At 37.7% G+C, this 72,089-nt stretch overlaps 1 protein-coding gene, 1 long non-coding RNA gene and 1 other non-coding gene across 3 annotated transcripts; 2 read left to right on the plus strand and 1 right to left on the minus strand.

The window, feature by feature from the left end:
* The first annotated feature begins 18,142 nt into the window (after nt 1-18,142).
* LOC136201680 (small nucleolar RNA R71) lies at nt 18,143-18,249 on the plus strand. Its single transcript, XR_010674023.1, has one exon. It is a non-coding gene; the product is annotated as a small nucleolar RNA R71 (small nucleolar RNA).
* Nucleotides 18,250-40,275: 22,026 nt separating this feature from the next.
* LOC136235017 (uncharacterized) lies at nt 40,276-48,037 on the plus strand. The gene is made up of 3 exons (XR_010691611.1): nt 40,276-40,557; nt 47,083-47,126; nt 47,242-48,037. It is a non-coding gene; the product is annotated as an uncharacterized lncRNA (long non-coding RNA).
* Nucleotides 48,038-64,600: 16,563 nt separating this feature from the next.
* Nucleotides 64,601-65,947, minus strand: LOC136235887 (bZIP transcription factor 11-like). The gene has a single exon (XM_066025968.1). It carries the CDS (start codon nt 65,384-65,386, stop codon nt 64,934-64,936), a length of 453 nt encoding a protein of 150 aa, XP_065882040.1. The 5' UTR covers nt 65,387-65,947; the 3' UTR covers nt 64,601-64,933.
* Between the last annotated feature and the right edge of the window lie 6,142 nt (nt 65,948-72,089).

Below are 72,089 nucleotides of genomic sequence, written 5' to 3' on the forward strand. Positions count from 1 at the left end.
CAACGAATTACAAAACAAGCTAGTGATCTCTTCTTCTTTAAAACCCAAGGGCGACATGGCCGATAAGTAGAAGTGAAGGTGTTCCATCGGATCTTTGTTGCCATTATACTTACTGACCCTCGGCAACGGACGCTTGATAGGTCCAATCTGCATTGCGAAGCACTCCGCGGCCTTGTCCTCAGCCCTTTGATACTTTTCTAGAAATAGATCTGACAATTGATCCCAATCATACTTGCAAGAGTCGGGTAATGAGTGAAACCACCCCAAAGGCTCGCCTATCAGAGAATGGTGGAATCACTGAGCAATCTCATCCACTCCGAAGGATTCAACAAACATATTGCGCATATATTCACGCAAGTGCACCTCGGGATTTCCCCCTCCACTAAATAGGCCCAAATTAGGCACAATAGTTCGAGACGACCCTTCTCCGGTCTCTTCGGCACTATCTTCATCATACGGTGCTCCACCATCCAATCCCTCTTCCATCGGTTCATCCTCTTGTTCCTCGCCAAGGAAGGACAGATATAGACCATTTCCTACATTGTTCCTTTCGTCGGAATCCAGCAACTCCTCTACGTTCTCTTCGAAGGATTCCATCACTACACGTTCTGTCAGACCAATTCCGATCATGCTTACCCTATGATTAGGAAATGGATTACGCCTAGTGGAAGGGTTCGCTGACGAAGGATCAGCTATCTTTTTCTCCTCGATTAAATCCTGGATTTCGTGTTTCAGCCTCTCACAATTCTCAATTGTATGCCCATAACTGCTGTGAAACTCACAATACCCTCTAGCCTGTATATGCGGAGTAGGTTGAGCTTTGTTATACGGGGTAAGGGCCTTCAACAATCCCTTTTTCTGCAGACGCTCAAAAACTTTTGCGTAAGTCTGATCGAACTTGGCGAACTGCCTTTTTTCAATAGCATTAAGATCAAGCACTTTCACTGCTGCGGATTCCGTACTCGCACTAGGCCCTCCGGCACTATATCCCGACTTCGTCCACTTGGTATAAGCTTTCTTTGGCTCTCCATCCCCTTCCACAGTCAAGGCACAACTATACATCTGATTGAAATCAGTAAATGGCATATACCGCAACTTATTTTTGATATATGGCAAAGTGTTGCCAACCACCATTCGAATCTGATCCTGCTCGAGCGGCTTTTGTTTCATCACTGCGGCCTTAGCCCTCCATCTTTTCACAAAATCGGAAAAGGATTCCCCAGCCTGTTGCTTAGTGCTCTCTAACTCTTTCAAAGTGACCTCCAGCATGGTGTTAAAGCTATACTGAGCGATGAATGACTTCGCTAATTCCTTCCAATCCTTCTTTGTCACCATCGGCAATGCATGGAACCATGTGAGGGCAGCCCCCTCTAGGTAAGTGTTAAACAGCCCCAGGACTTGATCCTCAGTCAGGATCGTGTGCTTCATCACAGCAACATACTGATTCATGTGAGCGGTGGGATCTCCAGTTCCATCGAACTTTTTCATGTCAGGGAGCCGAAATTTCAAAGGCAAAGCTGTTGCCGATAAACAATTCTTCAAGTTATAAAAGTCCTGACTTCCGGAACTTCCTCCGCGCAAGTCCTGCACCTCCTGCGTGATGTGTTGCTTCCATTCCTCTTCCTTAGCTTTCTCTTTCTCTAACTATTTTCGGATATAATCCTGATAATCCTCCTCATTCCCAAAGTGAGGGCCATCGTTCACCTCATTCTCAGCGTGTTTACTGCCATTTTTATCATCTCTCATGGCCAGCTTAGCTAACTGGGCCGCTATCACCGCTAACTGCTCATTAATGTTGTTCACAGAGTTTTCCAATCCGGCCACTTTTTCGTCGGTCGCAGACATACTGGCTGAAGACTGAGTATACTCAGACGAAGATGATTCCGAAGCCATAACTGCCGATTCATGTGGCCCTACTTTCACCTTGGCCTTGAACACTCCCTCAATGTGCCTAAGGCTGTCATCATACGCTCTAATCACAGTTTCAGAGGCTGTCAGGTCTCCTCTCTCCACTCCCAACTTCGACAAGAGTTTCAAAGGACAAACATTAATGGCCGATCCATCATTGACCATCACGCAACTAGTCTTCTTTCCGTTAATTTTCTCCCGGATATACAAAGGCTTATTGTGAGCCTTCCCCTCTTTTGGGAGATCCTCGTCAGTAAATGTGATTTCAGCCTTCTTTCGGGCCATAATTGCTCCCACTAGCGCTGCCGGCTCAGTATCGGTGGAAATAACCAGATTCTGCAACTCTTTCATCAGGTTCTCACAATGGTACTTAGAATGGCATAAGACTTCCCAGACTATGGACTTAGCTTGCGTCTTCTTCAACTGCTTAAGAACTTGGTCATCGGGCTTAGGAGCCGACCCTTCTCCAATCTCGGTTTTTATCATAGGTACCTTCCCCTCGGCCACTCGGCCTGATCTCGTCATTACCGCAATTTTCGGCTCATCATCCGATTTGTCCCAAATGTTAATAGGAACCCTCCGATTGGCATCTTCCTCGTTCGAAGAACTCTCCCAAATGTCCACAACCATTAAATCCATGACGTGAGGAACATTCGGACTCAAGTAAAGGGGATCCGCCGATCCGTACAAGGCCCAACCTATCAACTCATCATAATCCCGGAGGGACACTCTGCTCATCCTTCTGGCGGCCAACGGAATAGCACCTCGTTGTATGCACATAAGCTGCACCTTATCGCTCATTGTTTCATGACACTGCTCATACCGGTGCCTCCACCTCCTAGCATAATCCACGAATGGTTCCTCGGGGAATTGCCTGATCCTATCCAGATCTTCCAGGGATCCCGTCCATGGAACATACATCTCATATCTCGCCACAAAAGCATTCCTAAGAGGTATCCAATGACCCATTTCTTCTTCTGATAGGCCCTGGTGCCACAACAAGGCTTCTCCCATTAAAGTTTCCAGGAAATGTTCATGTAATTCACATTGCGGGAATCCGGCGTCGTACATATGGTTGCGGAATAACCTCGCATGCTCAACAGGATCCTGGTATCCACCATACCTAGGCATTGCCAACACTGCCTCGGGCGTTTCATAAGAGGGGGAGTCCGGGGTTTGATCCGCCAACATCCATACCGTATACTCTTTGATAAACCTCTTCGTCATTGCCGCCCAATCGGTCTTAACATACATCGGAAGTGACATATACCACATCAATGGTTCACCCATCAATGAATTACAAAACAAGCTAGTGATCTCTTCTTCTTTAAAACCCAAGGGCGACATGGCCGATAAGTAGAAGTGAAGGTGTTCCATCGGATCTTTGTTGCCATTATACTTACTGACCCTCGGCAACGGACGCTTGATAGGTCCAATCTGCACTGCGAAGCGCTCCGCGGCCCTGTCCTCAGCCCTTTGATACTTTTCTAGAAATAGATCTGACAATTGATCCCAATCATACTTGCAATAGTCGGGTAATGAGTGAAACCACCCCAAAGGCTCGCCTATCAGAGAATGGTGGAACCACTGAGCAATCTCATCCACTCCGAAGGATTCAACAAACATATTGCGCATATTTTCACGCAAGTGCACCTCGGGATTTCCCCCTCCACTAAACAGGCCCAAATTAGGCACAATAGTTCGAGACGACCCTTCTCCGGTCTCTTCGGCACTATCTTCATCATACGGTGCTCCACCATCCAATCCCTCTTCCATCGGTTCATCCTCTTGTTCCTCGCCAAGGAAGGACAGATATAGACCATTTCCTACATTGTTCCTTTCGTCGGAATCCAGCAACTCCTCTACGTTCTCTTCGAAGGATTCCATCACTACACGTTCTGTCAGACCAATTCCGATCATGCTTACCCTATGATTAGGAAATGGATTACGCCTAGTGGAAGGGTTCGCTGACGAAGGATCAGCTATCTTTTTCTCCTCGATTAAATCCTGGATTTCGTGTTTCAGCCTCTCACAATTCTCAATTGTATGCCCATAACTGCTGTGGAACTCACAATACCCTCTAGCCTGTATCTGCGGAGTAGGTTGAGCTTTGTTATACGGGGTAAGGGCCTTCAACAATCCCTTTTTCTGCAGACGCTCAAAAACTTTTGCGTAAGTCTGATCGAACTTGGCGAACTGCCTTTTTTCAATAGCATTAAGATCAAGCACTTTCACTGCTGCGGATTCCGTACTCGCACTAGGCCCTCCGGCACTATATCCCGACTTCGTCCACTTGGTATAAGCTTTCTTCGGCTCTCCATCCCCTTCCACAGTCAAGGCACAACTATACATCTGATTGAAATCAGTAAATGGCATATACCGCAACTTATTTTTGATATATGGCAAAGTGTTGCCAACCACCATTCGAATCTGATCCTGCTCGAGCGGCTTTTGTTTCATCACTGCGGCCTTAGCCCTCCATCTTTTCACAAAATCGAAAAAGGATTCCCCAGCCTGTTGCTTAGTGCTCTCTAACTCTTTCAAAGTGACCTCCAGCATGGTGTTAAAGCTATACTGAGCGATGAATGACTTCGCTAATTCCTTCCAATCCTTCTTTGTCACCATCGGCAATGCATGGAACCATGTGAGGGCAGCCCCCTCTAGGTAAGTGTTAAACAGCCCCAGGACTTGATCCTCAGTCAGGATCGTGTGCTTCATCACAGCAACATACTGATTCATGTGAGCGGTGGGATCTCCAGTTCCATCGAACTTTTTCATGTCAGGGAGCCGAAATTTCAAAGGCAAAGCTGTTGCCGATAAACAATTCTTCAAGTTATAAAAGTCCTGACTTCCGGAACTTCCTCCGTGCAAGTCCTGCACCTCCTGCGTGATGTGTTGCTTCCATTCCTCTTCCTTAGCTTTCTCTTTCTCTAACTGTTTTCGGATATAATCCTGATAATCCTCCTCATTCCCAAAGCGAGGGCCATCGTTCACCTCATTCTCAGCGTGTTTACTGCCATTTTTATCATCTCTCATGGCCAGCTTAGCTAACTGGGCCGCTATCACTGCTAACTGCTCATTAATGTTGTTCACAGAGTTTTCCAATCCGGCCACTTTTTCGTCGGTCGCAGACATACTGGCTGAAGACTGAGTATACTCGGACGAAGATGATTCCGGAGCCATAACTGCCGATTCAGAACTGTCAATTTGTAACTGGTCAAACTGCCTAACTAGCCGACTGCTCTCTCGGTACCACAATCGCTTAATGATGACGTCTGCGCGAACGGTATCCATTAGTATGTATGCCTGATTTTATATGCATGATTCGTGGTGTGTGCGTTTATTTATTTATGGATATATAAGATAAGAAGAACAAACGTTAGTCTAATTACACTTATCACAACATCTCTCTTCCACCCTTATTCCTCCACACACTCGTTGGTCCAGGTCTCTTTCCTAGGATTTTGGTTTTTTGGCTCACATTGCGGTCCAGGGGACGCGTGATGCCGTCGATTATTGCGGAAAAGTAAATCACCCATCAGACAATACAATTCGTTTTTGACGTATCCACGTTCAGTGACTAAGAAATCGACCAAGTTGGATTGTCCTTTTAGAATAACTCGTCTTTTGTCCTTTCGCGAGACGCATTAATTCGGGTTTTGACTCCCTTTGAGCGCATCTCGGTTTTTAAACGTGGTACGAGTTATTCTTCTAGTCCAATTGTTCGTTATCGTCCATGACTCATTCCCTTTTATTCACGTGGATTCGTGTCTCGATTTTTGGATTACAACGGGATCTTTTGGATCTATCGAGAGACGTAACCACGCGTTTATTTAGTGATGAAATCACTTTTGGATTTTATTTTAGGGAACGGACTCATCGCGTAACGCATTTGTTCTTAGCGTCGAGGATCCGTTTGCTCCTTTTTGCTACGTGAAAGACGACGAGTCTTATTTTAAGCGCACGGTAACCTTTCGGCTAGCAACAGTTCGTTGTTCCTCCCAATCCTACGGGATATATCATCTTAGTGTGGTTATAGAAAATCAACCTTTCGTTAAATCGCGTGTTTGTTCGAAGCGAGGATATCACCGTTTTCTTTCCTTTAGGCGCGAATTTAAGCAAACACGTATATCGGGCCATATTTCTTGCAGTTTTGGTACCGGTCGAAATGATGGAGTCGTTAGTCAAAACCCGCAGTCTCGTCCATATGGCGCAATTATATGGTTCGGCTTAATTCGGCTTCGAGATTTTAAACGGGGTATACTCTCGTTCGAGGCACATATTCAACGACATTGGTTTATTTTCTTTAACTACCCTCGGGATTGATATATATCGTAGTCTCGGAATGATTTTGGTCGTTTAGTTCATTTTTCTTTTCTTTTATTTTCTTAGTCATCTTTACGGACACATCCATTTCTCTTAAGAACAACTCGAGGCACAACGTAAAAGCTCGTCTTTTATTCGGAAGGGACGGGCTACTTGTGCGAAACTTTTTTCGTTACAACAAGGTTGTTCGAAACAGAAATGTTCTTCGTTTTCGTTTCGTCATGATCTCGTTTTATCCCAACTTATTTAAAGAATGTGAATAACGGCTACTGTTAATATAATCTTTTGTATCGAGATGTAACTATCCTTAATACCGAATCGATTCATACTAATACGTGCTTACGTCATAACGTATTTTCTGAACATGTGCCTTCATCGGGACACCGAAAAGGGACAAGGTGGGTCGCACATGTTCATTCATATGAGATGACTAAGTCGTCTTTAGTTCAAATTGTTTCGATGTTTTAGGGCAATTAGTATGTCGATTCACGAGTATATATTAACACATCGTCTCATTTTCTTTACCTACTTTAGGATTAGACACGTATCGTGGCGGTTTGAAAACACGAATTGATTCATTTATCACATCAAAAATAGTAACGGGTGATCCTATGGAAACTTCTAAGGCTACTATATGCTGACACGACTGACCGCGGGACCTCACAGGACCGCACAAATTCGCCCCTAACGAATGGATGGGGACCCTTTGGCGCCTTACTGTAAGGGGGAACTTACACTAGCCTCTTTCGAGCGACGAATGGACTCTCGCTAGAGGTTTCGCGGAAATTACCCAAAGGGTTTGCAATAATGCACATGAATGCATACGAAAAGAAGTAAAACAATCCGTCCCCGTTAAGGGCTTAATACACGCCTTCCGGAATCAAATTTCTCACTTCCCTAGCAGAGTCGCCACTTGTTAGACGAGGTGCCACGGCCTAATCTCCCGGGCGGACCGGGGGGTGGACAACCTCATGGAGATGTATGCGGTGATTGGCGCCGAAAGCAACCAATCGTGGAATCAAGCTGCTTGGCAGGACCGGAGCTCGGAGATATGGAAGAGTCGCCACCCACGAATGGGAAAATGAACACCGATCCCTTGCGGGAGACCGATGTGGGTTCGGGAAACTTAGGTACGAGCCGAGAAGGCTAGCTCCTTTTCGGAGAAAGGCTACTAGGCACCCCGACATCGCCCGGTTATGAACCACCGGCCTCCTACTCAGCATGTTAGGTGATAACGGACTAATCGTATACTTCTTTAAGTTTAAAATTCATTTGAAACCTTTTCTTTCTCTTTTTAGAAACCGTTTTGAGCATATATTATTGGAAAGCCACATTAGTAAAGAATCACCCATTTATATTATACATACACAGAGAAGGGGGAAGAAAGAAGTGGTTTACGACTTTATTTAAATGTCATGTTGTGTGTTTACTCTATGCTAACTCATTTCCCCAAAACGAGTTCCTTTACATGGTTCGCACCTTAAACGCCGTTGGAACGATTTAGGAGCGTTTTAAAACCCCGCTTGATGAAGTTCACCCGAATCGCCGTTGGAACGACTCGAGTGTTTGAAAACGTTAGGATAAAAACCTTTTAATAGGAAAACATGATTAAACATACAAGTCAATTTTATTTTGTACAAACCCTTTTAGAAAATGATTCAAAAACTCTATTATTCACAAAGAAAACGATTTTAATTACAATGTTCGCTTAATCCGCATTTGGAACGGATTAAGGTTTTAAAACGTGATGTTTTGGAACCAATTTAGAAATATTAACAAAAATAATTCCATTTATTTACATTAGGAACCTCTAAAAATTCATTAGTGTAAATGATTAAATTGAAAACTCTCTTTTTGTGATTTATTTTCCCCTCTTATTTAATGGACTCTTTACCTATTATGATTATAATAATAAACCCATTTAAACCAAGATTCACACTCAAATAAAGCCCATTTGAAACCCGGGCCCATGGATGGGCCAAAGGAATAAAGAAAACAATTTAAGCATATATATATACATTTAAATCAAAAAGAGAATATGAGAATGAAAGTTAATAAAAAAGGAACTATATAATACATGTATGAAAATACTAGATATAATACATTTATACTTTAAAAATGTGAAAATAGTAAATAAATCTCATAAATAAGAAAATAATCCTTTATCCAAAATAGTTTCATATAATAATCAATAACATAACCCGTATACCCCAAAACTACATATATACATAACTAATATAGTTTTAAATATCAAAAATAACATATACCAATATCTACTAATTATTTCCCAAAAGGCCCAAGTCAATAACCTTTAAAATAGGATCTAATATAACTCAAATGAATAAAAAAGAACATATATATACATATACTTATGTTTAAAAATTAAATAAAGAATGATATACAAACATCCTAAATAATTATATACATTAAATATCTAAAATAGTTTGAAAAACATATATTACATAACTATACATATATATATTAAGGATTAAAAGCTTAAATGATGAGGGCATCCGGTCCCTAAAGATTGAACCGGAGTTGAAGGATGGGACCCGTAGAAAGCTAACCGAGAAGGAGGAAGGAAAGGGCGAAGAACAGAGCACGTGGGGCGTGTCCGCTGGGACGCGTGTCCACTGGGCGTGTCTGCTGGGCGCACACGCCTCGTGGCTGACGAGCGCGCGTCCCGTGTCGCCAAGCTCGTGTCTTGCTCGGACACCGAGCGCGAACCATTCGTGGTTGGATGCGTGCGTCCGACAGACGTCGAGCGCGCGCTTCGCGTCGTCGAGCGGGCGTCCGACTGTCGTCGAACGCGCGCCAGCCGCCGCTAAGCACTCGCACCGTGCCGTTAAGCATTCGCGAGCTATCCGATCGACAACAGCGACCGACCGTAACTTATTTATTTTATTTATTTATTATTATTATTTTTTCTTTTTGAAACTTTTAGAATCAATCGCTTCCACCGTCTTGTTTCCAGGTTTTCGTCACAGGTCCTCCGACTCGGTGTCTACAACGACTACTTGATTAAATTAACACGAGTTATAAAAATAAAAATTATAAATTGGGAAAAGAAAAATAGCACATTCATCCTATATTGACTTGAAATTCAACATGTATTATGGCTAAAGTTTCCTTAAAAACTTCAATTGGTTTTTAATGTAAGACGAATAATCATACCGAGCTAAAAAGCTAAAGTTAGTTTGATTTATGCCTATAAACCTAATTGAAAATTGAAAATAAGATTTATATTTATCATGAATTCATGATATAAAATAGAGATTTAAAACTAAAGAAATTTTACTTATATACATTTACTCGAGACGTTTTGATAAAAAGCGTTTCAGAGATTTGTAAAATAAATTGTAAAAATATTGCCCGTATAGAAATATTATTTCTACCAATAATGATAACCTTAAAATATGTTAAACATTATTTTGAGAATAGAATTGTTTGAAACATATGAAATATATACTTAACAAAAAGTTATGTTTATGAAACAAAAAATTGCCATTGTTTTTGAAAAATGTTGCACTTTATATAAAAATGTTGCATTTCTTGTTTTGAAAATGTTGCATTATATATTTTACTTAAACATTAATAACAACATGCATTTATACTTTAAATAAATAGCATTCATTCTCATTCGCTGCATTCATTCGTACTTAAAATTAAAATGAATATGAAATATCTCCTCCCACACTTAATTTGTACCATGTCCTCATTGGTGCAAAAATTGATATAACACGAAAAAGAGTACGAAATTAAATCATACGAATTAGAATTAAAAATATGGTACGATAACATTCAAACATAATAATAAAGATAATTGTACCAAACATAATTAGAAATATTGTACCAAACTTAACAAAACATAATAATAATAACGAAAATGAGTTAAAGATAGAAAGGATAAAACCTATCAAGGCGAACTCGGTGGTGAAGGCGTAGTCTCAACTCCTTGGCGTCGGAAGAAAGATAGCAACCGGCGATGAGTAGATTTGTGCTCACGTCTCAAAGTAGTGATATTGGCATCCACCATGTTTATCCTCGAACTTATTTCGGTATTGTTGGCAACGACTTCATCTAACCGCAAATTCATGTGACGGTTATGCTCGTTCATTTGTGTCAAAACACGTTGCCATCCAACTTGTTCTTCAACATTTGGTTCCTCATTTGCTTGCTCTTGGGCATTTGCATCAACATTCTCCTCCTCTTCCTCTTCATATTCCTCATCATACTCCTCATCATCATCTTGTGCACCTAAACCTTGTGAACTTGAAGCTTCACCACCCAAAGTAGCAAAAACACGTCTTGTACGATCCTCGTATGAGATAAAAGTGGGTGGTCCTAATTTTTTCAACAAATTGGCTTTTTGAAGTGCCGTAATATCCAAGGAAGGCAAACCAACATGAGGCATATTTTGATAATCCGCTAATTCACCCCGAGCACCCAAAACAATGCCGGTAATTAAATTACCCATTGGCACTTGCTTATTGCGTGAAGCGGAAGCTCAGACCAAATTAGTAAATATCATTCCAATACTATCAATGGTCAAATTCTTAAAAATGCAATCTATCACAAACAAGTCACGGATTTGCACCTTTGAACTTTCAACCCGACCAAATAAAGAAAAGGATAAAAATTTGTGAAAGAAAAAGATACAATTATCCTTAATTAATTTGCTAGAAGTGTTCTTCGGATGAAAAACATCTAGGTCGGTCAAAGATTGCCAAACCGTGTGTGCATCAAACTTCTTTGGTTTAGAATAAAAATCTTTAGTTGGAAAACCAAACCAACGGCCCATTGCCGCATACCCGACTTCAAAACGAACACCATTATTTTGAAAAGAAATAATTCCTCTCTTCTTATCATAGGTTAGAGTGACCAAAAATTCCCTAATATGCGATTTATTACTAGGAAAACGCATACTAGCAAATCTTGTCCAACCAAGAACGGATAAAAATTCATCAATACATTCGGTAAAAGAAAATACGTTTACCGTGTCAGTATCGAGAAAAGGCATGTCGACGAACTCAATTTGGGTATGTGAAAAGTGGTGAAATTTACGTCCTTCGGCCTCCGTCGCAATATCAAACGGTGCTCCATATTGAACCCGTAATCTATTGACTTTAGTGGCTTTGGTTTTGTTAGCAACTGTCTTTTGTCTAGGCATTTTTTTTTGTTTTTGTGAAATTTGGTGAAAGAGATGAAGAAATTTGAAAGAGATAAATGGTAGAGTAAAGATAATGGTGGTGATTTAGGGAAGAAGAAGATGACTAGGGTAAAGATATATTGGGAAGGTGAGTGAATCTTGGTTTTGGGAAGAGTAAAAGATGATTGATTGGTGTAAATAGAGGTGATTTATATAGGTGTAAGGTATAGGTATTGATTAGGATAGATTAATAGGTATGTAATTAGAGTAGGAATAGGAATAAATGCAAAAATCAGCCCCATTCCCGTCATAGCAGTCGCGTGTCGCGACTGAGATTTTCAAAATCTCAGTCGCGACAGCAAGCATGCCAGGGGGCTGATTGCTCCTGAAATTTGCTCCTTGTGCTATTTCAACTGAGATTTCAGAATCTCAACCGAGATTCCGGAACTGTTGGCTAAAAACTGGACATTTTTGACAATATCAACATGATTAATTCAACTCCTCTTGTAATTAAGTGACATTAATTCCTGAAACTGAAATAAACAAAACTGAAACATTAAATTGAAGGAAAACCAAAAGTTGTTCCTTAAATAAAAGAAATTAAGGAAGGAATTAATGCACTTTATTAATCATAAGGAAAAGAAATACAATAAAATACCTTATTACATATATACATAAAAACATCAATGCATTAAAACATCAATCATATGTACACTATTTACAAACAAACAATATAAACTCAAATAGTATCCCTATGAATTGGAATACGACGTATAGTGGCCCTGTCAATCTTCACTTGAATGAAGATTTGCCTTTCTCCAGGAGAAAGAAATTTTGGACCAGAACGAAACTCTCTCTTTACAAGTCCCTCATTTTCCAGAAACTCGTAATTCATTATGGGAAATGGTTCCTTATCAGTCCAAGGAACAGAAACTGATCCCTTGGAACCCAGAATGATTCCACATATAATATTCCCAAACCCTATTGTCCGATTCTTCGAACGGGAAGCGGCAACTAATCCCTCCATCAAAATCTTTGAGGAATTAACTGTGTTACCTTGGAAAATATCACCTAGCACATACAAATCGGTATCCTGGACGACACTGCTTCTGAATCGACCAAATAGGATATGACAGAGAAATTTGTGAAAAAACAGCATGGAGTTAGAAGTTATTGATTTATTGTAGGCAAGACTAAGAATGAAGTTCAGGATATCCAAAAGTGAATATCTTACCCTCACAACGAAAACTGAGACGAACACGCCTCTTATTGACGAAACGAACGGTAGACAGAAACTCTAGTACCCAGTTTCCAATAATAGGAAACTTCATGGAAGCAAACTTGGTCCATCCCAAATTTGTCAGATAGCGATTCATGTCATCGCTTATCCCGAGTTCTTCATTCAGAAACTCGTCCAGCTACAGCATGCCACAAAATTGTGCATATCTAAACTGCAAATATCGTTTCCCCTCATCATGATTGTAGATTGGAAACTATGCTCCATAGCGTGAAGAGATATCAACTCTCTTGCCTCGAGCAGAAGTGTTCTTCCTAGCATTTTTTAGAGATTTGGTCATGTTTGTGAAATAAGATTGTGTCTGTAGGACATAGAATTGAAGAAAGAAATTCAGAAATCTGGAAGAGATGAAATGAAATGAAAGAATTCTGAACCTACAGGAGTATATAGGTTCCATAAGTGAAAGGTTGTGTCTGTTAAGAATAAAAGATGTCTAACTGATACCTTTTAGATTTAACTGACTGAATTTTTGAAATGAGATGTCTGTAATCTCTTACAGTTATATCAAAATGTTTAAAATACTGAAAATCTCAACTGAGATTTCCGGAATCTCAACTGAGAATTCCCAATCCTGAAATATGGAGAATCTCAACTGCGATTTCTAGATATATAGTTTTCTCAAAAACACTTAACACTTTATGAAAAAATTTCAAAACATGACTAGATTAGAATTTAATTTTACAAAACCTTATTTGTACACAAATTCAAAAATAAAAATAAAAACAAAAATAAATTAACCTAAAAATAAAAATAGATTAAATTTAAAAAGAAAGAAAAATAAAAATTATCAACAAATAATAAGAAAAACTAAAAATTAAAAATATGAAAACTAAATAAATTAATTTTCATAGAATTCGTCCACGAATTCAATTGCTTGAATTGGAGCTCCTTCGTAATAAATTTTGCATCGATTACCGTTAACCTTAAATCGATCGCCTTTGGAATTTTCTAGCTCTAAAGCTCCATAATCAAATGTTTTAACAACAAAAAACGGTCCATTCCATCTAGACTTGAGCTTACCTGGAAATAACTTTAATCTAGAATTAAAAAGTAAAACTTTATCTCCAACATTAAAGCTTTTAACTTTAATTCTGGCATCATGCCATTTTTTAACTTTTTCCTTATAAATCCTTGCATTTTCGTAGGATAAATAGCGTAATTCACCCAACTCATTTAAGTCGAACAAACGCTTTTTTCCTGCGCTTTGCAAATCATAATTAAGGGATTTTATAGCCAAATAGACTTTATGTTCTAACTCTACTGGTAAATGACAAGCTTTACCATATACTAGTCTATAAGGTGTCATTCCTATAGGTGTTTTAAATGCAGTATGGTATGCCCATAACGCATCGTTAAGTTTATGTGCCCAGTCTCTTCTAGAAGACGAAACTGTTTTCTCAAGTATCCATTTGAGTTCTCTATTTGATATTTCCGCTTGACCATTCGTTTGAGGATGGTATGGCGTAGATACACGGTGGTGTACTCCATATTTTCTTATAAGCGACTCAAAGCTTCTATTTATGAAATGAGTACCTCCATCGCTTACCATAACTCTAGGGACACCAAATCGGCAAAATATTTCATTCAAAAACTTAACAACTACCTTAGAATCATTTGTCGGGGTTGCAATTGCTTCAACCCACTTTGAAACATAGTCTACGGCTACTAATATATAATTTTTGCCAAAAGAAGAAGGAAAAGGACCCATGAAATCGATTCCCCACACGTCGAAGATTTCAACTTCCAACATGTTTGTGAGAGGCATCTCATCCTTCCTTCCTAAATTCCCGGTTCTTTGACATTTATCACAACGGATAATAAATGAACGGACGTCTTTAAACAGAGTAGGCCAAAAGAATCCACATTCTAATATTCTAGCTACTGTTTTGCTTACGCTGTTATGACCTCCATAAGCGCTTGCATGACATTCCAACATTATAGAGTCATATTCAAACTCACTAACACATCTCCTAAGCATTCCATCGCCGCATGTTTTGAACAAAAATGGATCTTCCCAAAAATATTTCTTAACTTCCGAAAAGAATTTCTTCTTTTGCTGAGAATTTAATCCATCTGGTACAACATGAGCAGCTAAGTAATTGGCTATATCCGCATACCATGGTGCTATGACACTTTTTACTTGCATGAGATATTCATCGGGGAAATCATCTCGAATGCCTAATGTTTCACCGATGGGACCGTTTTCATCTTCAAGTCTTGATAGATGATCGGCGACAAGGTTCTCAACTCCTTTTTTATCTTTAATCTCGATGTCAAATTCTTGTAATAATAAGACCCATCTAATAAGATGCGGTTTTGCATCTTTCTTAGCAAATAAATATCTTAAAGCTGCATGATCTGTATAAATGATGACTTTAGATCCTAACAGGTACGACCTAAACTTATCACATGCAAACACTACCGCTATCATTTCTTTTTCAGTTGTGGTGTAATTTAACTGTGCACCGGACAATGTGTGACTCGCATAATATATAACATGAAGTTTCTTATCTTTCCTTTGACCTAATACACATCCTACAGCTAAATCACTTGCATCGCACATAATTTCGAAAGGTAAATTCCAATCGGGTTTCGATATTATAGGTGTACTGACTAAAGCTGTTTTCAATGTATTGAAAGCTTGTAAACAATCCTCATTAAAATCAAAAGTTGAATCTTTCATAAGTAAATTAGTAAGTGGTTTGGAAATTACATAGAAGTTCATTATAAATCTCCTGTAAAAACCTGCATGACCTAAAAATGACCTTACTCCCTTAACAGTAGTTGGTGGGGGTAATTTTTCTATAACTGAAGTCTTTGCTCTATCCACTTCTAAACCTTTTTCAGATATCTTATGACCTAAAACAATTCCTTCGTCTCCCATGAAATGACATTTTTCCCAATTTAATACTAAATTCGTTTCTTCACATCTAGACAATACTTTATCTAAGTTCTGTAAACATGCATCGAAAGAATCTCCATAAACTGAAAAATCATCCATGAAAACTTCCATTATATCTTTAATGAAATCATTAAATATTGTTGTCATACAACGTTGAAATGTTGCTGGTGCATTACATAGACCAAAGGGCATTCTCCTATATGCAAATGTTCCATAAGGACATGTGAAGGTTGTTTTGTCTTGGTCATCCGGGTAAATGTAAATTTGAAAGAATCTGGAATAACCGTCTAGGAAACAATAAAATGCATGACCTGCTATCCTTTCGATCATTTGATTAAAGGTAGGGGAAAATGGTCTTTCCTAGTTGCTTTGTTTAGGTTCCTATAGTCTATACAAACCCTCCAACCGGTGGTGGTTCGCGTAGGTATTAATTCACCTTCGTCATTCCTTACAACAGTTATGCCTCCCTTTTTAGGTACACAATGGATTAGACTAACTCATTCACTATCCGAGATCGGATAAATGATTCCATTGTCTAAAAGTTTAGTAATCTCATTTTTTACTACTTCTTTCATGTTCGGATTTAAGCGTCTTTGCCTATCCGCTTTAGGTGGCTTATCTTCTTCTAAGTGAATTCTGTGCATTACGATACTAGGATTAATTCCTTTTAAGTCTGAAATTTGCCAACCCATACTTCCTATCCTATTTCTAACAACTTCTTTCAATTTTTCTTCTTGATCATTTGTTAACTTGTTAGAGATAATTATAGGTAGAGAATCGCCTTCACCTAAGAAAGCGTACGTCAAATGACTGGGTAATTCTTTAAGTTCTAATTTAGGGGGTATTACAATCGAAGGCGGAACTAGTCCATCTTCTCGAATCAAAGGCTCTGGGTCCTTATCTTCTAATTCTTCACCCATTATAGGTTCTATTATTTCGTCATTTTGAATAACGTCATTGACACATTCTTCAACTAAGTCAAGTTTCATACAAGCGAATTCCTCCATAGGATATTTCATCATTTTGTTCATATTAAACTCGATCTTATCTTCTCCTATCCTTAAAACTACTTTCCCTTCCAACACATCAACTAGAGCACGTCCTGTGTTCATAAATGGTCTACCAAAAATTAGTATATGCAAAATCTAATATAACAAAATCGGTAGGAAAAATAAATTTGTCGACTTTAACTAAAACATCCTCAATTATACCATATGGTCTCTTAGTGGTTTGATCCGCTAATTGCAAAACCATATTGGTACATTTGATATCTTCTTCTAAACCTAACTTGTTAAAAATAGACAACGACATTAAGTTTATACTTGCTCCTAAATCACAAAGACAACTTGGGAATTCAATATCTCCCAACTTACACGGAATGGTAAAACATCCGGGATCCTTGAGTTTAGTGGGCAAAGTACTTGACACTATTGAACTACAGTCCTCAGTTAGCGAAATAGATGAAATTCCTTCCCAACTAATTTTCTTCGAAATTAAGTCCTTTAGAAACTTACCATAGTTAGGAATTTGCGTAATTGTATCCATAAACGTCAAGTTAATGTGCAAATTTTTAAGTTTATCCAAAAATGTTAAAAGTTGTTTATCATAGTCCTTATTTCGGACTTTGTGCGGAAAAGGTGGTTTGGGTACAAAAGTTTTTATACTTGAGTCAATTGGTGAACTTTTTGTGTTTGATATATCTTCTTTGGACTTTGGTAAATCAGTTCCTGGTAATGTTGCATCTCCGGGCATTTCCGGTCCTAGATAATTTTTCCCTGAATGAAGAGTGATAGCCTTTACATGCTCTTTCGGATTTTCTTCCGTATGGCTGGGAAGACTTCCCTCTTTTCGGGATGGAGTTGATTTAGCAAGTTGACCAATTTGGACCTCCAAATTATGGATGCTAGATGAGTGGTTTTTAACAAGCTGATCGAATTTATTTTCGATCCGTTTAAAACCATCATCGTGATTACTTATTTTTCCACTGATAGCATCTATGAATTTGTCGATTTTAGAAGATAAAGTGCTAATCGTATCTCTTGACTGATTTTGATAATTACTGGTACGATTTTGATTAGCACTTGCATTATTATTATTGTCTTTCCAGTTAAAGTTAGGATGATTCTTCCATCCAGAATTATAAGTAGTAGAATAAGGATTATTAGTTTGGTTTTTCCCTTGGATAAAATTTACCTGTTCGATCTCACTCATATTTTCATAATCCACATCCATTTGGATTGGATTACCATTGGTATCGCACGGTGCCATAAACCTATCAATTTTGTGCGATAAAGCAAAAAATTGGGCTTGTAACATCACGACTGGATCAAGGTTCACTATACCTTTAGCCGATGATGTGGTTGAGGATGATGGTTTTGCCGCCGGTATATGTCCACGTTCCACGGGCCACATACTGCTGTTGATTGCCATTTCCTCCAAAAGTTCTCTTGCTTGGGCTGATGTTTTCTTCATAAATAGCCCTCCCGACATAGCATCTAATGAACCTCTAGTTGTAGGATTTAGTCCATTATAAAATGTTTGCATTAGAAGTTCAGCGGGAAATTGGTGGTGTGGGCATAAACGTTGAAGTTCTTTAAAACGTTCCCAAGTCTCATAAAGAGTCTCATTATCATTTTGAGAAAAAGATGTTAACTCTTTTATGACTCTTGCGGTTTTTGCTAAAGGAAAATATTTTGATAAAAAATCTTGAGCTAATTGTTCCCAAGTTGCAAACGTTGCGTCTGACATCGAAGTTAACCACTCTTTGGCTCTATCCTTCAAAGTGAAAGGAAAAAGGCGAAGTTTGATTGCTTCGGCATTCACATTTGGGATTTTAAAAGTGTCACAAATTTCAAGGAAATTTGTCAAATGGGTGTTAGGATTTTCGTTAGGTAACCCGTAAAATGTTACATTATTTTGCAACATATTAAGCAATGCTGGCTTAATTTCAAATTGGTTTGCGGTGATTCTGGGTCTAACAATACTATTGGTTACACCGGCCACACCTGGCCTAGCGTAATCCATAAGTGTTGGTGGGTCTGCCATAATATCTGGCTCGGTGTTTGTCTTTGATGGAGTTTTGTTTTTGTTTTTCTTATTTTTCTTGTTCTTTCTAATGGTTTTTTCAATTTCTGGGTCTAATGGGTTTGGTGCAATGCCTGAACTTCGAGAACTGCGCATGAACCTAAAATCTTGCACGAACCGAAACTACCTTCAAAACAGAATTTGAAAAATAAATATGTTAGTAAATTAAAATTAATGAACTACAAAAATTAAAATAAGTATGTATAAATCTAGATTCGAAATAAAACACGAAAAATCTAAATTTTTGTTAAAAATTTTGGCGTTCCCCGGCAACGGCGCCAAAAACTTGTTGAGCGATTTCCGCAAGTGCACGGTATACGCTTGTAGTAATAAAAGATATCGAACCCACAGGGAACACTTTTTAACTAAAACTTATTTTAATTCAGTTTTATTCACGTCCTTAGGTTTAACTTAAAGAAAATCGTTTAATTAATTGTATTGGTTCGGATCAATTAGGATTAGAAGAGAATATTATATTGAACTTAGAGAACAATTCTGTCTTGAGATTTTGATTACAAGACAGACGCTTTCGTATTTGGAATAAATCAAAGGTATAAAACTTATTTTCATTAAGCAAAGAAAGCAACTATAACTTTGGTAAGATTATGAACATGGAATAATACAAGAATTTATGCAATTAGATGGCTTTGAACCGTAGAAATCTCTCTGGATCGGAGCATATTTCTACCTTAATCAAATTAGTATTTTATATCCGATAAGCCGCGATCACGATCATATCATCCGTAAAAACTAATTCTTTCAAGTGTTCAACAAAGTTTCTTTGTGAATTTGATTGTATAAAATGTTTTAATAAAAACACAAATTTATCATTTTGAAAATCATTTTGTTAGAACAATATCAAAATAACAACAAGAAGAATGTATTGAATAAAATAAATGTATTATTACTGAATTGTTAATCTTCACAAGTTAACAGAGAGGAAGAAACATGGATAGCATTTTGACGAAATCTTTGAGATCCGGGTTGTCAATCTTTCCCTCAAACTCCGTAGGTTTGTCAGACCCTTCTGCGCTTCAGCCGTTAGTTCTTCTCGTTGAATCTTCGGAATAGAGACCACTAGGTCCACTACCAGAATGAAAACTTGTCTCTGATCAACCTTTGAAACTAAACTAATACTACTGTGTTTATAACTAATCTAATAACAACTTGTGTACATCAAGTTTGTTTGTACAGAAATGAAATCTAACTTTCTAACTCTTTCTGAATCAGAGTTTCTACAATATAATAACGACTCTCTAATTTCTCTAACTTTTTTCCAACTCTGATTTCTGAAATGAATCACTTATTTATAGTTGGTGAAGGGTTGTAATTGAAGGGTCGTGTCCGCTGGTGAAGGGTCGTTTTTATCCAAACGAATAGACGCGTTTTTTGGATTTAAACATGTGAAAGCTGTGCAGAATTCTTCGCTGTCTCAACTGAGATTCTGAAAATCTCAATCGCGACATGGGTATTCTTCCCCGTCTATCGGCTGCTTCTTGTCTCCTTGAGTTGGTCTTCTGATTAATATGTATTTTTGGCACGTAACTTAGGTTTTTCCCTCGTTTTAGCTCCATTTTAGCTCCTATTTGGATTTAACCAAATAATTACGTACCTTGCATCAAAGAAGTATATAAAGACGTAAAAGTACTCTAAATTAATATAATTAGCACGATTTCAATGTAAATTTAATGTATTTATATATGATATTTTAGGTATATTTTGGGCTTAACAAGGGATTTTATTATTCCTATGGTTTAGTCCATGAAATTGGGATTCACTCCTTCTAGTTTAGCTAGAGAAGAACATCTTTGTTAGTTTATGATTAAAACTAACACGTCACGAAACCGATCCGTATCAGTTGGTATCAGAGCCGATCGTTTTCCTTGAATGGAGACTTCTTTCGACTATGGTTCAACCAAATTTATCTCAAAGATATGAAGAAACCTTCAACCGGGGGTTGGAAAATCTTGAAGCCATCGTGAGGAGGTATAGAGAGAGTACGAAGGAGGACTTTTGAGTGATAAACGAGCAAACGAGGGAGCTTGCGACGTTCGTAAAGAGCCTCAAGCAAGAATGTCGAAATAGCTCCCAAACAGCCATAGAAGTCCCTCTTGAAGATCCGTCACCAATCTTTTCTCCTTTACACATTGAAGAGGTAAATCCAAAGCTTTCAATTCTTGATGTGGAAGTTGTGGGTATGCCTATTATTAGTGAGGATTTGGTTGTTTGTGATGTTGTTTGTGATGATGAAGTAGATTTAAATTCTCATTGTGGGGTTGTTGATAATGAATTTGTGAATGAGGATTTAAATGTATATGTGGATGAGGAGGAGAGGTTGTTTGTAGGCGAGGATGTTGGGGAAACCCATGTTGCAAGGGATGCTTCCCATGTGTTTGATGAAATACCCCTTAAGCATAACCTTGTTTGTATGATTGAGGAAAGTGGGGGTATTATTCTTGAGGAGGGGAAGAATGGCTTGGGGCTTGCTGATCTCTTTGAGGAGAATGAGAAAATCACATTATGTGTAGAGATTGATGGCTATGGTGATGGGAGAGATGTTGGTGGTTCAACTATGTTGGGTGATTGCATGTCTTTGGAGTCAAGCAGCTTAACACGTGAGTTAGTCGGCTTGATCTATGGAGAGAAGCCACTAGGAACGATAGGTTATGGGAGAGAACGGATCGAGGATGAAGAGGGAAGTGAAATTCTGTATGTCAAAAAGAAGATGAGCTATGAAAGGAGATTGATGGAGAAGGAAACTTCGACATTGAGCTAGTTAACGAGGATGAACTTGACTATTATGAGCGAGAGTTCCGAAAGGGAATGGAGGAAAGTGGTGATGTGGGACCAACGTCCAAAGATGGGAAGTATGTGTCCTTCAACGGACAACCACGTGGCATTCTACCTTTAGGGAAGATACCACGTGACATTGCATGGGATCCCGGAGGTCGTATGCTACGCCTTCCTCATAGTCGCTTGAGCTTAAAGGAAACGGATGAAGAGTACATTATGACGCCTAGAGGAAGAAATGAGATCCCTAGCACATGCACATTAGGAATGAACCGAGCCTCCCACTTGGTAAATTCGGAACTTATTATTTTGTTCTTGATTGAGATGCATATGTTGGGATATATGTTGTGTTTGTTGAGGGGACGTCAACCCTACGAGGAGTCAATGAGGAGTGATTTTATGGTGAAGAGAGTGAGCTTCAAAGAGTATTTGGTGAATGGGAATGGCCGTCCGGGTGATGTAGAGAGAATGGGAGAAATTCAAGAATGGCGGGATAATGGCCAAGTTAGTGAAGAGGCGACTCGAGAAGCCGCGAGATTGTTGACCCAAGACAAAGAAGGAGTCAATACAAGTGTTCTTGGGATCACTACGAAGTGGGTTGACAAGTGTCGTCGGGACATCCCATTTGATGTCGGCTATAAGCGGAATAAAGTTGTGATCAATGTCCATGTTCATGAAGTGGAGAAAGAGGGGATCCGGGGTTGGTCGGTTCGACATGTCGTGGGAGTGTGGAGGAGCTTCCAAGACATTATGGAGGAATGGTTTGATCAACTTCGTCGAGATATTCCATTCGATGTCGGTCGGATATTGAGGTAAGCATTATGAGGGATGAGCACCGGGGACAAAACACAAGTTGAGGTGTGGGAAGAGTTCATAAAGGGAAGGAGAAACCAACAACATATGGAGTGGAGAGCACCTACTAAGCACCATTCTTGTTCTATAGTTGAGTTGGGGACCAACTCTTTTGAAGAAGAGGAGTATGATGAGGGCATCTTGCACTCATACGCGGGACGTAGGATAGGACACGCGGAGCGTGAATCCGGAGCCGAGAGAAAGGAAGAAAAACGCGCGGAAAGGGGATCACTAAGGCATTCCACGCGGAGCGTATTATCCAGTACGCGGAGCGTGGATCGAACCTTCAAGAGAACCAGTTCCAGGAGGTCATGTACGCGGGGCATACTCCCAAGGACGCGGAGCGTGCTTCTCATACGCGGGGCGCAGATCAAACATCCGGAACGAGTTCTACTCAAGAGGTCAACTACGCGGGGCGTAACCTTAGAGACGCCACGCGTAAGCCCCATCAACAAGACGCACCAGGATCAGGAGCTGCATCACGCGGGGCGTAGCCAGGCCTACGCGGGGCGTGCCCCGTCTGTAGGATACTTCTTCACCAAGTTCTTCATGCTTGTGACCACTCCTTAATTACACCTTTGCCACTCCCTAATTACAACTCTACCACTCCTTATTTACAATCATGCCACCCCTTTACCATTAACCCAACTTACCCTTTAGCTTTGTATTTTAATTAGTTATGTAATTTACCTTTTATGTAATTTGTCAATTAGGTTTTTGAGATGATATAAATTCATCTCTTTCTCTTTGTAATGTTTTAACTTTTTATCAATCAAATTATCAACTTCTTTGTGAAGCTTTGTTAAGGTTCTACCTTCAACAATGAGGGTTTTATTATTCCTATGGATTTAGTCCATGAAATTGAGATTCACTCATTATAGTTTAGCTAGAGAAGAACATCTTTATTAGTTTACGATTAAAACTAACACGTCACGAAACCGATCCGTATCAATTAGAAATCTGAATTCTTCATTGTTCAAATCCTCATTAATTTGATTTTGATTGCCAAGTTAGCTTTTTTAACACTGTTAGTCGTTTTGGACCCTGTTTGCTAACGGAATGAATCTCAAAACATCTGTTTGTTAACTTTTAAACCATATAGTTCATCTTTAAAAATGGTCCAAACATATGATTTATTTTTGTACTTTTTTCTTGAATATTTACATTGACATTTTGATTAAATGAAAAAATTACAAAAATTATAATTAATTAATAACAATGATGAAAAAATAATTAAATTAGGTAATAATATTGACATTTTAATTTAAGAAAAAAAAATTACAGTTAGATAAAAATAGTGATGGAAAAAAAAATTTAATATTCACATTTTGGTTTAAAGGGGGTTTAAAGGAAAAAAAATAATTTGATCATATCGAGATTTAAAATAACTGTTTCTATTGGGCTAATTTTTTTTGAATAGGTTTCTATTGGGCTAAATTAATTCTTGGTCAAATACATGAATATCACAATTAAATATAAAATTACAACTAAGTCATATTATGAAATTTAATTCTTAATATGTCATTATTCTCTATATATTATGATTTTACACTATAATTTAAAAATTCTAGACTCCAATTCATAATTCATAAATCTTAGAAAATATATTATAGACTTCTAATTTATAAATTATAATCCTTAAAGTATATTAAAAGTATTGATTTTACTAGTTTGACATAATCCAAAATTATGATTTGACATAGTTGTAATTAGTTTTTCAAAATGAATTTCTGTATAATTTTCCCTTAATTCTTTTTATTCTTTTGTGATATGAATCGTTACACTATTTTTTTAGGAAAAATTACACATAAATTCATCTTTTAGAAACTATTTACAATTATATCAAGTCATAATTTTAAATTATATCAAACTAGTAAACTCAGTACTTTTAATATATTTTAAGGATTAGAATTTATAAATTAGAAATTTAGAATATATTTCTACGGTTTATGATTTATGAATTGGAGTCTAGAATTTTTAAATTATGATGTAAAATCATAATATATAGAAAATAATGACATATTAAAAATTAAGTTTGGTGATATGATTTAGTTGTAATTTTATACTTAATTATGATATTCGTGTAATTGACCCTTTTTTTTAATAACTGGTTCTATTGGGCTAAATTAATTTGATCATATCAAGATTTAAAATGTTTAGCCCAAATTCAATTATGGATTTTTTTTTTTTTTTGCAAAAGAAGCACTATTAAATCTATTATTTTTTATATATTTTTTTTTTATTTCATTAAACCTTTAATCTTTTATTTTATTTTGATATATTAAGCTTCTCACCATTTTTTCTATCTCATTAAATCCTTACTTATTAAATTAGTAAATTGTGAACATCTAATTCTCTTAAAAAGATATTATTAACTTCATTTGTATTTAAAATTATATATAAAAAATATTTTATACAGTTCTTTTTTAAAAGTTGTGCGCAATGCACTTACATTAATAGTAAATGAGTATATTCATTTTTTTCCAGGTGGGATAAAATTGATATTTTTTAGAAAAATTATTTACAACTTCATATATTAGAGGTAAATCTGCACTTTTCTAAAATGTTAGGGGTAAATTTGGATCTTATCCCTAATTTTTTCCATGATTGATTTCTAATTATAACTAGGTATTTACAAATAATTAAACCAGACATTTCTAGACCTCACTTGATTTTCCTTTCGAAATACCTAGTTGTTTCTCAATTCTAAACAATTGTATTATATTGTTTGGAGTAAAAAAATATATATAAAAGGAAGAACTAAAGAAACACTTAATAATTTGTTTAAGGGTAAATTAGACTCATAACCACTTAACTTTACCCCTACTAATATTATGGTCATCAAACTTTTAAAATGTAATATAAAAGTTACTCAGTTTTACATATTCTAACATCATGTCCACTAAATTTCAATTAACGCCTCAAAATGAAAAAAGTTTAAGAATTAAAATTGGTTAGAACCAAATTTATCATGGAACCATCTTTTTTATTTTTCAAAATCATCACTTTTAGATCTTTAAAATACATTTTCTCTTCCATATCAAACACCACCTAAATGATATCGAAACTAAAAAATTGAAGAATTAAAATTAGTTAGAATATTAGTTCTATCATTTTTATAGCGAAGAGTTATACCTACCATTAAAGTGTCCAAAATTGAGTTATTTTTTATGTGTAAAATTGTAAACTTGAGTGTTTTTTTTATGTTATATTTTAAAATTTAATAATAATAATGTTAGTTGTGATAAGATTCAATGAACATGTAATTTATCTATTTATTTAAATACATGAGACCCAAAATTTATATTATAATCCCAATAATATGCTCAAAAAGTTACATTGATAAATAAAGTCCGTTTTTTTTTTTTTTGACAAAAATTAAAACGAGACAGAATTTGGACGGAGTGAGCAACCATGGCCCAAAAACGATAAATAAAGTCCGTTATTTTCATAGAAAGCACGTTTTCTTACTTCTAGCTTAGAAGGAAAAAAACTGCGAATAAAGGGCCAAATTGGCTCCTTAAATTGACAAGGGGAGTCAATTTGGCCCAAATCAAACTTATTTGGTATCCACTCAGCCCAAATTTTAAGAGGAAATTACACCAAACATCATGTTTGATATTAATTTTAAAATTAATTTTAAGAGTAAATCTCTCTCTCTCTCTCTCTCGGCGATGACCAAGGCGATCGTGAAGGTTAAGGGGGATGGGTCGGTGAAGGCAGGCGGCTGGCCTGTGTCGGATCTGGTGGTGGCGGGGCGCGGGCGGGGCAATGGCTCCGGGATCGATGAGGCGTGGGCGGCGGCGGATGATGGGAGATCCGAGGGATCTCCTCGGGGGAGGAGGCGGAGCAGCGGGATTCGGAGGGATCGGTCGAGGGATAGGAGTAGATCGGAGTGGGTGGATGGTGGGGAGGCAGATTCGGCGGTTTCGACGGGGGGTGCTAGGGGTGCGTCGGTGCCGTTGGGGGCTTCTAGGGATGCGGCGGCCGATCGGGGGCTGGAAGGTGTTGGTGCCGCGGCCGCGGCCTTGGACTCGTTTTTCGCGGAGGGACGTGCGTATGATTCCGGAGTTAGAGGGCCGCTTCCGGTGCTTGGGCCACAGGGAGTACCGGCCGTCTCTCCCCAGCAGGATGAGCATGCCGTGCGACTTTCGTTGGCCGTGCTGGCCGCGCAAGTCGCGCAAGTCGCACAGACTACGCAAGCCGCTCAAGCGGAAGTTTCCGTGGATTTGGGAGGCCCCTCCTGGAGGGATAAGTTGCTAGGGGTGTCAGAGGAGGATCCCATGATGGAGGTGGATGCTTTTGAGAATGATTCCGGGGATTTTCTCTCTGATTCCGATTCTGAGGATGGAGAGCCTGATAACCCGCTGTGTCCTAGGATCCGGCTGTCCTCAGATGACAAGCGGGTCATGAGATCGAAGTGGAAATTGGCGTTAATCGTCACTGTGTTGGGGAAAAGGATCGGTTTCAATTATTTTGCCCAGAGGATCCAGGCTCAATGGGCAAAGAAAGGAAAGGTTACTATCACAGACCTTGAAAATGACTATTATGTCATTAAATTCACAAGGGCTGAGGATTTCAATGCTGTTGTGAATGGTGGTCCGTATATTATCTCCAATCATGTGTTGGCTCTGAGACCTTGGGTCCCAAATTTTGATCCCCATGATTGCTCTGTTAACAGGATCCTTACTTGGGTTAGGTTCCCGAGCCTACCTCTTGAATACTACAGTGATAGGTTCCTGAACAAGATTGGTAGCCTTGTTGGGAAAGTCCACCATGTTGATAAGACTACCATTGGGGCAGTGAGAGGCAAGTTTGCCAGGGTCTGTATCGATATTGATCTCGCTAAGCCTCTTCTTTCTCAGTTCTGTACTCAAAACAAGGTCTATCATATTGAATATGAAGGTATACACAACATCTGCTATGAATGTGGTATGTTTGGCCATACCCTTGAGGGTTGTCCTAAGAGGAGGAAGGACGTGGAGGAGTTGGTGCAACCTATCATAGGCGAAGCTGAGAAGAGTCAAGGGGAAGTAAGGAGCTTTGGCCCATGGATGCTTGCCAAGAGGCCAGTGAGAAGGAAGCCACGGGCTAATGTTAATGCTAATCATTCACCAGATATCAGTACGAAGATGACTACTTTCCAGATTGCTCCTGAGATCAAGGTCAGACCCCCGGATATTAAGAAGGGGATTGAGACTGGAGTGGACTCAGCTTCGGGTTCCGGGTCAAGGTTCGGTGTTTTGTCTATGGAGGAAGATCAAGACTCGGATCCTTCTGATAAGCAGATTGATTTAAGCATGCCTGGTCTGGAGTCGGTAGAGCATGCCTCTAGTTTGGGTAATTCTATTAATCCTCTCTTTGTCTCTAATGCTTCTACTAAAGGCAAAGAGATTCCCCAGTCTATCCTGTCAGCTGGGAAGGGTTTGAGTAGGGAGGCGAGTACTCTACATCCTCCTGTTGATGCTCCTATTGGTAAGACTATAGGAGTGAGTAAGTTAAACATGAAGAATCCCAAAGGGAAACCTAAAAAGAACCTTCATGGTTTGAATTCTTTGGATAAAAGGGGTCCTTCTGGGACCGCCTCTAGGCTCTCCAGAGCCCCAAACAAATACCTGATCTAGGGTTTGGGCCTGCGTCTGTAGTCTCCCCCTCTGATGGACTTCTTCGTTTGGAATGTTAGAGGTGCGGCGAGCAAGGCTACCCGCATTCATGTCAATGATCTCATTAAACAGTTTAACCCTTCCTGCTTTGTCCTTCTTGAGACCAAGGTTAGTGGAGCCAAAGCAGATGAGGTGGTTAGAAAGTTTAAGAATTGGAATTGCGTCAGGTCGGAGGCTACTGGCCGGGCAGGGGGCATTTGGCTCTTTTGGAAGCCAGGTCAAGTCAATATTGATATTGTTACTATGGACAGTCAATTCATCCATAGTAAGGTGTGTTACCCGGGTAATAAACCCTTCTTTATTACCTTCGTCTATGCTGATCCTGTTTCGACTAACCGAAGAAGGCTGTGGGAGATCCTTCATTCTTTTAGCTCTAACATGGTGGAGGCGTGGTTGGTTGCCGGGGATTTTAATGACATTGCCCTCTTGAGTGATCAGAGAGGAGGGGGTAATCATTATGTGAACCGGTGTCTTAATCATAAGCAAAGTATGGATATGTGCGGGCTTTCGGACCTGGGTGCTGCTGGCCACAAATTTACCTGGAAAAGGAATAGTGTGTTTGTTAGGTTGGATAAGGTGTACGCTAATGTTGCAGCGATTTATAGGTTTTCTGAGGTCAAGGTACTTAATCTCCCTTTCCGTCACTCAGACCATTGCCCTATCCTCATTAATTTGGTCAAAGGAAATCGGCTGAAAGGTAATAGACCTTTTAGGTATCTGGTGGCTTGGGAGTCTCACCCCGAGTTTAAGGATTTCGTTAAAAGCAATTGGCATCCCCACTCTGATGTTCTCCTCGCTACTGAGGAATTCAGGAGGAATGTGGCTGTTTGGAATCAAAATACTTTTGGTCATATTATCAGGAGGAAGAACAAACTCTTGAGGAGAATGGAAGGTGTTCAGCGTTGCTTGGAGGTTCGTTTTGATCATAGCCTGAATGGTCACCTAAGAGCTCTTCGGAACGAGTTGGAAGCTGTGCTTAGACAGGAAGAGCTTCTGTGGTTCCAAAAATCTAGGAAGGCTTGGATTCAAGACGGGGACCGGAATACCAGGTTTTTCCACCTCTCAACGATCATTAGGAGACAGCGAAATAGGATCGAGGCTATTAAAGACGCCAGTGGTGAGTGGATTTTTGAGGAGGAGGACATTCGGCGCCTTGCCCTTGATTTCTACAAGGACCTGTTCAGAGAGGAAGCTGTGGACCTAGAGAGTGCCCACTCTGGCATTTCCTTTCCTCGTTTGGGGGAGGATGCTATTAATAATGCTTTCCATCCCATTGAGCTTAAAGAGATTGATCTGGCCTTCTCCAGCATCGGTTCCACTAAGGCTCCTGGTATTGATGGTATCCCCGCTAGTTTCTATCATAAACACTGGGACACTGTTAAAGAGGGTATATACAGCTTTGTGTTAGGTGTCTTTGGTGGTTCGAACGATATCAGTTTGGTTAATAAAACCCTCCTTGTCTTGATTCCTAAGGTTGCCAAGCCTTCTTCCTTTCTTCAGATGAGACCCATCAGTCTTTGTAATGTCTTGTATAAAGCTATTACTAAGATTGTGGCTAATAGAATCCGGAAGATCCTTCCGGATATTATCAGCCAAAATCAAGGGAGCTTTGTTCCTGGAAGACAATTAATGGATAACGTTGTTATTGCCCAGGAGGTTGTCCATTCTATGAAGATTAAGAAAGGCAAGAAAGGGATCGTGGCTCTCAAGCTGGATCTGGAGAAAGCCTATGATAGGTTGAACTGGAGCTTTCTTCTGGATAGTTTAGCCAAAGCTGGTATCCCGGAGAACTGGAGGAATTTGATTGGAAAGTGTATCTCCTCTCCTGTTTTCCAGGTTATGATCAATGGGGATATGTCGGATGAGTTCTCTCCATCCAGGGGTATTCGTCAAGGGGATCCTATGAGCCCCTTCCTTTTTGTTATTGCCATGGAAAGATTGTCTCACCTGATCCAAGAGGCGGTGAGCAAAGGGACTCTCCACCCTGTTTCCATCAACAGACATTGCCCCCCTGTTACCCATTTACTCTTTGCTGATGATGTCATGCTTTTTGTGGAGGGTAATGAGGAACAAATTAAGGCTGTGATGGATATCCTCGACTGCTTTTGTGAGGCTTCTGGCCAGAAGATTAACATCCATAAATCCCGTATGCTTTGTTCCAAGAATATGGATAATAGCTTGTGTAGAAGACTGAGTGAGATGTCTGGCATTCCCCTGACTCAATCGTTTGGGAAATACCTTGGGGTCCCTCTTCATAGTGACAGGGTGTCCAAAGCCTCTTTTAAAGACATTTTGGACAAATCTAACGGTTTGTGTGCTAGCTGGAAAGCTAATTCTCTTTCCCTTGCAGGTCGCCTTACTTTAATCCAGTCTATCAACTGCGCTGCTCCAAATCACATCATGCAAGCCTGTAAGCTCCCTGAGCCGGTCCTCAACGACCTTGATAAAATTAATCGGCGTTTTCTGTGGGGAGAGTCTGGGGATGGGAGGAAGATTCACCTGGTCCCTTGGAAGGAAGCCTGCCAGCCTAAGAGCAGGGGGGGTCTTGGTATAAGGCAAGCTAAGGACAATAATAAAGTCCTGTTAATGAAGCTTCTTTGGAGAATGTGGCAATCCCCCTCCTCCCTTTGGGTTCGTCTTCTGTGCGGCAAGTATAGGAAAGATAGAATCTTTGGTGGCCCGAAGGAGAGGGTTGTCAGCTGTTCCTTCCTCTGGAAAGGGCTTAGTGCTGTTTTTGCTGAGTTCTGTACAGGGATTGGCTTGGAGGTGGGTAATGGGAGATCCATTAGTTTCTGGTATGACACCTGGATTGGTGACAAACCGTTGATTGAGGTGTGCATCGCCCCTCCGCCGAATGATCTCCTCTCCTGGAGAATTGCTGATGTGGTGGACTCGGAGGGAGACTGGATCTGGTCTAAGTTCGACTCCTTTCTTAGCCTGGAGACCCTCCTTAATATTAGAGGTGTGAAGATTAGTAATCAGGAGGAGGATAAGGACAGACACTGCTGGGCCTTGACTAATAATGGTTCTTATTCTTGCAAATCGGCCTATGAAGCTTTTACCCCTAATAGGGCTGATCCTCCTTTGGAAATTTGGAAGTCCATTTGGGCCCTCAAAGTCCCCTACCGCATTAGGAGTTTCCTATGGCTGGGAGTCAAAGACAGGCTCCTCACGAATGCAGATAGACACAGAAGGCACTTGGCTGTATCTGGTGCCTGTAGCAGATGCAGCGGCCATGTGGAAACCTTGTGCCATGCTTTGAGGGATTGCCCGAATAGTAGAAAGGTTTGGGAAGGGGTCCTTCCTCACCACATCCTTCCTTCCTTTATGGGGTTCTCTGATATTGACTGGTTCTCTGAAGGCGTTAATGGGAATTTGTTGGCCAGTATGGAGCACGGGGCTATTCTCTTCGCTATTATTTGTCACCAAATGTGGAAATGGAGGAATGAAGAGTTATTTGCTAAGAAGACTGTCTTTATTCCTGACCTCCGGTTTTACTTCTCGAAAAAACTCTCTGTTATTACAAAGAGTTTTGAAGGAGAGCCCCTGGTTCACCCCTCTCCGGTTAAAGAGGTCCAGTTAGTTGGTTGGAGGAAGCCCAGGGAAGGGGTTGTCAAGTTGAATACGGATGGCTCCTGCCTTAGTAATGGCAGAATTGCTGCTGGTGGAGTTCTTCGGGATGCTGGTGGCGCCTGGCTGGCTGGGTTTACCCATAACTTAGGTACGGGCTCCTCCTTTACTGCAGAGCTCTGGGGGATCTTGTCTGGCATTAAACTCGCCATTCGCATGGGTGTTAAAAGACTTTCGGTGGAGTCTGACAATTTGGAGGCTATCAACAGGATTTCGGATAGACATGCTGTTTGTCTTAAGAGTCAGAATCTCATTAAAGCCATCTTGAGGCTTCGTCCTGCCTTCGATTCTCTTACCTTCTCCCATATTTATAGGGAGCAAAACCGCGTGGCGGATCGCTTGGCAGCTGCTGGGCATGGGGGGATGTTAGGTGTTTCTACCCTTTCCTTTCCTCCTTCTTTTCTGTTACCTTCTCTTCTTGAGGATAGGATTGGGGTCAGTCTTCCTAGACTGATCCCGGGTTAGGTTTTTGTTTGTTTGTTTTTTTTCTTCCCTTCTTACCAAAAAAAAAAAAATTAAATAAATTCTTTTACTTATTTATCATAAACTGCACAATTTATTTTGATTTTGTCAAATTAAACAGTTATGCCCCTATTTTTCTCTTTACAGTTTTTTTCCATTATCATCCGTTTACAGTTTTTTTTTCCCATTATCATCTGTTTCTTGTTTATGGATTTTTTTTTTTTTTTGAAGATTTTCTGTTTATGGATTAGGTACTGAGTTTTAAATTAGATTAGGGATATAGGATATTGTGTAAAGAAAACTAGTACATATTAGAGCCATAATTTTAGCAAAAGAAATAAAACTGTTAAAAAAAATTTGTTTTGTGTATTAATACATAGGCATTATATCATTTAGGTCTCTAAATTAAAGATTCAAAATCAATTACAACCCTAAAATATCAAAATCATCAATCAAGTTCCTGAACTAAATAAAAATCACCAATTAAGTCACAATCATATCCTAAAATCAGAAACTGTGATTATTTGATATAGAATATAATAATCTCTGTGTCGGTTCAAAATGAGTTTGAAAAAAAAGGGTCTGAAAATGTTCAATTGAATGAATTTTGATGAGATCTAATGATTTTTGTTTATCATATGGACTCAATTGATAATTTTTGCTTAGTGCAATGACTTCATTGGTGATTTTAATAATTTAAGATCCTAATTAATTTTGAAACCTTAAATTTAAGAGCGAAATGAATATTATACCATATATATATATATATATATATATATATATATATATATATATATATATATATATATATATATATATATATATATATAAAAGCCTAAATAATGTTAAAAGTGTTAGATATTTTCATATAAAAAAACTATTGGATATTAATATGATTATCAAAATTAAAAAATGTGATTATTTAAATTTAAATTATATTATATCATTTTCCACCATATCAATAAAGAAGTGGAGAAATGTGATAGGTGAATTTATTTATATGAATATACATTTATTCACTAAAATTATTAAGAGATAAAACCAACTTTTCCAGAAAAAAAAATAAAAAAATAAAAACCAACTAAATTTGAAGGGTTGCCGCTAATGACAATTTTAATTTTTTTTTTTTTTTTTTTTTTAATGAAAATGGGGTTAATGACAGAATGAAGGTAGGATTTGAAGTATTTGACATAAAAGAAATAACTATCACCACTTTGAGATATTTGTATTTTTTCTACATATTTATGAGATTCATGTAAGGAACCCAAATTTTAATTATTTTTTGATAAATTGATCCAAGATCAATTAAGTTTGGAAAGTGCGATTTAGTTTTAGTACCTAAACTTTTTGATATCTGAAATTTATTTTTACATTTAAAAATATTAGTTTAAATATTACAATGCATTATGTTTTTAATTGATTTTTTTTTTTTCAACATGTCTTTCTCACTTGTCAACCATAATTCATAGATTCTTCTTTTTCATATTTAAACACAAATTTTTACAACCTTAACATTTTGTTTTTTTAATCTCACTCAACGAAAAGATCAATAAAACTCAATCCATTGACTATAGGAATTTTTCCTTTCAATTCCTAAATATAAAAAGCATATATATGAGTATTGATATTTTGATACAAAATTCTTCATATATAAAAGTGTATTTTTAATATTTAAATTTAAACTTGTTAGTATTCTAAGTCCTAATAGTAGAAGTCTGATTTTGAAATTGCCTATAATTTATAACGAATAATTTTTCATCAAAATATTAATACTCATATGTATGTTTTTTTAGGAGTTGAAAGAAAAAATGTCCCTCAACTTATAACAAACAATAGGTTGAGCTTTAGTGACCTTTCCACTAGTGAGATTAAAAAAAATGTTAAGGTTGTAAAAATGAGAAAAATTAAATGACACGGTGAATCACATACACTGCTCTGCCTAATTAGAGTATATTATTTTCAATTTGGTGTTTAATCATGAAAATGAAGAATATATGAATTATGGTTGCTATATATTTTAAAAATATTAGATAGTAGAGAGATGAGACAAGAGAGAAATAAATGTCGAGAATAAAATCAAATTAAAAAAATAAAAGTGCATTGTAGTATCCAAAGTAATAGTGTTTAAGTGTAAAAGTAAATTTCAGGTATAAACGTGATACAATTTAGGTGCCAAAAATAAATTATACTTTCAGAGATAAGTTCAAGATGATCAAAATTTGGACTGATTTGATACCCAAATATGCATTTGAGCCAAATTGACTCCACATGACAACTTAAAGGACCAATTTAATCCTTTATAAAAAAACTGCAATGCACTACATGTGGAGTCAATTAAAAGATTAAATTGGAATTGGGATTCAATTGAATATTTTGATGTTAAATCGTAATGAAGTGTCGATCTAACTTATTTATTCCCAGAAAGTAATGGTTATTTAAAAGCCTTACCAAACTAAATAAGAAAAAATTTAGCATCCACATAGATAGTTAATCTTAAACAAAATTAAAAACAAAAACTATCAACAAAAGTAGGACTACTTAAAACACTAAGTAATTTTGATTAAATCTTTTGTCTCTCCTCTTGGAGTGCTTTTCTCTTCTCCTGTGAGATGCCTAAACCCTTATCACTTTTCATCCGAATCAATTGGTAGCCTGATCACATTGAATTCCTTTCTTTTACTTCAATTCACTGATCTATTACTCCTTTCATATAATTCTTTGATTTCTTGGATTCGTTGGTTTTCTCTGATCTCTTGAGACTTCTTTGCGCCGCCTTCACGATTCCCCCAATTAATCAATCGTTCGTCTCTTCCATTTGATTCTTTGGTTCTCCGATTAATCGATTCTCTCATCTGAAGCCCAGGACTCTGATTCTTTTGGAATCGCTCTTCAAGATCGGGTAATTCATTGGTGCGGTGTCTTTTTCTGATCTTTCTTTATTTTTGCGGATTTTTGGGTCATTTTGTTTGTGTGGAGGTCTGGTTGATCATGGACAGACAGCCCGAAGTTGAAGCCGAATATGCGCGCCTTAACCTTGAAGGGAGTCCGGACGATGTATTGGTTCTGGATGATGAAGCGTTGCTCCCAGGTCAAGAACAGGAATTGTTCTTTATTGTTGGACAATTCTTATCCCCCCGGCCAGTTCATTTTGACTCGATGAAAAAAACTTTAGCGGCAATTTGGAGGCCAGTGAAGAAGGTTACGGTAACTGAGACGGAAGTGGAAGGGCGCTATTTGTTTCAATTTTACCATGAGCTCGATGTTGCTAGGGTATTGAATGACGGGCCTTGGACGTTTAACCAGAATGTATTGATTGTTCGAAGGCTGGCTGTCTCAGAACAGGTATCTTTGTTGGAGTTGAATGCTCTTATCATTTGGGTCCAAGTATATGATCTCCCTATTGATTTTCAAACTGAGCCGGTTTGTAGAGCATTAGGGAATAGTTTGGGTGGTTTTGTGGAAGCAGATCCGAAGAATTTCACAGGTCTTAGACGAAGCTTCTTGCGCATTAAGGCTACTATTGATGTCAATAAACAACTCAAAACAGGGCAAAATTTACAGCGACGTGGAGGGAAATGGTTCTGGGTTACGTTTAAGTATGAAAGACTTCCACAATTTTGTTTCTTTTGTGGAAAGCTTGGGCATGTTGATAAATTTTGTGGCTTGTTCTTTGATTCTCCGGATAAGACTACAACACGTCAGTTTGGGAATTTTCTTCGAGCTCAGTTAAGAAATCCTGTAAGTCCTGTTGGAAAAATTTGGCTTCGTGACTCTGTGGAGGATTCTGAGGATAATATGAGTACATCAGAGGAGCAACATTTGGAGATGATACAAGATATAGGGAGCTCAAAGGAAGAAAGTCAGACAGGGAATATGAAGTCAGCAATTAACAATTCAAATACAGTCATAACAGAGGGGATTACTATTGTGCCTAAACGACAACGTACTGCTGATGGATTCAAAGCGAGTGAACTAAACTGCACCGATCAGTCAAAAAGCGGGTTGAAGACGGGATCTGGAAAACAGACCTGTCAGGATTCATGAGTCTCCTAAGTTGGAACTGTCGGGGTTTGGGAAACCCGCAGACAGTTAATGTCCTCCGGGACCTGGTTCGTTTCCACAAGCCATTAGTGATTTTTCTAATGGAAACGATGTTGAAGGCTGATAAAATTTCTCTGGTTTGTAAGAAGCTGAATTTTGAAGGTAGCTGTATTGTCGATTGTCAGGGTCATGGGGGTGGATTGGCCCTTTTTTGGAAATCGAATGTCAGGTGATGATAAAAGCGTCCACTAGTAACTATATTGATGCTTGGATTCAATTTCAGAATATCCCGGGATGGAGGTTCACTGGCTTCTATGGATATCCGGAACGAAGCCGTAGACGGGAGTCATGGGATCTTCTTAGATCTTTATCAGATGGGTCTGGGGCTGCTTGGTGTTTATTAGCAGATTTTAATGATCTTATTTCCTTAGCGGAGAAGAGAGGGGGAAATCGTCACCCGAATGGATTGATTGAGGGGTTCAAAGCGGCCATTGAAGATTGTGGCGTGTGTAGTATGAGAATGCATGGTTATCCATTTACATGGGAAGTTGGGCGTGGCACAAATAGGTGGATTGAGGAAAGATTAGATCGGGCACTTGTTAACTCTAGCTGGAAGGATCTATTTGTTAATTCGGAACTGCACAATGTGGCTGCGGCGTGTTCAGATCACTCAGTATTGGTTCTTAAAATAAAAGCATGGGTACAGATTTCTGGGGTTAGGCGTTTCAGGTTTGAGAATAGCTGGCTTAGAGAGGAACATTGTGGTAATGTGGTGGAACAAGCTTGGAATTTACACAGGTCGAAGACGGTATCAGAGAAAATTGAGGCATGTTCATTGGCTCTGCAGAAGTGGAGTAGCACCATTGAGGGGAATTTTCACCGAGCAATTAATCAATACCGGAAGCTATGTGATCAATTTCGTGGAAGGTCTGATGCATACGGTTTGGGGCAGTATGAAATGGCGCTGAAATTGTATTTGAAAACGCTAAAACAGCAGGAAGATTTTTGGAAGCAACGTGCGAAGCTCTTTTGGCTTCAAGACAGGGATTCAAATTCTAAATATTTCCACGCACACGCTTCAGCCCGCAAACGAAATAACTCATTTCATGCCTTGAAAAATGCCGTTGGGGATTGGTGTCAGATTGGCCAAGGCTTGGAGGAACTGTTAGTTGAATACTTCCACGATATCTTTACTACCAGGGGTTGCGAAGATTCTGAGATTTTATCTGAGGTTAGAACTCGTGTAACTGATACGGATAACAGTACCTTAACATGCCCGTTTACTATTGAGGAAGTTAAGAGCGCATGTTTTTCAATGCACCCTGATAAAAGCCCGGGGCCTGATGGATTCAATCCTGCGTTTTATCAGAGGTTTTGGAGTATTATCGGATCGGATATCTCGACGGCTTGTTTATTATTTCTGAATTCGCTGGAGCTTCCCCCACAGCTTAATGACACTCTGATTGTCCTAATTCCTAAGAAAGCTGAGGTTGAGTTTGTGGCAGATCTTAGACCAATTGCGCTATGTAATGTTTTATACAAGATTGTCTCAAAAATGCTTGCTAACAGATTTAGGAGGATTCTGCCGTCCATAATTTCTGAGACACAGAGTGCGTTCTTGACAGGCCGGCTGATCACAGATAATGTCATAGTGGCATACGAGGTGATTCATAGATTGAAGTTGAAAAGAAAAAATGGATTGGCTGCTCTTAAGCTGGATATGAGCAAGGCGTACGATAGAGTTGAATGGAATTTTCTTCGTCATATGCTTCTTAAGATGGGGTTTTCTCTCCAATGGGTGAATTGGCTTATGATGTGTGTGACATCAGTAAGATACAGAATACTGCATAATGGCAAGGAATTGGGGCCTGTTAATCCGACTCGTGGACTTCGCCAAGGAGACCCGCTCTCCCCCTTTCTTTTTTTGATTTGTGCCGAGGGACTTACATCTATTCTCCAGGCCCGGGTTAGAGAGGGAAGGATTCATGGATGTGTGGTTGCTGCTAATGCTCCTCGAATTTCACACTTATTCTTTGCGGATGATTGCTATTTGTTCTTTAAGGCCAATATTTCTGAAGCAACTACTATTCGACGGTGCCTCTACTTGTACGAACAGGCTTCTGGGCAACAAGTTAATTTTCAAAAATCCTCTATGTTGTTTAGTAATGGTACGGACAGTAATAATAAGATTGGTGTGATCTCGACTCTGGGGGTGCCTGAAGTTACTGATATGGGCTTTTACTTAGGCGTCCCGATTGCTGTAAAGAAGAGTAAAATGCAAACTTTCAGTTTTATTAAGGACCGAGTATGGAACCGAATTAACGGATGGAAAGAAAAGTTCCTCTCTAGAGCTGGAAAGGAAGTTTTAATTAAATCAGTGCTTCAGTCAATCCCTACGTATATCATGAGTATTTTCCTAATGCCGGATCAGTTCTGTGATGATGTGAATAAAATGTTAAATCGCTTTTGGTGGAAATCAGCAGGCGAGGCGGGTAAGGGTATCCATTGGAAGCAATGGTCACGGCTATGTTATCCTAAGGCGTTAGGAGGATTGGGATTTCGCCATATCCACAATTTCAACCTTGGGCTTCTTGCAAAACAAGGTTGGCGTATCATGCAAAATCCGTCTTCTTTGATCGCTCGACTTCTAACAGCAAGGTATTTTCCATCATCGGATTTTTTGAATGCGAATCTCGGTCATAACCCTTCATTTGTTTGGCGGAGCATTTTAGCTGGACGGGAAGTTCTTAAACACGGGCTTCGTTGCAAAATTGGTAATGGGGCCAACACGGATATATGGGATAGTCCCTGGCTACCCGATAAAGCTGATCCGAAGCCTTCTAGTCGAGTAGATCTTACTCTTCCAACGGGTCTTGTCCAGGACCTTCTGCTTCCAAATGGACGCTGGAACTCTGAACTAATTGCTGAAACTTTTGATGATAGGGATCAGAAACTTATATTCTCTATACCCAGAAGGGATCTTACACGGGAAGATGGTTGGCTATGGCAATTTGAAAAATCCGGTTCTTATTCGGTTCGAAGTGGTTCTCGAGTGTCTTTTCTTGCTGGTTTGGTGTTAAATCAGAATCCGGAAATCAATTGGGCTCTTATTTGGAAGTTGGATGTGGCTCCGAAGATTAAAAATTGTATATGGCGGTTGTTCTCCTCGTGCTTGCCAACCATGGCAAACTTAACTAAACGCCATTGTAACTATCCAAATGTTTGCCCGGTATGTGGAGATTGTGGCGAGGATGATACACACGCGTTTCTTACATGTTCATTTGCTGCTCAAGTTTGGAACATTTACTTTGGGGACTCCCATATGGCAGCAGTTGGGAATTTTACAAGCTGGTTGGGTGAGTCTCTTGCTAATAATTCAGGACTGATTATGGCAGAAATTGTGACTATTGTATGGACCCTATGGAAGCATCGGAATGCGGTGGTCTGGGATAAGAAGAAATCGCGTCCTGATGTGGTTATACAATAGGCGAGAAACATTCATCAGGAGTGGCTTACTGCTCAAGCGCTTAAACCGAAGTCAGAATCAGTTGTCTCGCGGGCTCAGGTTCGTTGGCTATGTTCGCCGGAAGGTATGATCACATGTAACGTGGATGCTGGGGTGAGCAAGGATACTGATTATTGCTCCATGGGCTTCCTTATTCGCGATCATTCAGGTATGTGTCTGTATGCGACTCATGGAACCTATGCTAGTATTTCTGATCCTGCTATTGCTGAGGCGATGGCCATTAAAGAAGCGCTATCTTGGATTAAAAATGCTAACTTAGGCGGGGTGATGGTGCAATCTGATTGCTTGGTAGTGGTTCAAGCTATTCTTAAAAATGAGAATCATCTTTCATACTTGTCTGAGATAATTATAGAGTGTAGGGATCTTATGGCTAGGATTGAAAATGTATCAATCTCGTTCATTAAACGTTCAGCGAATGTAGCCGCTCATTGTTTGGCTAGGGAGGCTAATTCTTTATTTGTTCGTGGAGAGTGGAAATGTCCACCTCCGTTTCTTATCGATGTTTTGATTGCTGATATATCGTAATAATATTCTGATTGTTCTAAAAAAAAGGTAATTTTGATTAAAAAAAACACTAGGTAATTTATTAATAATAAATAATAACTCCTAAAATAAAAGATTTTAAATATGCAGTAACAACGTCTTGATTTTTCTCTCTGTGTGAGAGTTACCCCTGTTGAGGGTTTGTTTGCTTTTTTCGTCTGGTTTTCCACCGCTACCTCCGCCGCTTGTGTTTTTGTTTGGTTTTTCGGCCGGCGATATGTGCTACAGCCTTCACTTTCGCCGTGGTTGATTCCGTTTTACTGTTTCAATTAGGGCTCGGTCTGGTTTCTTTTCCGTTGACGCTCGGACTGGTTTCTTTTCTGTCGCCGCTCGGTCTAGTTTCTTTTCCGCCGCTGCTGTGTTTCTGGTGGTTTTTCCACGCTGGTGAGTGCTTCTTCTGATTATTTTCGCCTCTATGTTTCCGATTGGATTATCTGAGTCGGTGAATGCTTCTTTTGGTTACTTTGCTGTTGATTGACTACGACTGTGTTTTCTTATACTGTGTTCTGTTAATTGGTTTTTGATATTAAGGATTCAGTTTGTTTTTCTCCTAATATTGAGTGCTTCGATTGTGTTCTTCTGTATTCGAAGGTTTTGGTGGTTTTAATTTTGTATTTGAGTGGTTATCAATATGGATTTTTGCTCCTCTTGAGAGCCGTCTATCCTTTGTGAGGGTTTAGGGTTTTAGATTGGATTTCCATCATCATTCTACCTTCAATGACGGACGGAGTCGAACACTTACAGATCGTCGACGGTGGATTTGAATTCCTCGACAACGACATACATCAGGAGCCCAATAACTATGATCTATGCCTGATAGGAACGCTCGTTACAGATAAACCATTCAATTTTAATATATTCAAAAATCGGATGGCCAGTTTGTGGAGACCAGGTAGAGGATTAACGATTACGCATCTTGGTAGTAAATTGATACTATTTTGTTTTTATCACCAACATGATCTGCGTTGGGTGATTGAAGGGAGCCCATGGATGTTTGACAATAATTTGCTTGCCCTACAAGCAATCGGTATTGGAGAAGATCCATGTAATGTTTCACTGCACCTTGTTAAATTTTGGGTCCAAATACATGGATTGCCTGCGAATTTCTTTACATAAACTGTAGGACAAGCATTAGGGAATTATATTAGATCGTATGTTTCATATGATGAGAAGAATAGGTGGTCTAGTGAAAAAACATTTTTATGAATCCGCGTCTGTATTGATATCAGGCAGGCACTAAAGAAAGAGAAAAAGGTTCGCAGGGCTGGAGGTAATTGGGTAGTAGCAACATTTAAGTACGAGAAACTGCCTAATAGGTCACATTGATCGACATTGTGCTAGGTTCTTTGAATAGTCGATTGATGCAATTATGAGAGATTGGGACGTCAGTATCAGGGCCCCGAATAGAAGGAACAATTCTATGGGTGGGGAAAGATGGTTGAGGGAGGAATAGGAAGAGATGTCAACATGGCAGGAACGTACAGGGAAGAGTAAGGCTGGCCCGACAAACCTCTCGCTACTGATACAGAACCTGGGCATTGGAACAACTAGAAGGGAAGGAGGTATACCTACTACTGAGGGGAATGAATCGAATGTAGAAATTATTATCCCGGAAGAGAAAAAGCGAAAACGTTTGGAGGAAGGGGAAGACAGTATAGTAGTGGCAACGAAAGACTCATCCGACACTGACTGTCTAATGGATGATGATCTAATGGAAAGTATAGGGGGACAGAAGATGATTAATGTTCAAACAATTCAAATGGAGTCCATTCCAAAAAATGGTTCACAGGCAGGTCCGGAACAAGGGTCTGCCCAGGTATATGAAGATTCTGAGTTGGAACTGCCGTGGATTGGGGAATGCCAGGGCAGTTCCAGTTTTCTGTGAACTCGTAAGAGTTCATGCACCAGATGTTATATTCCTCTTCGAAACGGTGGTTTCTAAGTCACGAATTGAGTTTTTGCACAATAAAATAAAGTATGAAGGTTGTTTTTCTGTTGACTATATTGGACATAGTGGTGGAATTAGTGTGTTTTGGAAGGAAGCAACGATTGGTACACTTTTATCCTTCTCAAATAATCATATTGATTTAGAAATTTCTGATGTGAATAAAGGAAAGTGGAGAGTAACGGGCTTTTACGACTTTCCTGAAAGGAATCGCAGACGAGCATCTTGGGATCCTATTAGCTCTATTGCTGCTTCATCGCCACTACCATGGATCATTCTGGGGGACTTCAATGATTTATTATCCCCTGAAGATAAAAAAAGGGATGCATGATCATCCAAATTGGTGCTATCAGGGCTTCAGAGAAGCGGTAAATGATTGCGGGCTATTCGATATACCAATGGTGGGCTATCAATTCACATGGATCAGACATAGAGGGACAGAGAATGAAGTGCAAGAGAGACTGGATAGGGCTCTTGCAAATTCTTCATGGCATCAAATGTTTCCTTTTGCATCACTCGGTAACACAATAGCGCCCTTATCTGATCATAGTCCTATTTTACTAAGAACAAATCTGGATTCTGAAAGCAGACCTAGTAAGATGTTCATGTTTGAAAATAAATGGATGAGAGAAGAAGAGCTGGAAAGGACTGTACAACAGAGCTGGATGAGTTCAAATCATAGGTCGCTGCTTGACAGGTTTTCTGATTTGGCCGACTCGCTATCCAGATGGGGGCGAGGATTGCTGCAGGCTAAAAGAGAGGAAGTTCAGGAATGTCCAGTCCGTTTGGAACAGCTTAGGGACTTGTCGACGGGAAATGTAGCTGAGGAATATGAAGTCGTTCGGCTCAAATTAATCGACAGGCTCTTCAAAATGGAGGATCATTGGAGACAGCAGGCTAAAGTTCAATGGTTGAGAGAAGGTGACTCAAATACAAAAGTTTTCCATGCTGTTGCAAATGGCCGACGTCGAAGAAATAAAATCTCAAAACTGCAACGCGATGACGGGAACTGGGTATCTGATCCTGATGGGTTATGCGAAGTAGCAAAAGATTATTTTGTCAAATTGTTTGATGCAGGGACTTGTGCTGAGACCTTTGTTACTGATCTGATTAACCCTAAAGTTACTGATGCAGATAATGCTAGACTGGGAGAACCTTTTACAGTGGAAGAATTCAAGAATGCATTATTTGATATGCATCCTGACAAGGCTCCTGGTCCGGATGGATTCAATCCTGGTTTCTTTCAACGTTTCTGGGCTCTAGTAGGGGATGAGATTTATCAGGCTGGAAAATCGTGGCTCGCTTCGGGTATTTTTCCTCCAAAGCTCAATGATTCAATTATTGCCTTAATTCCTAAATGTGAGCAACCCACCTCTATGAAAGACCTAAGACCCATTGCTCTTTGCAATGTCATCTATAAAATAATCTCTAAAGTACTGGCCAATAGATTAAAGGTTTTATTACCTAACCTTGTGTCAGAAAATCAATCAGCCTTTATCAAGGGAAGATCTATTCATGATAATGTTCTCATTGCTTTTGAGGTTATACATAGTATGACACAGAATGTGGGTAGGAAAAAAGGAGAAGTAGCTCTCAAAATTGATATTAGCAAGGCTTATGACAGAGTTAGTTGGGAATATCTGGCTGATATGATGAAAAAATTGGGCTTCTCTGAATTATGGATAAAATGGATAATGCTATGTGTTACATCTGTAAGATATTCAATCAAAGTGAATGATAAGATTGTGGGATCTTTTTCTCCACAAAGAGGGTTACGACAGGGAGATCCTTTGTCTCCATACCTTTTTCTATTATGTGTGGAAGGCCTCTCTGCTCTTGTCACGGATGCGGAAAAATGAGGGATTGTACATGGTGTAAGAGTGTGTAGAAGAGCTCCGGCGGTTTCACATTTACTATTTGCCGATGATGCTTTTCTCTTTGTTAGGGCTGATATTGGTGAATGCAGGGAGCTGAAGAGGATTCTGAACACATATAAAGAAGCGTCTGGTCAGGCTATCAACTTTGCTAAGTCTGGTATTCTCTGTAGTAGCAAGGTTAATCCATTGCTTGCTGAGGGTGTACAAAATATCCTAGGGGTCCATAATACAATTAATACAGGAAGATACCTCGGATTACCCTCACTTGTAGGACGAAAGAAGAAGGCGATTTTTGCTCACTTGAAAGACATATTGTGGAAGAAGCTTCAAAGCTGGAGAGCTAAGCCGTTGTCGAAGGCGGGAAAAGCAACACTTATCAGAGCGGCTGGTCAGGCTCTCCCGGTCGATTTCATGAGTGTCTTTATGCTTCCCATATCGACAGCGGAGGAGCTACATAGAATGCTCAACTCATTTTGGTGGGGTAATAAAAAGGATGGGTCGCGCGGAATCAATTGGACTTCTTGGGAAAAGCTATGTATATCAAAAGAGGTTGGTAGGTTGGGTTTTAGAGATTTCACTGCCTTTAATTTAGCAATGCTGGGAAAACAAGGATGGCGGTTACAGTCATCTCCAAATTCTCTTGTCAGTAAAGTTTACAAAGCCAAATATTATCCAGATGGGGATTTTCTGAATGCAAGATTAGGCTATTCGCCTAGCTATATTTGGAGGAGCATTTGGGGCTCTCAGTTATTGCTTCAAAAAGGAGGGAGATGGAAGATTGGTAATGGTAAAGATATTAATGTGTGGGGTGATCCATGGCTACGGGACTCGCCTTCACTGACGATCACAACTCCGACAATGGCGGGTTTGGAGAATTTGCGAGTTGCTGATCTGTTTATTCCCAATTCGATTGAATGGGATGTTGAAATGCTGCAAGAACTCTTTTCTGAACAGGATATTACAACTATTATTAGAACAACACCGCGACTTGGGGGAAGAAGGGATCAATTTATTTGGCATGAATCAAAGAATGGTGATTATACTGTAAAGAGTGCCTATAGACTAGCGACGGAAGGAATTACAAATAGTCAGAATCTTCATATTGAGGGTCTATGGCAATCTATATGGAAAGCGGAAGTCCCCTACAAAGTTTGATATTTTATCTGGCGTCTGGTAAGAGACTGTGTTCCTACGCGATGGAAACTTAGATCAAGAGGAATACCTGTGGAAGATGAATGTGTATTATGTTCCTTGGATATGGAAGACGTATGGCACCTATTCATCCTTTGTCCCAAAATTCAGGAAGTGTGGAGAGAAGCAGGTCTTGAAAGCATTATTGAACGAATCAGTGATGACGCGGAGAATTTCGCTTCATTCTTTTTCCATTTCTGCAGGGTGGGCGGTACGTCACAGGTGGAGAATGTTGGGGTTTAGTGTCCTAAGACAATTGTTCTAGGATACAAACTTAATGTAAATGAAGTGTTCTTTATATCGTTTGTTTTAATGAGATATGGTTTCATAACTATATAAATGCAATCCCTTTTTAGAACTAAATAAAGTCTAATAAAAGGAAATCCATAAGTTTGTTTAAAGTGATTATAAAGTGTTCATACAAGAATGAAGTGAGACGAAACTTTATGATAAACTAATAAACTTAAAACCACCCAAGTCAAGTAATATGTTTAGGATTGACATATCACTGCTGAGACTTGCATGTAACAATGTCTTCTGTCGAGACAGAAAGCTGATCTCACAAGCTTCATATATACAGATATCTGGACAGTTACATGGATCCAATGAAAAGAAGTTCATTAGGATTGGGGACCCGACTTGAGATAACATGATGGGTAGATTCATCCTTGTCACGTGTTCATCTCATTGGTATTAATATGTATAAGTAATCCTCAGACTCAAAGGAATGTTAATTGGTGATTCTGGATTACGGAATGTGATGCTTTGATCCTGTTGTAACACGATCCATAACAGAGATGACTCTGGGGTGTGAACGGCAGACGTTGGGTATCACAGAAAGTAATTGCAGGATAATTATACATTGGATTGAGCATTTGTCACTCCCGATAAATGGGAGATACGTCCATGGATCGCTTGTGGAAGACTCGACTCTAAATCCTTGCAAGGTGATAGCTTAAGACTTGAAATACAGATTTCACTTAACCTATCTAATTGGAGTTGACTCGGCCTGTACAAGTAAAATGAACGTCTCGCTATATGTGACTTGACATTATCCATAGTCATAAGATTTAGTTCAAGGATGTAGTTGACAAAGGATCGAATTATACTGTAACTAATACGGAAAGGTCAACGACAGAATCAACCTGTCTTCTTATAGCTCTGGGGGAATGTTTCGGATTTGCTAATCACATTTCGCGTACTTATTCCGTTATGCAAAGATTAAATATAATTCTGTGAAAATTAATTTAATAGTTGCATACGGCTAGAAGCACTAAGAACCTAATGGGTCACACATAAGACTTGGAGCCCAAAAGAGAAACAGATGTTAATTAATTAATGGAAGCCCAACTGAATCCACTAAGGTCCAGTATATAGGGGGGCGATTTTCATGTATGAAAATACATGAATAATTTAATTTTATTTTAACAATTCTAATTAGATTATGATTGTGAATTAAATTAATTAAAGGATAAATAAGTTAGGAGTTTTAATTTGATTAAATTACTCCTATTATTATCCTATAAGGTTACTATTATTATCTTTATATTTAAGATATAATTATAGATAATAAATAAGAATTATATTCCGAATTAAATTCTTATTCAGTAACCTAATTCTATCTAACTAGGGTTTAGATACAAGAGAATATAAATACCCCCTATATGTGTGATTTTCGAAACACACTAGAGCAACCAAGAGAGAGAATTTCGACCCCCCTAGACGAGGACGAAATAATCCACCGCTTTCTACCGATTCAATTGATTTCATCTCTTTCTCTTTATCCTTGATCTTGTGTTGACTTATTAGAGACAATCTATACTTGATTGTTTTCACGGTTGATCACTAACTTGATTTGGGTTGTGTTTTGTTTTGTGCTCGTGAACTCGGAGTAAGAGTTGAGGGCACTTCGCTTGCAACGGTAGATAGTTCGTCAAAAGGTATTTCCTTCTATCCCTCTTTATATGAAATAACGATTAACAGATCTTGGGTTAATGGAAAAAGGTTAAAATTTTTATATTTCCGCTGCCATTAGTTAGCCTTATTTTCCTTCAGAGAACTTGATGATGCTCCTCTGGAGCTAGTGGCGCGCAAGGAATGAAAAGCTATGGAAACAGACAACTACTTCAGCAGCAGGAATAATCACTGGCAGCAATAGGTGCCTACGGGACTGGAAACTGGCGAAGGCGAGACGAAATCCGGGAGGAAATGCTGCTACTCGGAACTGCTGCGAGAAGATGTGGCACAAACCACCGCCTGAAGTGTTATCTTGATACACAGATGCTAGTATTTTCACTATCCTTGGAAAAACTGGCAGCGGATCGGTGTTCCGAGATGCTAACGGAACATTTCTGAAAGCTAGAGTTGCGATGGTTGAAGGATTGATGGAGGTGAGGGAAGCGGAAGCGTGGTCTTTGCTGCAATCAGTTAAGTGGGCTGCTGAATTGGGTTATGGAAAAGTTCTATTTGAAACCGATTCACAGATTTTGACAAAGGCGCTTCTGTCTGACAAAACGGATCATTCTGAATTTGGAGATATTGTCACCCAATGCCAGACTCTCATGTTCGCTAACAAAGGATTTACTATCCAATTTATCAGAAGACAAGCAAATAGCTTTGCTCATGCCTTGGCAAGAGCGGCTTCCCAACATGCTAGTCCGAGTTTTTTTGATGTTATACCAAGTTTTATTCCTTGTTCTGTATTAAACTTTTGTCATCTTTTGGCCCATTAATGAAGCTTTATTTTGAAAAAAAATAAAATAAAAGATTTTAATTATAACAAACACCCCCTTAAACTAAACAGATTGCTTAGTTCACTTCTCGTGATTCACATTCTTCATAGTAAGCCTCTAATCTTCTGAAATTGCTCTAACTTGAGTGGTTTAGTTAGAATGTCCGCAACCTAATCATGTGAGCCGCAATTTGAACTGAAATATACCTGCTCCTTTTGTGCAGTACTGGATTTTTTTGACAATTTTATTATTGAGTTATTGTCACAAAATATAGTTGTGCACTCAGCACCATCGCAACCAATTTTTCTTAAGAACCATCTTCATCCACATTACTTGATAAGAGCATGCTTCTGCTACATATTTAGCCTTCATTATCGATAATGTCACAGTTGGTTGCTTTCTAGATGGCCAAGCTACTGCCTCCGAACTCATAATGGGTGATTAATGTTTGGATTGTATTATGATAGTCCTCCCCAAGGTTTTTAAACAATAAAGATGGTAATAAGTGCATCGGAAAAAGGTTTCATGAAGCAGCCAAGTCATCCACAATTGTTTTAATGTTCTCTATGTATTCACTGACAGTCATATCATTATTTTTAAGATCATACAAGTCTAAATTGAGTCGAAACTGATGGCTATGTGATACAAGTCCAAACGTACATTTCAGGGCATATCATATATCATGTGAAAAATTGAAGCAAGTAATGGTGTGATACACCTCTTCAGTGATGAATTCAAAAGCAAAGCCCTAACAGTATTCTCAACATCATTCCATTCATCAAACACTGGATTGGGTACAATATCATAACCTTCATTTGAATGTGGAATTCTAGAGATATACTTTTGGTCGGTGCAGCAGCGACATCAGTCGCGGTGAGGGAGGCGGATGTGGAAGTGGGAGTAGGTGCAATCAACGCATTCTGCTCTGATACTATATCACATGAAATTACTTACAAATAGAATAGAGTTAGATAGTGGTGTTTGTTTGTATAATACCTTCACGGCCTCCCAAGTTATCCCAATATTGCAACTGATCCCTGAATTTAGATTTGTGACAACTAACTCTCTCAACTTGCTTATTTGGAACAAACAATCTCTCAAGTTGCTCAATTGAAACAAATAACTCCTCAAGTTGGTTATTTGACCCTAAACCTAAAAAAATATTCAACATAATATTACATCAGAAATAAAAAATTTCCAAAATATCGGTTGCTATATTTAACTAATATACTGATACATTAACTAAATGGCAAAAAAATCTTCTGAAATCACAAATATTAATCTATTTGAGGGTTTTTTTTTGTTCCAAATGAGTAAGTTGAGGAGGTTAGTTGTCACAAGTCTAAGTTCGGGGGTTTAGTTGCAGTATTGGGAGAACTTGGAGGGTTGAGAAAGTATTAAACTTGTAAAATGATTTTCCTAATTGGGAAATGTATTAGGTATACTACATATATGGTTTACAAAAAAAAATCCAACACAATCCACTTTCATGACCATTATAAGGCTAGACAATCATTGATTTTTTTATTTAATTGTTTAATTAGAAATTGGAATTTAACATTTGGGAGCTTCCATGATATGGACTTGAATTCAAGCATGGGAATTAACTTAATGAAAAATTCAGCTAACAAAATGTGTATATGTCTAATTAATTTAATTCAATAATTACTTATGATAATCCCATCAACGTAGGGCAAAATGTTAGCACAATGGGAGCAAACTCTAGTTGATAATTTGATTAAATTTAATTTTACATGATGCATTATTAATAAAATAATTCAATATCTCATGTAACAATCAAGCATTATATTCATTTTGTTTCATTTTTCAAAACTATTTTTTTTATCTTTTAATTCTGAATATAAGATAAAACGTATTTGATAAAATTTTAAAACAACTGTTTTTTTTTTTTTTTTTAGAAACAACTACTATCTATTATATATTAAGAACAACTACAAACATCGAAGAACATGTGAACCAAATGGACCGTGAAAATAGGAAGCTAAGAAGGGATTAGTTGAGGGTCCAATAATGTAAAAAAGCATAGATAATATAATTCCCAAGTTTGATTAGTGTTTGTGCGACACAACCCAACATATCACGCCTATGATTTGAGATGATGCAATCATAACCTACTATTTATTATTTGTTGGCCTAATACACAAATAACCCCCTGAATTTGTCCAAATGTTGCAACTGCCCCCTTCAACTTTCAATTGTAACAACTTATCCCTTAAACTTGTCCAATTGTAAAACATAACCCCAATTTGGGAATTTTTTTTACCCCGTATTTGAAGCAACCGTAAAAAAGTTTCTTCGGATTCGTATCCCGCCAAAGATATGATTATCATACTCCACGAGTGTTGCAGATTTTGTATTTTACGTGTTTTTTCAATTGCAGTCCATGTCAGCAATTTGGAGTTGTGTTTTACAATTGGACAAGTTTAAGGGGTAAGTTGTTACAATTGGACAAGTTTGAGGGGTAAGTTGTTATAATTGAAAGTTGGAGGGAGCAGTTGCAACATTTGGACAAGTTCAGGGGTTATTTGTGTATTAGGCCTTATTTGTTTATTTATTTTTATGCATGTCATTGTTGTCTTACATCATTTTTTGTGGGTATTCAAAACCAATATATTTCAATAAATTATAATTTGTTTGGTCATTTCAGTTGAGGATAATAATAAATAATAAATTTATTCTTATTATATTTTAGCTATTTGTTTAGCATATGTTTACTTTTTAACATATTGCCATGATTGGCTTAAAAAAAACATACTACCATGATTTTTTTGGATACCTATGTTGTAATACAATCAAATTTGTAATATAATAGAATGGAATAATAATTCTATTATTATATTTGATTGAAATTTTTTAATAAAATTAATAAAGTGTAATTATCATTTGATACATATATTTATTTAATTAAATCCAATTTTCATGTTTTTCTCATTTTTTACATTTTTCCGCTTCCTTTTTTTTCGTGTTTTCATGTTATTTTCTGTTTTTTCCCGTTTTTATTTTTTTATATTTTTTTCCTCGTTTTTTGCTCTTTTCCGATTTTTTTTTATTTTTCGTGGTTTTTATGTTTTTCTCGTTTACATGTTTTTTTTTTTTGCCTTTTTTCCGTTTTCCAATTTTCACGCTTTTTCGTTTTTCGTATTTTTTTTTCTCTTTTTCGCACTTTTCGTTTTTCATGTTTTCATATTTTTTTTTTCATATTTCGCCATTAGTAATAAAAATACAAGGGTTAATAGTAATGAGATTCATGCCTCTTTTATTCGTAATTGCCATTACATAAATTTGCAAAGAAAAATTAAGTGGTATCTGTGATTCCATTACGATAAAAATGATATGACTAACCAAACATGGTAACGAGCCTCCATTGTAATGAGCATTCCATTACAACGTCCCAAACGGGGCCTTAACGTATTCACAATGGTAAGTAATAACCTTGTGGATTTTTTCTATGTTAGTAAAAAAATTGAGTAACATTCCACTAGGAGCCGTTTTTCAAAATTTTGTGGGGTAATTTTTTTTATTAATTACAAATAGAGACCGAAAATATAATTTTTCGAGACTAATTTAGTAATTAACCGCACAAACTTTATAGCCATGGATGGTGCCATACACACCAAATCTGGCGCGTGTAGGCCGTACACCAGATTTGGGGCATATGGCGCCATCCATGGCTATCAAACAGGAAGAATTTATATTTTAGGGATGCAGGGATTGTTTGTTACTAAATTATGTAATAATTGTAACCATTCTAGTGGTTTGTTGTTGCTCCACCTAAGAAAGTAACAACAAAATAATATCCACTAGAGTTGATCTTAGATTAAATGGTAGGATGGTTTAAATTATGACAACTCTATTAATTTAACATATGGTAAAATGAGCATATAGTGTATACCTTTGAAGTTTAAAGCTTTGACCGGATTGAAGATTGAAATGGATTAATAAAGAGGTGAATTACATTCATGACCATTAAACTTTGTCCCTATTAATATTGTGGCCAATAAACCTCAATCTAACATAAAAAGTCATCAAAATTTACACTTTTTAACATAAAAGTCATTCAATATTTATCACTTTAATATAAAGTAACTCTTTGCAATAAAACTGATAGAAGTGATATTCTAAGCAAATTTAATTCTTCAACCTTTTTATTTTGACGTCATTTAGATGGTTGTTATGATATTAAGTTATTTGGACTTTTATCAAGAAGGCCCGGTATGACTTAAAGACCTGAGATAGGCCCTGACCCATTCAGAACAAAGAGGAAGGTTAGTCTTAACCGAAGTTCGGACTAAAGTCAAAGCTTCGGTCATCCTAACATTGCCGAACTAGTCTTCAGAGGAGAATTTTGGGAGACACGTGTACCAATTGATAACTAGACTCCAAATACATGCTCCTCACTTTAATAAACATGGTGGCACACAAAGATAAGGTCTTTTGACTTATCCTAAGTTGCCACGTATCCAAAGATACAATTCTAATAATCTATAAATAGTATAAATATCCCAAGAATCTAGGTATCTAATTTCTTAATCATTCTGATATATTTTGCTTAGTTTTTGATATTCTCTCTATATTATCACTGACTTTAACATCGGATAGGGTTCGCCGGTCTCCGCCCCATTTTCTGACGGTTGTTGTGTTTTCAGGTGATTAGAATTCTAATTAGAGATTCGTCACTTAGAAATACGATAACATTAATCAGGAAAGAGAAAGTATCTAAAAGTGGTGATTTTGAAAAATACAAATGTGTTCCACAGCAAATTTGTATCTAAATAATTTTAAGTCTTGAAAATTTTCATTTTGATGTGTTAATTGAAATTTAATAAATATATATTAGAAAATATAAAATTAAGTGACTTTTTACATTTCGAAGTTTAGTAATCTTTAATATAAAGTAAAGTTAAATAGTCACGAGTATTGGAGAAAGATTAATACCTTCTTGTCTAGTTCTAAGAATTTCTATGGAGTGGTAAATAATAAAATGCTTAGACCGACCTTATTGTTAAGAAATAAATTTAAGGAAAAATTATAAAATTGGGTCAAATTGAAGATCCATTTATATATTTAGACTAATTATCCAACACATTATATATCTAAACTATTTATTTGTAACTTTTCCGAAATACCCTTTATATATATATAACAACCTAGAAATTTCTTACTGTTTCTTCATTTTTTTCTTCATTTGCGAACTTGGTACTCCGTTTTTAATTATCGACTCATATATACGTAAAATCTTTTTTCTTACGAACTGGACACTTTAGTATTTTGTACGTTTTCTCTAGGGATCTAATAACACATACGTAAAATAACACATTTTTGTTACAATTCATAAGCATATAAAAAAATATTTTATTTCATTTTTTTTGGTAGAAAATATTTTATTTCATTAAGTACCCAATTGTTCATATAAAACATTATTTACGAGAATTTCTAGTTGTAGAATCACTAATAATAGTGTCCATGTCAATATATCTAACATATTTCTCTCAATACATAAATGGGTTAAATCATTCAAGTTTCTTGTGTTGTTGATGATCTCAAATAGTTTTTAAATAATTTTAACTTTAAAAAAAATTAAATAGATACGACAATCATCCACATAGTTATGAAAATTCGAAAAGCAATTGAAATATTTGGATACAATCTGCTACTTTGACAAACTCAAGAATTTCCAATGATAACATCAAAATATTTATCAAAATCATTTGTAACAATTTCATTAAACATAATGAGCATCGTAAAAAAAATGGTTATAATAAAATATAGTAATAAAATTGTGTTGTGATTGTTTAGGCCTAGGAATTATAATTTTTTTTTTTTTTTTTTGATAAAAGTGCCATATTTCATTCCATAGAATCATAAAGTACAAATACATCACAATAAAACTTCCCACCCATACAGGCTATAGCCAATATAAGATCCACAAAGGGAAGAAAATAGACTACAAAGAGCAAGATAAAGACTACAAAGAGCAATAAAAAACCACAAAGGGTACAAATACAACAAAATAGAAATCATATACTTCTCGGAAGTCGAATCCCATTGAAAAACAGCTGTAATCCATTCTTCATCATCTAGCCTCTTCTGGACATTCGGATCTGAGTCCTTTCTTTTTTTGCAACCACGCAGATCGCAGATCAAGATGAACGTTTTCCGCTCTTGCTAAGACCAAAAAAAGAATAAACGATAAAAGTATAGCTAACAGGTGTAGATTTGACGGAAAAGAGATTCGAGAAAGTATATAGACTTCAAACTAGAAAAAAAAAAGATAAAACTGAAGCTAAAAAAACAAAAACAAAAACATAAATGGGAGGAGGAAGAAGGAAGAAGGAAGACAAGCTTCCTCCTGTTGAAACACCTTTCCACATGATTTTGATTTGACAAAATTATTTATGTGAATGATAAAAATATTCTAACACATTAAATTTAAATGCTTTGATTTATTCACACTAATGTGTTTGCTCAATGTTGAGTTAATTGATTTATAAGACATTAAGATAAAAAGCCTAAAGGCCCATAAGAGGAAGTCAAGCCCAAGTCAACAGATCAAGACCTCACGGCCCAGGAAGACAAAACGCAGTCGTTCTAAGCAAAGCGCTAGCTCAGCATGAAGAAGGATCGAGAAGCCTTCTCTCAATTGCTTCAAGATGAAGCTGCTGAGTTAAACGACAAGAAGTACAAGTCAGCGGCAGAACGGAATCAACTTAGAGACAAAATATTTCTACTTTGGGTAAAGCTCAGAAGACGCAGTAAGCTGTCTGGAAGACTTTACTATAAATGTCGAAACATTCTGTTCATCTGACGAAAAGCTGCTGAGCACTGCCGTAGACAGAAGATACAAGAATCTCATTGGCCAACGACACTGAGCACGTCCAGAATGAAAGCGACAGGAAGCCGTTTGACTCCAACGGTTATTTCGAAATTCGAAATCACCGGTGCTTGAAGTGTCACTGTAAATAGGTCTCTCAAATGCTTCATTCGATGCAGATCTTCAATCAAGTCGAAACGCTGACCAAATTCATACTTGAAGTTCTGTGAGAAAAGCAAAGCAAATCTTACACCAATCCCAATCATTGTGTAAAAGTTTAGAGTGATTTTATTCATCTAAAGTGTCTTAGCAATTGTTGTTTAGGACAAATTCTTATCATTTCTAGAAGAATAGAAAGGAGAAGCTGAGTACTCGGTTATAGTACTCAGCGGTAGTTATAGGAGTGAGTAGAGGAATAGAGGAAGGTACTCTTGTATACTCAGCTTCTGTTGTAAAGGGTTTCATGCTCTACCTTTAAAGAGCTCAGTAGAGGATTCAAAAAGCTCGAAACGAGTTCCGAGGACTGGACGTAGGCGGAGAGGCCGAACCAGGATATGTCTGCTGAGTAACATATTTCTAACCTTTAAACTCCTTTATATATTGCTTGCTATAAAACTGACTAAGTAACGAACAGACACTGAGTTGAGTGCACTAAGAAGCTGAGTTCAGGAATAGACTTAAGTGCTATCTCCTGACTCAAGGAAAGAAGCAGACTTAGTCACTAGTCAACCTTAACGGACAAAATTTTAAATAGTTCCTATCCCCCCCCTTGGAACTAACCTTGTCACGTTATACGGGACCAACAAGTGGTATCAGAGCTTAAAAGCTCACCGAGAAAGATATAACTATCTTGAGCTGATCCCCACAATGGCTGAGAACAGCACTCGTTTCCTCCCAGGAAATCAGACAACTCAGATTCTTCCTGAGGGACTGTCCATTACTCGGCCTCCTCTATTCTTCAGGTCTAACTACACCTTTTGGAAGAACAGAATGAAAAATTTCATTCAGGCAACAAATATGAGTGCATGGCTTTTTATAGTCCAAGGCCCATTTGTTCCTGTTGAAACTATTGACGGCCAAACGGTTGTTAAAGCTGAGACTAAGTGGACAGAGGATGACCTCAAGAAGCTACAAAATCATGCTTCGGCTATAAACATGCTTCACAGTGCGTTAGATGCTGCAGATTACAACAAGATTTTAGGTTGTGAGTCAGCGCATGAGATCTGGAAGAAACTGGAGGTCACCTACGAAGGAACCAACAAAGTTAAGGAGTCCAAGGTGAACCAGCACATGAGGTTGTACGAGCTGTTTGAAATGAATGATGATGAAGGAATCTCTGAATGAACTCAAGATTCACAAACATTATCAACGAGCTCAAAAGACTTGGCAAGATCTTTACTGAGGAAGAGCAAGTCAAGAAGATACTGAGGAGCCTTCCCAAAAGCTGGTAAGCCAAGAAAACTGCTGTTGAGGAAGCTCAAGACTTGACCACCTACAAGTATGATGAACTCATTGGATCTCTGCTGACCCATGAGATCTCAATGAAGAACTTTGAGGTGAAAGAGAAGTCTGAGGACAAGAAGCAAAAGTCTCTTGTCATGAAAGCTGACTCCACTGACGGGAGCTCAACAGATGATAAAGAGATGGCTATGTTCACTAGAAAAATGAAAAGGCTGTTCAGAAATAATGATAAGTATTCAAAGAAGCCTTACAAGAAGTTTGACAAGTACAAAGCTGAGTCCAGCGACAGCAAGTATAAGAAGGACAGCTCAAAGCCAATCACATGCTTTGAATGTCATCAAATTGGCCATATCAAATCAAGCTGTCCTACCTTGAGGAAGGAAAAGAAGAACAACAAGAAGGCAATGGTGGCAACCTGGAGTGATAGTGATGAGTCATCATCATCAGGAGCTGATGCCACTGAGTCAGCAAAGATCTGCTTCATGGCAGATGAGCTTGCTGAGCCTTGTGTTTCTGAGCAAGATGAGGTAATATCACTACCCCTGCTCAGAAATGAAATGATAAATGCCTTGAGTGACCTCTACACACTTATCAAAAAGTGTAATAAGAAGGTTAGAGCACTCAGCAGGCGATGTGACGAGATTGAAGAGGTCAAACTGAGTGACCTTCGATATCTTCTCCAAGACAACTCAACTTTGCATAGCAACGTAGAAACTATGCACAAGTTTGTCTCTGAGGTCCAATCAGATTCTAAGAAACTGAGAAAGGATGACACATCTATTCAGAATCAACTCAAGGTCCTGAATAAAAGAAATATTCCTCTGAACACTCAGTACCGAAGTACTAGTCAGCAGAGATGGAATCCTCAGCGGAATGTCCAGTGTGACTTCTGTGGGAAGAAGGGACACACCACAAAGGTGTGCTGGCATGCTTAGCACTGGGGTGCTGACCAGTCAGTGAGATATCCCAAACGGAAGGTTAGCTGTGACTTCTGTGGGAAAAATGGACACACTGTCCAAGTGTGTCGTCATAAGATTAAATATGATACTTTACCTGTTGAGCCTAATAAACAAGGACCCAAAAAGACTTGGATACCTAAAGATAACTAGTTATATTGCATGTAAGTCTGAGGTGTGCTGAGAAGTAAAAAATGTGGTACATTGACAGCGCATGCTCGAGGCATATGACGGGTGATGAAACTCAGTTCATCACACTTGTGCGTAAACGAGGTGGAAGCGTAAGTTTTGGAGACAACAAAAAGGGTAAGATAGTAGGGTCAGGAACCGTTAGTGGTAATCCTACTATTGAGTCAGTCTCCCTAGTCAGTGGACTTAAATATAACTTACTCAGCGTAGCTCAGCTATGTGATAACGGGAGAAAAGTTATATTTGATAACACTGGATGTAAAATACTCGATGGAAAAACAAATGAATTAATTTTAACTGCCCCTCGTATTGACAATGTCTTTATGCTGAATTTGGAAAAGAAATTTTCAAAAAATGTATGCTTAGTGTCAAAGGAAGAAAATTCCTGGCTATGGCACCGGAGACTTGGTCATGTAAGCATGGACCTCTTGGCCAAAATTAGCAAGAAAGCAATTAGTTGAGGGACTGCCAGAACTTAAGTTCGAAAAGGATCAATTATGCTATGCTTGTCAGGCTGGAAAACAAACTAAAACATCTTTTCATAGTAAAAACATTGTCTCAACCAAGCGTCCACTTGAGTTGCTACACTTGGATCTCTTCGGACCAGTCCAGCCACTGAGCTTGGGTGGTAGGAGATTTTCCTTGGTCATTGTAGATGACTTTTCTCGGTACACTTGGGTCATCTTGCTGAGTAGCAAGGATGAAACCTTTGAGATATTTTCAACATTAGTAAGAAAACTTGAAAATGATAAAGACCTAAAGTTAGCTCACATCCGAAGCGATAATGGTGGAGAATTCAAAAACCAACAGTTTGTTGAATTCTGTGAAGCCAGCGGCATTGACCATAATTTCTCTGCTCCTAGAACGCCTCAACAAAATGGGGTTGTTGAAAGGAAAAACAGAACCTTGGTTGACATAGCCAGGACAATGCTGAGTGAGCATAGGCTTCCAAAGTACTTTTGGGGAGAAGCTGTCAACACAGCTTGCTACATGCTTAATAGGGCTCTAGTCAGACCCATATTAAAGAAGACTTCCTACGAACTTTGGAAAGGATGAAAGCCCAACATTGGATACTTTCGTGCCTTCGGCTGTAAATGTTTTATTCTAAATACTAAAGACAGCCTTGCTAAGTTTGATTCAAAAGCTGATGAAGCTATCTTTTTAGGCTACTCAACAAATAGCAAAGCATACAGAGTTTTCAATAAACGAACTCAGGTCTTAGAAGAGTCAGTACACGTTGAGTTCGATGAAACTAACCCTGCAGGAAAAGACAAGCAGCTGACTGAGGATGATCCATACTCAGCACCTGCTGACCAAGAAACAGCCGCTGAGTCACTACCTCAAGGGCTGACCAAAGGTAAAAGCGAAACTCAAATTGTTTTCACTGACCAATCTACACCTGCAGAGATTGTTGAAACACAACCAGCTCAAGACATCACTCTAACAAAAGAGATCAGAATACCAAGAGGACACTCAGAGAGTGCCATTTTTTATGCTGCTGAAAACATGCTGATGACAAGAAATCAACTCAGAAGATACCTCAGCAACGTATCATTCGTCTCAGTTCAGTAACCAAAGAACTTCGCTGAAGCTGAGTACGATGAGTTCTGGATGAATGCAATGCAAGAAGAACTTGATCATTTCAGAAGAAATGAAGTATGAGACTTAGTGCCAAAACCAAGAAGCCAAAAGACCATAGGAACAAGATGGGTCTTCCGCAACAAGCTGGATGAACAAGGGAACGTGGTCAGGAACAAAGCAAGACTTGTAGCTCAGGGCTACAGTCAGTAAGAAGGTATTGACTACGGTAAGACCTTCGCCCCAGTGGCAAGGCTAGAGGCTATAAGAATTTTATGTGCATATGCAAGTTATATGAATTTTAAATTATTTCAAATGGATGTTAAGAGTGCATTCCTTAATGGAGTTATAAACGAGGAAGTCTATGTTAATCAGCCTCTAGGGTTTGAGGATCCCAAGTTCCCAAACCACGTTTATAAACTAAAAAAGGCTCTGTATGGTCTCAAGCAAGCACCACGTGCTTGGTATGAGAGGCTGACCAGTTTCCTGCTGACTAGAAATTATATCAGAGGTAAATCTGATACAACCTTATTCATTAAGAGGAAGGGTAAAGATACCCTACTGGCTCAGATACACTGATACTGACTACGGACGAGACAAGCTTGAACGAAAGAGCACCTCGGGAGGATGTCACCTCATTGGAAGCTGTCTTGTGTCTTGGTTCAGTAAGAAGCAGTCGTCAGTAGCCCTGTCAACCACTGAAGCTGAGTACATTGCTGCTGGAAGCTGTATTGCTCAAGTCCTCTAGATTAAGCAACAGCTAGAAGATTATGGCGTTCAGACTAAAACAATTGAAGTCAAATGTGACAACAAGAGTGCCATTGACCTATCAAAGAACCCAATCCAGCACAACAGGATGAAGCACGTCAGCATAAGACATCACTTCATCAGAGATCATGTACTCAAGGGAGAGATAAAGCTGACCTATGTCCCAACGGATGAGCAGCCTGCTGATATCTTCACAAAGCCACTGGCTCGTGAGCAATTCAACATACTTAGAGAAGCCATTGGTATGTTTAATCCTCTTCAATAAATTCCAAGTATAATATGTGATATATGCATGCTGAGTTGATTACCATGCTGAGTGATTTATGCTAAATCAATGTCTATTACATGCTGAGTAGATATACACACTGAGTGGTTATCTCAAGCTGACTTACTAAGCACATGAATAATTCCTTTACGTAGAACTGACTACTCCGAACATTAAACGTTTAGAATTCTTAACACTGAGTAAAGATCCGTTGCACAATTAATGCTACACACGCAAATTAAATAGCCATTTAGGATGACGTAAGCGCAATAATTAGAAAATACATGCGCCGATTGTGTCATAAATGCCAGAATCTTTGTCGATTGAGTATCTCGAGGTCAAATGGCCACCTCAACGCTTGAGATCAACTCGATACCTCTGTAAATTATATTATTGTTATTTTTTTTAGGTAACATGATTTATATATTATTAACGTGCTTGGTATGGTTTATATCTATTTTAAATTATGTAGGAAGTTCATATTATAGTCTCTAGAAAATATTGGCACAAGCTTTTAGTGACCACAAAAAGGCACTTAAAAATCAAATTTTATAAAAAAGACTGACTCCTCACTAAACTAAGACGGTTGTATTAGTGGCTGCCCACATGCTTTCATCACAACCCATCATGCAAATTGATGAATTACCCAAACAATATTTCAAAGACATCAATTTTTGATTCTTCATCTTTCCATATACATGCAGATAATCTAAAATATAAAATCCCACCTGTCTAATTGAATTACCCACTTTCTTATTACCTCCTATCTCTTTAAAAAAAAATAAAAAAAAATACGCGTTGACCGAAATGAATGCTAAAATTGATTCATTTAATAAAAGTTGTGATTTATTACAAATAAAAAGGTTTATATTTATCCCCTTAAAATAAGTAAAGATATTAAAATGCCCTCATTAGTGTTACAAGCCAATAAGAGAAAATAAAGGTAGGATAAGGACAGTTAGTACAAATAGCAAAAAAGAAAATAAGCCTAGTGGCAGAACAGTAAATATGATAGTGACAAAACAGCAATTCAGAAGATGTCGGTCCTTGTCCACTTTATCTTCACCTTGGTGAATAAAGCAACCCACACGCCGAGTGAGGGTGCCACATGGCATGTGGGTGTTTTGCTGCCTCTGGTGGGGTTTTCACTCCAACTTCAAGCACTGAGCTGCTGGCCACACGGGCGAATGACATGCCCCACATGCCAAGTGGGATGTCACACGCCACATCATTGTGCTTCTCATCTTTGAGTCATTTTGGCTCGGCTTCACACGGCGTGTGGCCTAGTGCACATGACGTGTGAGGCAGTTTTGTTCCCTTTGGTGATTTGGTTCATTCCTTCGGACCCATGTTGGAGATGTCCGCATCATTCACCCATTCTTCAAAGGAGTTGGATCCCAACTCGTTTCTTGTAGTCTCAAGAGACCCATCCGATTTCTATGGGTTTAAATCCTGTACATTGAAAGAGGTTGACATTTTGCCGAACCAATTGGAAAGGGCTATGTGATATGCATTAACGTTCACCTTTTTGGTCACCTTATAAGGGCCATACCTCCTCGGTTTGAGTTTACTACTCGAAGCACTAGTAAGTCTCCCATTGCTTAGATATACCATCACATTGTCCCCAACTTTAAATTGAAGATCTCTCTGATGTTCATCCACCCTAGCCTTTACTTTGCTATTCTGATCTTCAATGCTTTGCTTCACCTCTTGGTGTATTTGGTTATAGTCATTGGCTAGGTATTGGGCTGCTATACTCTTCTTTTCTCCCTTTCAGGTGTCCCCAAGATCAAGCGGGTGATTCAGAGTCTTAGTATACACAACCTCAAAAGGCATCTTCTGCATGGTGGAACTTACGACGACATTGTATGCAAACTCGGCTTGTGCTAACATAGAGTTTCACATCTTTGGCTTGTCCCGACATTTACTCCTCAATAGATTAGCCAACGTACGGTTGACCGCTTTCGTTTACCCATCCGTTTCGGGATGTGCGGTAGTGCTATACTTCAAAGTGGTCCCGAGAATAGCCTATAGGTATTCCAAAAGTGACTAACGAACTTGGTATCTCTATCTGACGTTGTGCTTTTAGGAATTCCATGCAACCTCACTACCTCTCTGAAGAACAACTTTGCAATTGACGTGGCATCATTTGTCTTACGGCACGGGATGAAGTGTGCCATTTTAGAAAATCGGTCAACCACCACAAAGATAGAATTCATATCTCGTTGCTTTCTTGGTAGCCCCAACACAAAGTCCATGGAGATGTCATCTCATATTGATTCTGGTACCGACAATGGCATAAGCAAACCTGTATTGGTGACATGTCCCTTAGACGTTTGGCAAATCCCACATATCTCCTTAGCATCGGCCAATAGTAGCAAGAACTCACTGCTTCATAGATCTTATCTCTACTAAAGTGACCACGAAGGTTCCTCCGTGAAGATTCCGAATCACTCTTTCTCGAATCGACGTGCCCGGTAGGCATTATTGATTCCTCCTCATGGGATAACCATCAAGTAATTGGTACTCACCATTCCTGGATTGATTTTTGCACTTCTCCCAAATACTACCAAAGTCCAGATCCTCTCTATAATCTTCTTTGATGTGTTCAAAGCAATCAAGTTCAAGTGCTACTATTTTTAGATGTGCAACTCTCCTAATGTTTAGGACAATAAACTTCATACTTAAAAACCTCTAAAATAGGAAGAAATAATATTTAAATTGAGCATAGTTAGCAATGCAAAAAAATCAAGTTTATTTTGCGAACAATAAGAGAATAAAGTTCGTTAAGTGTTAGAGTTCCCGAAATCTCTGCCATTCTAAAAAAGGGCTTCCATTTGAAAGGACCTTACTCTTCAAACCTTTCTAATTGTTTAATTAATTAATTCACGTAAGGTAATTATAATCTTTTCTAATACCGATTTCTCTCATCTTATCTTCCAATTAAAAATACGTACATTTAAGGTTTTTACTAATTAATTACATCAACAATATCGATGCAAATTATACAATAATGATTTGATGAAAATTCCAAGTTTGATATGGAAACATTGATATTGATATTGATTTAAGATTTGATTGTTGTGCTAAAATTCAATGGTGAAATCATATGAAGCTCAAATTGTGTTCATTATACATTGAACTAATCATAAACACATCAATTCCGAAATGAGATAATATATACATATCAATCACCTCTTCTATTTATTTTAATCTGCTAATTTCAGTTTTTGTCTCTTTTCGATTATATGACAATATTAATAATAATAAAAAACCTTAGCAGCATTTTTTGTCCACAATATTTTTCGGTGGGATTCTGTTTTTAATTAAAACGGTGTGTTTGGTTGCAGTTTTTCCAGAAAATAAAAAATGCTGAAGCATATTAATCTTTATGCCACCTCCATTAATTTCATAAATAAACAAACAATATAAAGTTCTGTGGCATAGGCATCCATAATTGTTTAATTTATTTATTTATCTTAAAATAGAAAAGATGCTATTACAATTTAAAAACTACTGGATGCAATTGGGTCTGATCTTATTAAAAGATTTAACATAAATATACAACAAAGTCAAGCTAATTAAATTTTATATACATATATTAATTTAATTGTTTGATCGAGGCACACCGAAATCATTTAACGAATTATTTTATTATACTAAAATAATATTAAGAAATGTTCTCATACATATAAAAAAGATTAACAGAATCACATAATTGTACGTATTATAATATATTCTTCGGATTTAACTGTGTGGAATTCAGTGTATAGGAGGAGATTAAAATTTTATAAAATTTTGATAAATTTTTTTTATAAAATTACCTTTTAACTTTTATTTTTTAATTGTTTGGGTAAAGGAAAAGGAATAAAAAATAGAGTTTGACAGGCTAATATAGGGTTGTACCTATAATAAAAAAAGACAACCTAATGTTGATTGGAAATATATATATATTCACTTTCTAAAGGTTACCATTTATAAATTAATGTTTCTTTTTTTTTATATTTGTTAGGTTGAAACTTGAACATTTGTTTTATTCCTAAACAGACAATCAAACCATGGGAAAATCACTCAATTTCATTTATATTATAGTGGCGAATATATTAAATATGATAGACCAACCAAATACATGATGTTTGGACATTCATATTCTACCCTTCTTTTTCTCTCAATAATTTCAAATAATTAAAAATGAAATCTTTTTTAGGTAACAAAAACTTTAATAAAATTTTGAAACAATTGCTATTTAGCATAAAAATTATATATTGCTATTTTAGATTGATCAAATGTCAAATAATGCTTTAAACTAACTTATATATTGCTTCACATACGAAAACCTCAATAACATCTGTGTGAATTAAACCTAAATTGGATGTCACAAGAGTCTTTTCCTTACTTTTGAGTTCACTCTATAAACATTAAAAATAAAAACCTTAAAAATAAAAACCGAGTCCACAAGATAGTATTTTTATGATTAAATGCCCGATTTTTCTTTAGGTAATTCTTTTTTTCTTTCACTTCAAACCGTAAAATCAAAATATTTAATAAAATTAAGAAAAATATTGATACTTAGAAGAAAACTCAACTAAAACAAGAATAGTAAACAATAGATATGAATACTTGAATAAAAGACTGATAAGCAATGTGTAAAGGCATATTCATGGAGACCCATTATGATTACAAAACAAGCCAAAATACCAATCACCATTTTCATACACTTGGGTTGGGTTTGGTCTCTCTTAGACACAATGCTTCAACATCCTATCATATCATATCATCTAATTCAATTTAAACTAATATTTCACATTATGCCTAAACCAAAGATAACCAATTTTTTCCTCTCCACTCATTCAGAACAGAACAGGACACCAAAAGAACAAAAAAAACAAATCAACACAACCATAAATTGACCAATAATTCATGCCTTCTTCCTCATCATCATCACCATCATCATCATCATCATCAATCAATACTGGAACAAATCTGGAGAAGCCATGAGAGGTTGGTTAAGATAGATGCAACTGAGGTTATTATGATCAACAACAGAATGAAGATCCTGATAATCAGATTGAAAACCCCCATTGTTAGTGTTGATAAAATTGAGAATCTCATTCAAGGAATCAAGTCTGTGACTAAGTTCCATCATCTGTGCTCTCAAAACAGAGTTCTCAGCTTCAATAGTCAAGTAGTGTTGTGTAGTGATATTGATGCTTGTACAGATTTGATTATTGTCCTTCCTGAGCTGAGAAACTTGAGTAGATAAATCATCAAGATGCTTCTGTTTTCTCATCCTGGATCTCCTTGCTGATTCTCTGTTTGATTGCATTCTCTTCCTCTTCCTTTGATCTATCAAAACCCCTTCAGATCCTGAGTTCTGAAGCTGAGAGGAACCTGATGAATTACCACTGGAAGAGGCCATCGGAAAAAAAAGTAGACGACTAAAAATTGGATCTTTATTAGGTTATCTTTGATTTTACTTACCTTACAGAATTGAGGACGCAGGACCCAGTAGAGAGACAGACAGACAGACAGACACTAATTATTTCTTCTATATATAAGTAATTTATATGATGAAGAGAGGGTTATTCATGAAAAAACATAGAACCAGTAAAGGAAAACAACAGAGAAAGATTGAACGAGATGGGTCCTGCGCCTCAGGGAGGAATTGATCATAAACCCGGAACGGAGAATTTCACTAAGAACTGGAGACATGAATATCAAACATGAAGATAAATATATGCAGCATCAATACATAAAAATAAGTTAATTTCTTCTGTGTGGCATACAAACAAACACCTTGCGTGCACTGAAATTGGGGGCGAAATCGAAGATCTCACAGGCAGAGAAATAATTAAGAAGAAGAAGAAGAAGAATCTGGGAAAGGGAATTGAAAATTGGGGAAGATGAAGATGGAGAGAAGAGAGGAGAAGAGGTATGGAAGAGGAATGGAAGGAGATTTTATAGAATAAAGAAAAGGGGGAAAGGGCATCGGAATGTCCAATGAGGTTAAGGAAGGTGGGGTTCTGAAGAAATTTCCACAAAGTTCCAAGTATTAACAGCTGGTGAGCAGACATTTTTCTTTTTCTTTACTTTTACCTTACTTTCACCGCCAACTACCTGAATTAACCGTTTAACTACAATGGAATCTCATCGGATCTATTTCGTATATTTTTTGGACAGTGATTTTTTACTCAATAATGTCACTTTTGTAAATATAAAATACACTCGAATCATTTTGGTGGTATAATCTTTTTGAGTAACATTGTAATTGAGATTATTATCATTTTTTTTTTGTTATGTGGGTGTCATATTATATTTAAAAGTTGTGGTTGTTACATTACTATTTCGGTAAAAAAAATTTGTCGAAAATAATTGGAATAACTTTATTAAAGTAAAAATAGAAGTTTAATGTGTTTATTGAAACAAAATGAGGTTCAGTTATATTTTTTAAACTGACTATAAATTTCAGTTCGTTCATTCTTCTTTTATATAATTTCTGGGTGTGGGTTGTCCCGGGGGTGCCAACCTAGTTGGAATTCTTGTGATTTGCCTTCTCCTCTGCTTTATTCAAAAAAAAAAAAAAACTAATTATGATTTAGGTTGAACGGTTTATTTTTCAAACACTTTTTTTTATGTTTTTTTTAAGAAAATAGGTTGGAACCCACAACCTACCAAAACAAAATTTACTTACTTATAGTTATAATTATTTAGGGAACGGGTTCGAGACTTAGGGATAATGCCAATTTTAAATTCTTACAATTTGTTTTTGAATTATCTGTCTCGTCTCATTATCTTAACGTGTACATTTCTTGAATCTCATTCTCGTCTCATTTAATTCGTGGATATCTATGTGTAAATTAATCGTTCAAAATCAACTCATAGAATAAATAAATTACAAAGTTAACAAGCATAAATTTAATAAACCACCCACACATTTAACAAACATTTTTGTTAGGTCTCGTCGAACTTCTAAGTTGACTTTTTTGGCTGCTCCTTGACCTACGCTGGAATGACCCTCTATTACACTCTGATTCTAAAGTTAGTAACCAAATAATAGAAAGTTATATCTAACATAATGAGGAGAAAGGAAATAAAGATCACCTATATATTAGCTTCCATTAGTGTAAAAATATCATCCTACCCCCTAGACCGCGGTGGGGCGGTTTCTAATGTGAGCTCCTCCTTCATCAGTGACCATTTCAGAGTAGGTTATGTCAAACCCGACCTAAAATAAGATCAGATAAGACAGTGAGACATTACTACTGACTTATTATATAAACCAATAGCAGTATCTCTCAAATAAGGAGAAAAATCAAATCAAAAACGAAATTCTAGTTTAAAGCTAAAATGAACAACATATTCCGTTTCCAGCTTAACGTTTTCATACGGAGTCCGATTAAGGCGATTCAAAAACCTCTGGAAACATAAGACAAAAATAAAGAACTTTCATTTAGGACTCCAAGACAGATTCGGCCTATATCTGGTCGAAAAATTCATCACAAGATTCAGGTATGAATCTGATTTTTCCGCATCACCTATATAGACAATTCTTTATTATATCTATATATATACCGGTAGATAATACAAACCAAACAAAAGGACACTGCCAAAAACAAGTTCTTCAAGTGTCCGTATACTATCCACATATATGTACATGAACAAAATGGATGCAATACCCTAGAGACGACTTGCACCTCGTAGCTGTAACCGAACCACGCCCTAGGATCGAGTACCCCTCTCGGTACCTTGCACTTCCTCGCCTAAAACAAAACAATAAAAACATTTGGAAAACATGAGATAAAAATCTCAATAAGAAACTATCAGCTATAAAAATCAACTTTACTTAATATAACTACATATATATACGTTTATAAAGGATTTATCAAAACCTTGTAAAATATACTCAATCAAGGTATTAAACCAAAAACCAAGAATATATAATCTTGTATCCATTCTTGAGTTCATCCCCTTATAATTCAAATCACAATTCACAACATATACGAGACGTCTCTTAACATTGCCTATCCCATATGGTCTTACCCAACACTTCTCTGCCATACCCAATAGGTCTTCAGACTGTGTACACAGGCCATATTTCTCACTAAATATGGTCTTTGAAAATTAAATCCACCATACCGGACTACTCTCAATGGATACCAAACATTTAATTCCATATATATATATATATATAGATTGAAACCAAAAACATATATGTATATATGTATATATTTCACTTGATCATAATCAAATTCACAAGTGTTCAATTCTCCAAAATATCAATCCTTAATCAAATAAAATTTCCAAAATTAATCAACCAATGAAACCTCAAATCAATATAACCCAGTAAAATCTGTACTTCACATTTAAACATAGTTAATAGTTCATTTGAACTATAATTTCACAATAAAAGCAAGATTGTGAAAAACCTCAATTTTACAAAATTCCGGCATAACCCTAAAATATCAATTTCTAGAAATTCTTTGATTATATATATATCTCTATACATAAAACTCACATAAAACTCAAAATATAATTGATAGTTACTTACCTTGACTGCTAATTGAAGAAAACAACTCGTTCAATTCGCCTCTAAATCCTGTCTAAGACATTTCCCCTCCAAACACTTCCGAAATTCAGAAACTCTTCGATTAGGATTTAGATCTATGCCTAAGGATGCTATAGTTTAAGTTTCAAGTGATTTGGACGGTCGAATCTCCGTAAATCAAAAAAACGGTGGAGAAACGGCCGAAGAACGGCGAAGAACGGATAAAAGCAAAAAGAAACAGAGAAGAAAGAAAAGAAAAGGTGATGCTCGACATTCTGGAACAATTTGGTTTTATATACCAAAGTTAGCAAATATCTATTTTGGTCCTCCATCTTTATGTAATCTTTTACTACTTACCCTAAACTTTTAATTTACACCTAAAACCATCGAATTAACTCGAAATTTTTCCTATAACACCAAATAAAAATCACATACCCCATAATTATAATATATATTAATATCTAGGTATAAATTCTAGAAATTTAGACACGGACGTGACAATCCTCCCCACCTTAAGAAATTTCGTCCACGAAATTGTACTTACCCGTCTAGGTGAATAAATGGGGATATTGTTGTCTCATATCCTCCTCTCTTTCCCAGGTTGCTTCCTCACGAGAGTGTCTGTGCCACATAACTTTAACAAGTGGTATGGTTTTGTTCCTGAGGACTTTCTGTTCTCTAGCTAGGATAGCTACTGGTTCCTCTTTATAGGACAAGTCTTCAGACAATTCAATTGGCTGCTCTTGAATAATGTGATTCGGATCACTCCTATACCTCCGTAGCATTGAAACATGGAATACATTATGTATATTGGAGAGATTCTGAGGCAATTGTAATCGATATGAAACTGGCCCAACTCGTTCCCCAACTTCATATGGACCAATGAATCTAGGGCTCAACTTCCCTTTCTTGCCAAACCGAAGTAAACCCTTCCACGGTGATACTTTCAGAAATACTCTATCTCCCACATCATATTCAATTGGTCTCCGTTTCAGATATCTTGTGCTTATTTTAACCTTTGTTGTATGATTTGCACCTTTTCTGTTGTCAACTGCACTATCTCAGGCCCTAATAACTGTCTCTCGCCTACGTCAGACCAACATAATGGAGTTCTACATCTTCTTCCATATAAGGCTTCATAAGGTGCCATATCAATACTAGATTGATAACTGTTATTATATGCAAACTCCATTAAAGGCAAATGTACATCCCCACTACTTTGAAAATTCAAAATGCTAGCTCTCAACATATCTTCCAAAGTTTGAATGGTACGTTCACTTTGACCGTCAGTCTGTGGATGGAAAGCTGTACTGAAATTCAATCTCGTGCCTAATGCATCTTGAAAACTAGGCCAAAACCTTGATGTAAAGCGAGGATCCCTGTCAGAAACAATAGAAACCGGTACACCATGAAGTCTAACAATCTCCTTGATATACAACTGTGCCAGCTTCTCTAAAGAAAAAGTCACTTTCACCGGAAGAAAGTGGGATGATTTTGTTAATCTATCCACAATTACCCATATAGAATCATTACCATGTTGTGTACGAGGTAATCCACTGACAAAATCCATTGTAATATGTTCCCACTTCCATTCAGGAATAGGAAGTGGTTGTAAAGTACCAGCAGGTCGTTGATGTTCTGCTTTGACTTGTTGGCAACTTAAACATCTACCCACATATTCAGCTATCTCCCTTTTCATTCCTTTCCACCAGAAATGCTCTCGAAGATTTCTGTACATTTTAGTACTCCCAGGGTGCATTGCATATGACGAATCATGAGCTTCTTCTAATATCTCCTTCTTGATATCATTAACATTTGGAACACACATTCTGTCTCCAAACATTAACATGCCATCTCCTGTTACCTTATATTCAATCTTCTTCCCCTCGCTAACGTCTTTTCTGATTTGTTCTAAAAATTCATCTTGATTTTGAGCTTCTTTAATTCTATCTCGAAGAATCGGTCTCACCTTCAGCATTGCACATAATACTGCCTCATCTCCACAAATCAGTTCAACATTCAAAGCTCTCATATCAAGCAATAAAGACATTCTCACTGATTGTATATAACTCAAACTTCCAACGTTCTTGCGACTCAAGGCATCAGCTACAACATTAGCTTTACCAGGATGATATTCAATAGTCAGGTCATAGTCTTTCAATAACTCAATCCATCTCCTTTGCCTCAAATTCAATTCCTTCTGTGTCATTATATATTTCAGACTTTTATGATCAGTGAACATTAGACACTTTTCACCATAAAGATAATGTCTCCAAATCTTTAAAGCAAACACCACGGCAGCTAATTCAAGATCATGTGTCGGGTAATTCAATTCGTGTGGCCTTAATTGTCGTGACGCATAAGCAATAACGTTATCATTCTGCATCAATACAATTCCGAGACCTTGCCCTGATGCATCACTGTACACTGTATAACCTTCACCCACTATAGGTAGTGTTAACACAGGAGCACTGATAAGTCTGGACTTTAGTATATCAAAACTTTCTTGACATTCAAGTGTCCATTCAAATTTAACACCCTTCCGCAGTAATCGTGTCATCGGACAAGCTATAAGTGAGAATCCTTTCACAAATCTTCTGTAATAACCCGCTAATCCTAGGAAACTACGTACTTCATGTACATTCGACGGTGCTTCCCAATTAGCTACAGCTTCAACTTTCTTAGGATCAACTAAAATTCCCCTAGCTGAGACCACATGACCTAAAAACATCATTTCATCAAGCCAAAATTCACATTTGCTAAATTTTGCATATAATTGTTTCTCCCTTAGAATCTGCAAAACTGTTCTCAAATGCTTACTGTGATTTTTCTTATCCTTAGAATACACAAGGATATCGTCGATAAACACAATCACAAATGTATCTAAGTAAGGTTTAAAAATCCTATTCATAAGGTCCATAAAAGCAGCAGGTGCATTAGTTAATCCAAATGGCATAACCAAGAATTCATAATGCCCGTATCGAGTTCTAAAAGCTGTTTTCTGAACATCCTCTTCCCTGACCTTCAATTGATGATACCCAGTTCTCAAGTCAATTTTCGAAAATATGGTTGCTCCTTGCAATTGATCAAACAAATCGTCAATTCTAGGTAATGGATACTTGTTACGAATAGTAACCTTGTTCAGTTGACGATAATCAATGCATAACCGCATTGTACCATCCTTCTTTTTTACAAACAAAACTGGAGCTCCCCATGGTGATACACTAGGTCGAATATATCCCTTATCTAATAACTCCTGCAACTGCACTTTCAATTCCTTCATTTCTGCCGGTGCCATTCTATATGGTGCAAGTGATATAGGAGCAGTACCAGGCTGCAAATCAACTGCAAACTCTACTTCTCTTACTGGTGGTAACCCTGGTATTTCATCCGGAAAGACATCTGGATACTCATTCACAATTGGCACATCTTCCAAGTTGGGAGATTCTTTATTACTATCTACCACATATGCCAAGAAAGCGTCACATCCTTTCCTTAGCATTTTCATAGCTGTCATAACTGTGACTATACTTCTACGTACACCTCTCTCACCATGAAACACATATCCCTCTCCACT

This window comes from Euphorbia lathyris, chromosome 7 (genome assembly GCF_963576675.1).
Source record: "Euphorbia lathyris chromosome 7, ddEupLath1.1, whole genome shotgun sequence".
NCBI classification, from domain to species: Eukaryota; Viridiplantae; Streptophyta; class Magnoliopsida; order Malpighiales; family Euphorbiaceae; genus Euphorbia; species Euphorbia lathyris.

Bases quoted from the DNA above. Each gene is read 5' to 3' on its own strand.
- LOC136235887 (XM_066025968.1), bottom strand. From the start codon at position 65,386: ATGGCCTCTTCCAGTGGTAATTCATCAGGTTCCTCTCAGCTTCAGAAC.